The following is a 72,089-nucleotide window of genomic DNA, read 5'->3' as shown; positions in this document are numbered from 1 at the left end:
TCATTCCTTATCCCATTTGTTACCCAATTCAAGGATACTGCCAGGACTAATTAACTATACTATAAATACAATTCACACCAAACAATAGGAACATTTTCTTCACATAAAGTTGCTCAGATGGTTTTTAGTTTGAAACCTATACCCATTCACCAAAATGGTTTAATATTGTGCTTTTCCCAAAATAATTCAGTTATACCCATCCTCTCAAGCCTATGGATAATGGAGAGCCAAAGTACTTGAGCATGACAGATGCTCTGTTAAGGAAAAGTGAGTAACAGTTTCTGCATAGCTGGAAGAGTCTCCCTCCAGTGGTCCTTTTACACTTCAGGACAAGCAGCAAAATGCACTGAAAGGGAATATTGAAAAAACTTTACAACCCAGGCAGAAAGTGTACCCCATCAGCTACTTTCTTCTTATCACAGAATCTCCTTTCTCTGAGAAAGAACTTTGATGGACTACTTGACTCTTAAATATTAGAATTATAGTCTCTTTAACAATTTGGCATACCTTCTATTCCACTTTATCCTATCGCTGAAAGTATTCCAACAGAATTTGCTGTTGTAGCAGATTCTTACAACAGTCGTGTAAAGCAGCCAGATGGTGTTTCTGGATGTACTCTGCTAGTCCTTGTTTAGATAATGTTGTTGAATGTCTCATATGTCTTATCTAGTTATTTCTATATTTTAGATTATAGATTAAAGGAAGGTAGTGCCTCTCTCTTTTTACAGATCTGGGATCAGTAGGTATGGTGCATAAATGCTTTAAATCAGGGGTCGCCAACCTTTCGGAATTGAGGGACCACTAGATTCATAATTTTAAATCTCGTGGACCACTAATATGAATTTTTTTAAAAGATAAATAGTATTTAGTGCAATATAAAAATGCAAATATTTTTTCTGCGGATCACCAAAACCTTCTCGTGGACCACCAGTGGTCCAGAGACCACAGGTTGGTGACCTCTGCTTTAAATGAAGGAAATAATGAATAACCTAAAACATTTTTCATTTTTCTTATGAGTATCAGCAAAATACTGACCAAAGATTTTGTCTGTCAGTCACTTACCCTGGGAATAAAGTGTTTACATAATGCTATATTTTAAAATAACAGCATTGGTGCATTGCTGATCAGGGCTGACAACTATAGTAAAGATTTTTGGCTTTCTTTAGTACTTCCTCTTCTGAGCTCACCTAAGCAATATCATTTTGATCTCTGTAAACAAAATTAAATATTTCAGTGGCATTAAGCCTGAACAATGAAAATGAGTGATCCAGCCTTGGCTTTTGTTGGCTTTATTATGACAAGCACTATTGCAGCTGGTCTGTCAGTCACACCATGGGAAGCAGGAATTTTGATGGCTGATTTTGCCACTGGGAATAATTAACTTTTTATTAGCAGGGTCAACAAGGACAGAAAAAGTGTAAAACAATAGGTGAGAAAAGGGGAAAGGATCTTGTAGAGAGTTGTCAAAGCAGCTCCGGATTATGTACATGCAAGCTTCACATTTCTGGAAGTTGGATAGTGTTTAAAAAAACACCTTGTACATAAAATTGACCCAATTTTTTAAAGGTTGGGATGTTCACTAGTTTGGAAAAGATCAAGAATTGTTAAGGCTATAAAAGAATATGTCAAATAATGATAGGACACAACAGAAATGGAAGAAACATTCATATACTCCAGTTCAATTGCGGTTAGGTAATACTGTCAAGGCACTTCTAATTTTAGAACATACATTTTCATCTTTGTGACAAAATGATTTATAACATTGACAGTTTTCTGTGAAAATGGGAATAGCATGCTTCACAGGCTTAAAAAATATCCTTTGGTTGATAAAGCACATTATTAAAATGTGCTTTCAAAGGCAATCAGGTTTACAAAATACGCTAATGGAGTAGCAGAGAATAACTGAGGGCCAAGGAGAGATTAAGAACTTTAGGATATGTGATATTTTAAGTAGAAAAAAAAAGATTACAAACTACTCACTAGAGGCAGAATCTATCTGGCATTTGCGCTGATTAATAAAAGAGATTTATCTTAAAGCAATAACATAGCACCTATTCCAGATAGCTTTCGTACAGGAAGTCAATTATGTTTTCCCTGTTCAGAATTATACAGCTATATGTGTTATTGGAATCCATTTTCCCCTAAGGCAATAAGGGCAGATGATGGGGCAAAGGGCAAGACTTCGAAGCTTCAAATATTGCCAGCCTGTGTTGGAGTTAAGATAATGAGTTAGATAGATCATTCTCTCAACTGAGTTTCTGAGTTTCCCTCATGGACAGATGTAAACCTCATCAGAAAAGATACTATTACAGATAATCCTTGCTTAATGAAGATAATTGGAATTTCCATCACTAAGTCATATGGTCAGAAAGTGTGATTTCATGTGACTCTATTGCTTACTGATGGCAATCCCAGAAGTCCCCATTGCCATTAAATAAAAATTGTGGATCATTAAGCAAGACCCTCACATGACAGTGACTTCTAACTTTTTTTTTCTCACCTCTTCTCTCTTAGCTTTCTAACTTTCCTAGACTTCCAGAGGAATTGATAGATTAAGCAATGATGGATACAGAGTAATGGCTTCAATCCAATCAATGGTTTGTCTATTTTCAAAATCAGTTTCATCCATTGTTCCTCAATGGATATATTGGGCTAAAAAGGCTCTATGTGGAACCATTATATACTATTTTTAAAAAAGTAGAATGGGATGGAATTTGCTATATGGTTAGATATTCAGAATGATAAATTTGGTAGGGGAAAAAAGGACAACTTGAGTATGTGAATGCAATTGAAATAAATATAGACTTTCTCTCCATCAATATCGCACAGCAGCATATCAAGGCTTCACATGTATATAGACACAGGCAAAGACACGACATTCAGAGTTTAAAAAAATTAATTTGAAGGTACATTTTTATTTGCTATAATTTACTAAAGGTTGATGGATCATAAATACATAAGATTAGGCATGATGGAGAGTTTGGATAAAATTTCACAAGATAAATTAATACCATTAGGTGCTTGCATCCTGGGGCTTTTCCATTATGCATCTATGTGAGGATCATTATCCTGGATCATGGTGGGAAATTTTTATACCAATGACTAATAATTGGAACCATATGCAGGGCTTTCTTTCACCTAGACCTTCCTTCCTAGATGTCAATTCTTGCTACCTTGTTATTGAATAAATGAGGTCCCTGGTGACTCAGAATTCCCTTCTGTTATTATAACTAATTTATTTATTAATTTAAAGGATTTATAGTTTGGACTGAAGGTATATATTATTGAATGCAATGAATGCCACCAAGTTTATGAAATAGTCCAGTTTGTCAGATGATTTCAAAATAAGACGATGGTTGATCAGCCCAAAATTTGGGATAGCGAACCAATTAAGAGCAAAGTATTTCCAGATACCGTGTTTTTAGGAACACTGAACATGTCAGCATCTTATTATTCATTATAAAATTGCATATTTAATATGGTATTAATATTACATACTACCCAGAGAGTTTTGGGATTGGGGTGGAATACAAGCACAGACAATCCAACATGTGGGAGACAGTAAAAAAAAAAAAGTCAAGGTCTAGAAACGTTGGATTGAGATCAAGACAGTGGATTGAGATATAGTAGCCTCAGTCCACTATACATGCATGTAAAGTTGATGTACATATAAAGAGAAGGACCTTTTGTTGTGCCACTGTGATTACCATATTGACTTTTTTGATTCCTCTACAGCAGGGGTGTCAAACTCGATTTCATTGAGGGCTGCATCAAGGTTGTGTTTGACCTCGGGAGATTGGTTGAGCATGACCAAGGTGGGCATGGCCATCTTGAGGTCATTTGTGTCAGGGGCACATATGGTGGCCCGAGCGGTATGCCAGCGAAAATGGAGCTCCGTTTTTGCTGGCAGAGGTACCACAGGCCAGTCCTTCGCTGTTTCCAGGGCCATGGACCAGATCTAAGCAACCCATGGGCCAGATATGGCCCACAGGCCTTGAGTTTGACACCCGTGCTCTACAGGAAGAACTGATACAAGATGCTGCTCAATCTTGTGCCAATGGTTCCGTGATCATGAATATCCTCTGATACCCTTGTCATCAGGCATAGGTTTTTCATTTATGGATCTAAGCAGATTCATGTTATAACTGTTTCGTTCTTTTACCTTGTTTTCAATAAGCTATAAGCACAGTTAAGGCATAATTTAATACCTAATTTACAGGAGAATTTGCAAAATGTGTATCAATCAGAAAATCTTAGATCATAATCCAACTCAATCCAAGGCCTATCCTTTATTGTATCAAGATTTTCTTAACCTCACTCTCTTCCCTGTGGATGGCTGTATGTCTTCCTCAGTCTCAGGTCCTCTGGGAGTGATGATTTTGCACAGTATCTTAGCTGTTCCCAGCACTTTTATGGACAGATCGCTCTGATGTTGTTCCTGGAATCGGTAGGACCCATTCCCCCAGTTTAAGCATCATGGCACTAAGCCACCCTACCACCACTGAAACCACTTTGGGCTTCACTTTCCATATCCTCTCTAGTTCTCCTTCAGACTCCAGTACTTCTCAAGTTTCTCAAACTCCTTTGTCTTCATGTTGCTGTCACTTAGCACTTCACCAGTCTTCTGGCCCTTGTCTACTATGATGTCTGGTTGACTGGCTAGTACCTGCCTGTCCATCTGGACCAGAGGTTCCACAGAAAATTAGCCCATTTATTCTTCAGGATTAATGGTGGGATTTAGCCAGTTCACACCTATTTGGGAGAACCAGTTGTTAACTCTCTAAGCAGTTCGGAGAACCAGTTGTTGGAAGAAATCTCCCTTTGTTTTTTTCTACTTTACAGGGCTAATCCTGTAAGGAAGACAGGAAGGAAACATTCTGGTGTTGTTTCTAGCCTAATCTTATTGCTCTGCTTACAGAAACTGCCTCTCCTTTTAACCCTTATTACATTGTAACAGCTAAGGCGAAGCGGCCATCGACATGAGTAATGTTGAGTTGACCATGCCTACCCAGTCACATGAACACTGAGCCCCGCCTACCCAGCTGGTCATTAGGGCAGAGAACTGGTTGTTAAATTGTTTGAATCCCACCACTGTTCAGGACCTTTTGGGGAATTTCCCATCTGGACTTGAGAGTCTAGCCCATATACTGTTCAGATGTTCTTGTACACAATGCCAGCTGCTTGTTGTGCTATTCAATGTATGCTGTGCCTGCCTGCATCTTATACTCTGCCACTATGTGTTAGACTCTTTCTGAGGCCTTTATGCACAGTCTGCATTTCAGATCCTGTCTAGTGTGATAGATACTTGTTTCTACGTAACGGAACTTAGTGCCTATTCTTGTACTGCTATGATCAGTGCCTCAATGCTGTCGTTTAGTCTAGCCCAGGGGTCAGCAAACCTAAACACTCAAAGAGCAATTTGAACCCGTTTCCCACAGAAAACACCGGGAGCCATAAAGGTTCTAACCAGAAGCCCCCTGTTCAATTCTGGAGCTGACCAGAAGTTCAGTTCCCCCACCATAGAGTTTCCTCCTTGCACGGCATACTTTTTCCTCTACTGTCATTACCGAAAGCCCTATCAATTGTGGAGACAACTGGAAAACCCGTCCCTTGCCATAGAGTCTTCTCCTGGCACACTATGCTTCTCTCCCCCCCCCCCCAATCGGAAGCTCCTCTCAAAATTGTGGCACTGACTGGTGACGGAGCCACAGCAGAGGGAGGAAAGAGCCACATGTGGCTCCAGAGCCGCAGTTTGCTGACCCCTGGTCTAGCCCCTTCCAGTCACTGGTAGGATTTCACAATGTGAGCCAAACTCGGCTATCTGTCAATATCAATTATATTACAACTAATTTGACATTTAGGTAGTAGGGCCAGGGAACACTTCACTCAAAAAACATCAAGGGCCATTGCCAGTTACAATAGAGAATGCTGCATTAGAATGGAGAATGACTTGGAGCAGTTTCGGTTGTCCATATGCTTACATTATAGTGAGGATCTGTTGCAACACATTAAAATAAATCATACTTAATCCTGTATAGATCCAGAAAAAGGTCAATATGCTGGATGTATTCTCATAGCGTGCTAAACTAAAAAGAAGTTTGATTATGTCACAGGTGGATCTTTAATGTTGCTTAAATGATCATTATTCTAGATTTTGACAAATTGGGTTTTTATCTACAGTTTGTCACAAGGTACAAATGCCTGTTTCTTCAAACTCAGAATGGCATCCATTTCAAGATCTAACAATGTGATAAATCATAAAAATTTATTAAAAAGCCATATTTGATGGGGAAAGGTAGAAAATGGCAACAGATTCATTATCTGAACTGTTTTTAGAGGATATTGTACAAATGTGCTTATTATTTTATTAGAATTTCCACCATACAATTATTTTGAACATTCTATAATTCAACTAGCTACAAGCAGTAAGGAAATAAGATGTTATCAAAAGAGCTTTAATCTAATTTTAGTCCATCTTTTTATCCAGATATGAGCCCTTGAGATGACCAAATTTACAAAAACCCCAATTTGCAAACTTGGTAAAAGTAACCATTTCAGTGGTTACTGAGATAGTTGAAGACTCTTTTTAAGCTAAAATTGATTCCAACTAGATAATACTATATATTCTTTCCCATTGCTTGATCTTAGACAGATGCCAGTGTAATTTTTTTTAAAAGCATGTAGCTGACAAAAACTATCTTCTAGTCAGGTCTGCTATTCTCATCATCTGTTTTGAGTTAAACATCAAGCAGAGCTACATCGTTCTTTGTTACATTCAAATCTTTAACAGTGAGCCCTTGTTCAAGAAGAGGCAAACCATTCCTGTCAAAGGCATGTTGGGGTGAATAAGTAAATTATTATATCTATGTACTATGTACTTATTTAGAATATAAAACTTAAGAATAATAAGGTTGAAAGGGACCTTGGAGGTCTTCTAGTCCAATTTCCTGCCCATGGCAGGAGACCCTATACTATTCCAGACAAATGGCTATCCAGTCTCTTCTTGAAAACCTCTAGTGATGAAGCACCCACAACTTCTGGAGGCAAAGCCATTCCACTGATTAATTATTCCCACTGTCAGAGGGAAAAATTCTTAGCTGTAGGTTGGATCTCTCTTTGATAAGTTTCCATCTGTTACTTCTTGTCCTGCCCTCAGGTGCTTTGGAGAATAGGTTGACCCCTCTTCTTTGTGATATCCCCTCAATTACTTCTCTTCTCTGTGACAACTACTGAAGACTGCTATCATATCACCCCTAGTCATTCTCTTCATTAGATTAGACATACTTGTTTCCCTCCCTTGTTCATCATATGGTTTAGCCTCCAGACCCCTTATTATCTTTGTCGCTCTTTTCTGCAGTCTTTCTAGGGTCTCAACATCTTTGTTTTTTGTATCGTGATTAGTATTGGATGCAGTATTCTAACTGTGGTCTAGCTAAATCATGAAATAACCTAGAAAATGAAAGTAGACTGCTATTATATAATAGGGGAAAGAAGAAAGTTGCTCCAATAGAGAAGATTTTGGAAAGCACTCAAATGTCTAAATTTAAAATGGGATTGATCTTCTCAGGAACCACCAGAAGCAAACAAGGACCAGTTTCCCTCTGAGAAGAAATAATGGCTATTTATATATCACCTTAATTAATGGGGAAATGTGCAGATTTATTCCATGCATTTTAAGGCCAATTTGTAGCAAATGCAACATTATTTTCTTATAATCAGTCATAATGTAGTACTGCAAGTAAAATATCAGCTGGTTTATTGAAATCTCTCCATTACAGCACCTCTTCACCCTGCCCCAACCTCTAATTATACTTGAAATTATTGCAGTGAAGTTCTAGCATTATTAAGCACTCCAAAACCCTTTAATATGTCTTGATATGGCTGGTATTTGAGGTTAAAGACTAAATTACACATTTCCCATAATCTCTAACAGTCATCACCTTTGTTGGTAAATGGTAAAAGTGTTTCCATGTGGCTGGCAGAATTGGCTTATATGCCATAAAATGCCTTCTCAAGTGATACAAGGCTACAAATTACATTTCCACCTTGTACAGTTTAAGTGGTCCTTTCATTTAATTGACTTTACAGACAATTGTATTTTCAATTTCAAGATTGGAGATTGTTTAAAAATGAAAGTGTTTTTAAACTTGACTGGGCCGGAGTCACCATTTCTAGAGAAATGGACATATAAAAAAATTTTTTGCACTAAAATCAAGTTGTTCATGAAGAGAGGGCTAATTTTCCTAAACCCTTCAGCAAAATTATTATTTTAAATTGAATTGCCTGCATTTTCATTGGCTTCAACTTGACAGTTCAAAAAAAAAAATCCCAGTGGCAATTCAAAACACAAAATGCAACCATTTTGCTAGGGGGTATTACAATACACAAATGCGTATTTTCTCTGGGAGATCTCTTGTTCTGTATCAGAAAAACCTGGATAATCTTCCATAACTTTTTGCCTTCTATTGAAATATAGTTCCATCAAATTCCAGGCAGCTAGTCACTGAATCACTAGCTGTGATGCCCCCTTGAGTCTTCAGGAACCCTTTCTGCAAAGGGAGGGTCAAAACAGGCAAAATGGTGGCAGCATAGGAGCAGGGCTTCACTTGCAATGCGATGACTGATATTTTGTCCTTTTTCAAACATATTCCAGTCTCCCCCTCCATGAATGATGGTGGCCTCTAGGCAGTACTCAGAGAAGAAATGTACTTCTAATCCACAACAGTATACATCTTAATTGCTTTTTTCATGAATTTTTGAATAAATTATAATTTCCTGGGTTTGGTTAAATTGTTGAATCATCATTTGGTTTTACGAGAATGCATCCTGTGCAGTTTGAATTCATAAAGCATAACTAGTGCAGGGTGGTGTTTACATTCCTACGTCAAAATCTAACAAGTCAGATTACAATTCAATAGTCTATAACAAAAGAAGACAGTCACGTACCGTATTTTTCAGACTATAAGATGTACTCCCCTCCCCAAAAGTGGGTGGAAATGTCTCTGCATCTTATAGAATGAATATTGCGGGGGGAGGAGGGGGATTGATGCAGTGCTGTTCTAGGCAGTGGGGATTGCTGCCATCGCCTATCACCGCCACCACCCGTTCACTGCGGCCTGCTCGTCAGTGACTGGCGGCAAGCGGGTCACAGCAAACAGTCACCATCGACAAATGGTCAGTGTCAGCAAACGGACCATTGCAGCGGTGAACAGCTGGTGGCAGCAATCCCCAATGTCTAGAACAGCTGATCAGCGGTATTCCTGGAGGCCGATCCTACTGACAATCAGCTGCTTGGCAGTGAAGGTTCCAGTGTTCCATGGCAGCGGTAGCAGCTCAGCTCAGTTGACCGGTGATGCGTGCAACTGAGTGGAGTCCTGGTGAGCCACGTGCTGGGGCTTCGATAATGTTCTGAAGCTGACCAGGCTGTTGGCTGTTTGTTGCAAGGACGCTAGCCAGATGATGCTGGGAGGCAGAGGCAGATTTTTTTTCTTGTTTTCGTTCTCTAAAGCTAATGTGCGTCTTATAGTCCGGAGCATTTTATAGTCTGAAAAATACGGTATGTTGGGATTATTTTTGCTTTTTCAGTTAAATAGAATTGTTTTGTAATTAATTGTTCAGTTCTGTTCCATAATAGGCAGAAATGATCAAATGTTGTCTGACCATTGATTTATTGTTGTTTGAACAAAGCTATATAGCTTGTTCCATATAATGTAGTTTATAATTACATTATCTGTGTATTTGGCCAGTGGATCAAATCACAGAAGCTCACTATTTTGTGCAGAAGATCCCCTAGAATGAGCGGTTCTTCACTAAGTTTGCAAAGGACAACTTCTCAATGAACCAAAGTTTAGTTTTCCCTTAAATTGTTCATTTTATACATCTTTTGGTCAGCCCAGCAGAATAACTGCAAACTGAATTAAGAACTAAAAAAGCTATCAGAATGCCAGCATTTGATGTATTGTACTAAGCTATAAGCCACCACATAGATTCCAAGACACTTTGACTCTCCTATAAAGGAATTATTTGTTGGATAACTGAAAACACCTGGTTGCAAGGAATTTCCTGCTGCAGGTCAGTTTTAATTTCCTCAGATAGTAAAAAACAAAACAAAACCCAAAACACTGAAGTTGAAAGAAAGCACCAATCAATCAACACAAATTGCCAATGCACTGTAGCAATGATAGTATTTTCAAAATTAAATTCTAATCTCCACATGATTTGTTCTAAGTTACTTTTATTCAAACCATTCATCTGCTCCACCTTTGCATTTTCAGAGTTTTTGTGTAGAACCCCATAACTATTAACACCAGTTTCCCAGGCCATCATTTCTGTGTGATCAGAAAAGAAACGTGAACCAAAACAGCCAACATTTTGCTTGCTTGAATAATTGTGACTTTCTTTAAGGTTATTTAGCACCAAAGTTAGTAGACATCCTCTTCTGCTCATCAACATTCATGGAAATGTACCAAAGGTGCTTTTTTTAAATGCAACTGGACTTTCTTGTGTTTTTTTTCCTTTTGAAGACATTTCGCTTCTCATCCAAGAACCTTCTTCAGCTCTGACAGAATAGTCATTCCCCATTATCCTGTCACAGCTGAAGAACCTTCTTGGATGAGAAGAGAAACATCTTCAAAAGAAAACACAAGAAAATTCAGTTGCCTCCTGAAAAAGCACCTTTGGGACAACCATGACTTGGATGACTGAGACTCTCTACAGACATTCATGGAAATAGTAAGGGGGAAGAAAATATCTCTATGAATGGAAAGGCATTGATTGATTACAGTTGCTTGCATACTGCCTACTGGATAGGATTACACTCCCCCGTACTGATCCTGTGCACAATTTGGGGTGCTCCTGGACTCAAGAGCTCCTGCTTGAGGAGGAGGTGGCACGAGGGGGCATTTGCACAGATATATCTTTTGTGCCAATTGCAACCATTCCTGGACCAAAAGGCCTTGCTCACCACCACTCGCACCTTAGTCAGTTCCAGATGGGTTACACCTCTGTACAGGCTTTCCCTTGAAAACCACTCACAGGTATTAACTGATCTAGAATGCAGTCGTGCACATTTTTCTTTAGAAAGAATAATGTTCAGTTTAGTAGCAATGCCCATGTTGCAGTTTTTAAATTTTGTTCCAACAGTGTCTTTAATATCTTTTCCATTTCATCACCCGGACACAAATGAAAAGATGAACTTATTGTGAAGGATTTCTCCAGTCAGTGATAAATGAAAGGCATCAGGCAAGCGTCACCCACCTAAATTGGAACAACCAGATCATGATGTGTGATTCGAATACAACACACAATAGCTTTCAGTTAGTGATGCCTGTGGCTGTTTCTGAACATTTTTCTATTTTCTTCTGCTTTTGCTTTTTTCCTTCCTTTTTCCTTCCTATAAAGCAAATTGTATCCTGAACTCAAGTACTATAACTGAAAAGTTCCTCATATCCACTTAATTTTTGTTTCAGGTGCTTTTTGTACAAGAAGAGTTAACATGATAATGAACCTTTTACTTGCATGTTTTCTTCTTCATCACAACACAGTTGTGTCATTTTAAATGCAAAGGAATGCCCTTTCATTTGTTGCACCAAAATTTTGGCAGTTTATGGAAAAATCTAGAAAAAAATAATCTAGTGCTAAAGAACAAAATATTGAAGCACTTTAAGAAAATCCATACAGTGCATGAAACCTAGCAAGTAATTATTGAAAGTCTTATTACATGTCTAATACACAATTAGTCACGATTGGATTATGAATTTCTTTTGTGGGCAATATTACATTCTACTTTATTATAACATAATGCTGTATACATATATGTATATGGAAATGTGTGCTAGTTATTACTTATTTGAATTTAGCGATTTCATTTTCTTTTATTTATTGAGTTATTGAGATGTATTCTGTGTTTTTGGGGTAGAGCTGCATCACTGCTCATTCAATTTCATTGTACACATGTCGTGCTTTGACAATAAAGGTTTCATTTGATTTATATGTATTTTTCAAATCTATTGTATTTTTAAAATTTGTATTTTGTTCGATCTTTTGCTTTAGCTAGACTAGAAGACCCCCAAAGTCCTTTCCAACCCTGTTATTCTGCTATTTGAGGGGAAAAAACCATTTTCTAATGATGTATGCAAGTGTGCACAGTGCCCTCTACCGGTTGAAAAGAATAACTGCACCATTTCTGCTAGCATTTACCCTTTCAAGATAAACCTTTTACATAACATATTGTGTACAGGTAAACTTCAACTTATATTCTTTTAGTTACAACGGCACTGAAAAAAAACTAACTTATGACCATTTTTCAGACTTACAACCATTGCAACATCCCCATGGTCATGTGATGAAAATTCAGACACTTGGTAGCTGACTCATATTTATAACGGTTGCCGTGTCCTAGAGTCATGTGATCATTTTGCGATCTTCTGACAAGCAAAGTCAATGGGGAAGCCAGATTCCCTTAACAATTGGGCTACTAACATAGCAACTATGGTTGTTCACTTAACAACTATGGCAAGAAATGTCATAAAATGGGACAAAATTCACTTAACCGTCTCACTTAGCAACCAAAATTTTGGGCTTAATTGTGGTCGTAAGTTGGACTATTATATTCATTTTGAAACACATATTGTTCCTTTATATATATGTAATATCCAATTCACATTTAGTATTGACTCTTTTTTAATCCTATATACCAATACCACTTACACTTATATACCGCTTCACGGTGCTTTTACAGCCCTCTCTAAGAGGTTTACAAAGTCAGCATATTGCCCCCCCCAACCATCTGGGTCCTCGTTTTCCCAACCTTAGAAGGATGGAAGGCTGAGTCAACCTTGAGCCGGTGAGATTTGAACTGCTGTACTGCAGCTAGTAGCCTGCAGTACTGCACTCTAACCACTGCACCACCTTGGCTCTCTATGTATCTTTTATTCTGATGTAATTGGTGAGTTCATTTAGATTCCGCACATTCCCAATCTGCAAGCTGACCCACAGTGGGTAACAACAGAATAAGTTACATAATCAAAAAGAAAAAAATAACAGTTTTGTGATGTTTATTATTCTATCTAAAACTATAAGCAAGCACAATAAAGTCAAGGCAATACAAGGCATCATTCTTAAAACATAATAAAGAGCCCAACTGGTCTCTATGCCCAAGTAATATTGTTAATAGCATAAAGAAGGTGAAGTGTGTGTTTGACTATGCACAACAAGTGTTACATGAATAATCTTTCTTCTAAGACCTTTAGAGGCTGGGGAAACTATCAGAATTGGCAGAAGCTCAGTACCATCTTCTTTAATTGTATAGAACCTATATTCATGATTAGTACATGAGCCGGAGGGGTATGTCTCACTTCTAAACATAACATGCCCCATCCATGCTTTCATCTCCTTAATTGGAATATCCACACCTTTCATCTCTTTTCACCAGGCATGATAGAAGTTTGTTCTTTACAACTCCAAGTCCCCTCAGGACTCTATTCAAAACTTTCTTCATTAGGTTCCAATTGGCTAATACTTCCAGTACAGGATGTTTCTTTACCTTAAATAGGGTTTTTTTTTAGCCCCTCATTTGCTTGGCCTTTGTTCTGAAAATGCTGATACTTGCTCCTCCAAGTCTATCAATAAATAAATAGACTCTTATTTTTTCTTACAAGTTACTATAAATGAAATCCTGAAAGTATCCATGGATTCACATTTAAAGTTTTTATTTCTTGAATATTATTATTATTTCCTGCATTCTCACTCAATAGCAGGAGCTGCTGCTGCTGCATGTGTGGAAAGATGCAATCGTGGCCACATAAAAGCACCCAAAGGTCTTACCAGATTAGAAACATTCATATTTAAAGAGATTGATCAGCATTGTTTATACATATATTTCAAACTAGATAGGTATAAACATGGATTTCTAAACTATGTATAATTTAATAGTGAGACGACTTTAGGATATGGCCATTTGTTGCAATGTAAATCTAAACTCAGAATCTTGACGTTGGGCTCTGTCTTCAGGATTTTGCAAATGTTACATCAGCTAAATAGGTCAGGGCCATTTATTCTGTTTCTGAATTCCTATTGCTGATCCTAAAAACACTGATGCTGTGATAGGAAGAAACCCTAGTGGGGAATGTAATCATATCATAGTAAAAGGGGATGAAACAAGCTGCTTTTACAAAACATCACTGCCACTAAACATGGCTCTTATGAACCAATCCTAATGTCCTGATAGTTTGATAACCGTTCAAGAGGTCCAATTCTGAAAAGAGAACTCCAAGAAGGGCTGGAACCAATTAAGAGCCTGAGAAGCAGAATCCTCTGGAAAACAGCCTAGATTGTTCAGGAAATAAAAGATTCTGCAGCAGAGGGAAAATGTGTACATGTGCTTTGCCTCTCAGACTTCAATCTTTTCCCCAGTGATGTACTGTAGCTTCCACCATCTCGATGACCGCTCCCTACTCTGCCAGGGCATGTATTGGCAGGTGGCCGTAGAGGGCCAGGGAGGTGGCCATCAACCCAGCAGGCGTCATTGCAGGGGATTTACCTGTGGCCCCATAAGCGTGACCTAGCACCAGCGCCCGCCTCACCACTGGCTGCAATCCATCCCCCTGCTGGCCCACCGAGCGTCCACTGCCACTCATGAGCCAAGAGAGGGCAAGCGGGCGGAAGGGGTCCCAGGTGGGCCAGAGGCAATTGAAGGAGGAGAGAGCAGTGCTGCCCAGCAAGGCTGCGGTGCTCAAAACGTCAGGGAATGGAGACCCAGAGAGAAATAGGAGGAAGGAAGGAAGGAAATGAGGGAGGGGGAGGGAGGGAAGAAGATGGGAATGAGGGAGGGAGGAAAGAAGATGGGAATGGGAGGGGAGGAAGGAGGAAGATGGGCATGACAAGAGGGAGGGACAAAGATGGGAAAGAGGGACGAAAGAACATGGGAATGAGAGGGAGGACGGGAGGGAGGGAGGAAGATGGGAATGAAAAGAGGAATGGAGGAAAGAAGCTGGGAATGAATAAATGAATGAATGAGAGAGGGAGGGAAAAAGAGAATGAGAGAGAAGGAGGAAGGAAGATGGGAATGGGAAAGAAGGAAGGAAGGAGGGAGGGAGGGAGGGAGGGAGGGAGGGAGGGAGGGAGGGAGGGAGGGAGAGAGAGAGAGAGAGAGAGAGAGAGAGAGAGAGAGAGAGCGAGAGAGCTGCGCGGCCGAGACCGCCGCCGAGCGACCGACTGAGCGCGCCGAGGCGGAGGAGGAGGGGGGGGGGGATGTGACGAGCTCTGCGCGCTGTGCATTGTGGGAAGCGCTTGCACGTTTGCCCGAGTCGTTCCAGTTCACGCGCGGCGGAGTTCAGAGGGAAGCGGGAGACGCCGGGGGGAGGGGACGTATTGCTGCTGCTGCTGCTGCCGCCGCCGACCCCGCTGCGCCGTAAGTGATCCACGCCGCGTCTCTTCCCCGGCGCCTCCAGGACGCGAAGGCTGCTGGGCGGCGGGGCTTGTCCTTTGTATGCTCGCCGCTCTTCTCTCGGTCGCCTGGGAAGGTGGGGTTGGGAACGGCTGGCTCTCCGCTCTCTTTCTCTTGCCTTTTGCAGCCCCGGAGGTGGCTGTTTTTCAGGCGGCAGCACCTGCCTCGCCTGCCCGGGAGCCGCCGCCAAGTTCGGCTCTTGGGCGACCTTTGGGAGAGCCCAGCCGCGACTTTTTTTGGCAGCTGGGCTCTCAGTAGGGGGGTGGGGCACAGGAGCCTGAGGACGGGATCGACAGGGTTAAGGGAGAGCTGGAAGGCTTCCCCGCTGTGCCCTTAAAAGAGAACCAGGAAATAAACTCTCTCTTCCCTCGTAAGGTCGGTGCATCTGTTCTCATTTTGACTTCAGCTCCAGCAGGGTCGGATGGGGAAGCGATCCCCAAATCCCGTGTGAAACAGCTCCGTTGCACCATAATATTAAACAATTAAAAGCAATGGTTTGGCTTGCTCCGGTTACGTTTCTCATCCCTCCCTTCGACCGTCCTTTACTTTCCTCTTTCATCTCACCTCGGGTCATTGGACACGAACAGGGGTTGCAAAGGGAAATGCTTGGGGGGAGGGGGGAGAGTCATTCATGTTCCCTGTTTCAGGGCAAAGGATGCTCCTTCCCCAAAATTCTTTGCTCAAAAGTAGCTTTTTAAACCGCATTATCAAAGGGATGGATGAAATAGGTGGAAAGAAATACCATGTCAGGAAAGAGGGGAGGGGAGAATAACCCCAAAACACCTCTTAGAGGGTATTTTAGAAATCTGAACAAAAGCTGTGATGCTGAAGCTGCAACATTTACCCTGTCTTCTGGAGCGGGCAGCCATAATAAAATGAATAATAAATGTGTTAGAAGAACTGTTTCTTGACTTGTGATATTCAGTTTATAAAAACACTTTAGAAGGAGGTGAATAGTGGAAATAAAAATTAAGTCTCAAAGCCACTCATAGCCCATCCAAAAGAATAAAGTCAAAATTGACGTAGTTCTGCTTGTTTACGTGGGGTCCCCTGATATTAATAAAATACGGTTTGAATCTGTTCAAAGTATGAAATACATTTTTTACTGATTTGGATTTTTCTCTGTAGTGTAGGTGCATGAAATTTTAAACTTACTTCCTGGCAAATGTATGTTGTCATTTTCAGTTTTGGGGACCAAATTGTACCCTGACTTAATTCATAACTCCATAGGTAGATTTTTGCAGTGTCAAGTTGTATCAGTTTTTCACGATCTGAGATTTTGTTCACCTCACTAGAGTATTAATATTTATGCCTTATGTCTATTGGGAGAATGTCACTTAGCAACAGGTGTATGGGGACTACTCTAGTTTACATGCTTCTTGGTGTTTGAAAAGAACAACAAGACCCAAAGTCATTCATTCTTTCAATCAGGGAAGAATTTCCTGAGTAGGTAAAGATAAATCTTTAGTAGGACTCTATATACTTTAGATTTGATTTCAAAATAGCCATTTGGAGCATACAGCGGAATAAATATGTGCAACTTTCTGAAGCAGCCGCATTTTCTTCTGGTATTGCATGGCTGTTTTCTGTAACCGCTGTATGAACCCTGAAAAGATGTGACTGCTTTAAAGAGTTGTAATAGGTATTACATTCATGCATCCACATAATCCGGAGCAGTTTTTTGAAATCATATCCAAAACATGGCATAACCCTAATATTTAAGACAGTCACAAACCAGAGTAGTAGTTACTGAAATCTGATAATCCATAAATTTACTAAGAAATTTCTGTTATGGATTTGCACTATATTTTATTCTTCTACATTTTCTTACTTAACTAAATCTTTCTTTAGATTTAACTAAAACTATACTTGACTTTCTCTCTCTAACCCGATTCTACAAATAGAAAATGTGTAGTAATGCCTATACTTTGTGTATAATTAAAATTTTAATTATGTATTGATTATTATCTACCATATATATTTCAACCGTTTCTACTGTAGCTTGATACTTGTGTAATTGAGAACAGAACCTGAATAACTTGGTTCAAGTGACAGTGACAGATTTGGAGTTTTCATCTGAATGCGGTCTGTACATAGTCTTTGATTAGGGAATATACCAGCAGTTGTAGAGTTATTGGAATTTAAGACATAGGGTTTGGAATTCTGCCAGTTGCATTAGTAGACTCGAAAAGAAGATAATTGGAAATAAAAGGGGTATACTATTTAAGAATTGAAAAAGAATGTGCATGTAAGCACCCTCCCAGAATATCAAAATGATTTAATAAAAACTACTTTACAAAATCAAATAGGAAGATGAATGGATATAGAATAACTGTCATTGTGCTAAGCTTTTTCCTGCATTCTATGTATTTATGTTGTCTCGTGCTGAGAGTATATGTAAGCAAAATCTCACACTAAAAGAAGTGCATACATAAGTAGGCAAGTAGCCAACATATATCTTCAGCTAGAGCAGTTTTATGACACAGTTACAGAAAAATACAAAAACATTGCAGAATGAGGAAGTACATAGCATATATTTTTCAACCATAAATGTTGCAACCGTATCAACATTTTCTTTCACTTTGCCTCCCTGATTATACTTAGTTATGTTTATTAGTATATGTTTTCCCTTCAGCAGAGAGCAATAAAATGGAAAGGCCCAGTTCCACTTGTCTGTGTTGTAAGCCAAACCTTTGTTATTCTACCAAATATGCTTTCCAGCCTCCATGTGTGTATGTCATTAATGCTTCGTTAATAGCTTCAAAAAGGCAGATTTATACTAAGCTTGTGAGACTATAAATACTTTACACATTCATTCTTTTTTTAAAAAAAAGTTTGCCTAAGCTTTATGTATACACTGTAACAATCAATGGCTAGGTTGAGTATCAAGTGTAAGGTGCTTCAACTGTAGTTTATTGATTTTAAGGGAAATTAAGATGAGAATACTTAAACAGATTTGTTTTTGGTTCAGTTTTTTCAACAAAGAGAATTTATGTTCCATTAAAAAACTGTGAAGAACAGGAATTAAAGTTGAGGTTGACAGAGCCATGGGTAGAGAATGTTTCTTTTGAATGTATTTAAATCTCAGCGCATCGTAGGATACTGAAGGAATGTTGATAGTCTGGCTATCCCCGCAATAGCAATAGCACTTAGACTTATATATCGCTTCACAATGCTTTACAGCCCTCTCTATGCGGTTTGCAGAGTTAGCATATGGCCCCCAACAATCTAGGTCCAATGTTACATATTACCTTTCAGAAATCTGCAGAAGTGGTGAGTACCAGATAAATGGAAAAGTATAAACTTCTCTATCTTCAAAATCAGGAAAAAGGGAGAACTATGATGTGGTGTGTTGCTTACAGGCACATATGCACTTTTCTTTCAATTCTTAAATGGTGTGCCACTTTCATTTCCAATTGTCTTTTAAAATGTAACGCTACTGGTAGAATGTCAAACTGTGTGTCACACATTGAAGAAAATGTGAGAAGAAGTAAGGAAAAATAAAAGACAACTCAGTTCTGGAAAAGGGGAAAGTGTGAGAAAGAAACTCCAAATAACCCTACTTTGATTTTGTTCGGTATAAGATGGGGAAGACGGAAACTGTCAAAGTCTCAAGATTCAATACAAATCCTCTAATCCTTGCACTGTTTAATGACTTGGTGTGTGTGTGTGTGTGTGTGTGTGTGTGTGTGTGTATTAGAAGATAAGTAAATTGGGTTATTTTGATGGGGTAGAGAAATGGGCTGAAATTGCAAAATATTTAATAGAGACTTATGCTTAGCAATTTACATTTAAAAAAATCAAATTCTCAGATGAAAGTTACTCAGCTTGGAAATAATACCTAGGAAAGATTTCTTGGAATATATAGTGCAGCTGAATGCTTACTGAATATGAGTCAGCAATATAATGTGGCTGCATGAAAGCAAATGCAATGTGGGTGGCATCAAGACAACGCTTGATCAGAACTCAGCTTGAATTTTGATTGAATATTGACAATCTCCAATTGCTTGGAGAAGTTGTGGGATCCCTGTCATTACATAAGTTCAAGAAGAAACTTAATGCCTGTATGGTAGGGATGCTTTAATTAAGATTCTTGCTGCACTAAACAAAGGATTGGACTTGATGGCCTAAGGGACCCTGGACTCAATTGACCTGAATCAGTGATTTCACATAAAACCCTAAGCTAAATCCAAACCTTATTGTAAAGTGCAGTGTGTGAAGCAAGTCTCCACCAAACTAGGAAACTTTAAAAAGAAAATAGAGAATTTATGAAAAACATGCCAGTGCTTGGTTATCATTCCTATTATATTATATATATCTTCTTGTCTGTGACTTGGGACTGAGAGCCTGCTATTGTACTCAGTTTGTGACCTTCAACTTGATGTCTAGATGGTCACAAGATTCCTAATAAGATAAGTCTTTTGTTTGGTTCAGCAAGGATAACCTACATTCTTAAAACTTGTTGTTATTTGATTTTCTCAAGGACACATAAAAAGATATCAGCAGTGGTGATTACTTTTTGTCAGCATTTAAACACTTCAGGGAATAAAATGGAGACTCTTTCACGTGTGGGTAGTTCCAAAGAGATGTGCATCTTCTTTTGAAATTGCCAATTTATGATGGTCAGACAAAGTTTTCCTGTGTCATAATAATTAGTTGGGGCCAAATATACTGATTCTATAAATAATTTGAATATTCAGGGCTTGAAAGTTGCTTTGATCTCACTGCCTTAAATATACAATGATTCTGACAAATGATTCTGCATAGATGTGGAAGTAGAACTTTCTTGAACAGTCTCCGTAGTAGAAAGCTGAGCGTATATCTGTCAAAATATTTCAAGTTCCACAATTCTTGGGGAGAATGACAGTTTCTACCATAGTCTCTGTTGCAAGCACTGTGTTTTGAGAGCTGAATAAAGAGGAAGAAATGGTAGTGAATGGTGTGTACATTTTTAAAACATAGCTCCACTTTACATTGAGTAACTTCCTTCATGCTGTTACAAAACTATAATGGAATTCTAGCTTACCTGTCAATAAGAGTGCAGGAGACAGCATTGCACTATGGAGAAAAAAACAGGAAATTCTGAACAGCAGAACTTGATCAGCAGTAGTGTATTGTAAAAGGAACAGCAGAGAAATCAATGTAGTATCATAGATAGGTACACTGTGCTACACGGTGGAAGCTTGAATCTAAATCTTAACTCTTAAGTTTGCAGAAATATTTTCTTTCCATAGTCAACTTCACATGGTTCTTGTGAAGATATCATGCGGTAGTTACATCCCCTTCATTTCTACTAATATGGAAAACCAGATAAATGAATAAAATGATTTATGGGCTAGGTTGAAACGGTAGCCATATGAATTCACACTCTGCTGGCTGTTCAAGAAGATGCAAATGTAGTTCTAGTTCGGCTTGGCTTTTATTCAGCCTTGTTGTTGTTAGTTGCGAAGTCATGTCTGACCCATCGTGACCCCATGGATAACATTCCTCCAGGCTTTCCAGGCTTCTACCATCCTCTGGAGTCCATTCAAGCTCACGCTACTGCTTCAGTGATTCCATCCAGCCACCTCATTATCTGTCATCCCCTTCTTCTTTTGCCCTCAATCTCCCAGCATGAGGCTCTTCTCCAGTGAGTCCTTTCTTCTCATTAGGTGGCCAAAGTATTTGAGTTTCATCATCAGGATCTGGAACAGTCAGGGCTGATTTCCTCTAAGACTGACCGGACTTGCAGGAGTCTTCTCCAGCAACATAATTCCAATTCTTTGGCGCTCAGCCTTTCTTATGGTCCAACTTTCACAGCCATACATTGCAACTTATCAAATTATCCAGCTTTAGGAGCTGATTATCTAGTAGCAATGTCGTATGTAGCAAAATATGACATGTGTGTACAAGAAGTCATTGTCCAAATGCATCTCAGAAGAAACAAGCCACTGCCATGATACCACATAGACATTGGAAATGAACTCAGCTGAAATACACCCAGCTTCTGAGGGCCAGCTGTCAATCTGTTATTAAGTTAACTTCTTTGCCACATATGCTTCAGAATATCAGAATGTCAGTGTGAAATATGTGACCCAAGTTGCTCATTGGTACAGTCTTCATTTGTTGAGACCGTGAAGTGACATAGTGATATGTGAAAATGTCTTGGGAGTGGGTGGGAAAGCTGGAAATCCGTATGTAAAAACTACATCAGCCCAAACGAAGAGAGGGCATGGGAAATACTTCAGAAGGCACCCACCTTAGTTTTCTGGAGAATAAAATGAAAAGAGGGAAGAAATAACTTTTTTTTTCATGGCTTTGTTAATATAACCTTAAACTAAACATAGAGCTACTATTTCTGGTCTGGATTACCTTGCAGGGCTGACATCCTTCTAGTTGAGCTTGATTTCTAGTGACTTCATGCTCTTGCCATATAGGTTTGTGGCAATAACAATACTTTCTTCAAGATTTTTCCCCGAAATCTGACTGGTAGTCTTAGTAATTCATGACGTATTCAAGTTCTAACCTAGTTCAATTCTGCTTAGTTTTTTTAAGATCAGTTGCATGCTATCACTGATGCGGATACGACATTGTAGCACACTCAGTGAAATCTGATTAGATACGACTTTTCCCCCCAACTTTCTATCTCCTGTCTTCATTTCTGAGCTACCAACAGAAGTTTAGCATCTTAAGGCTAAGATTATGTAGCCATGGCTGGTTCTCTAAGAATCTTATTTGAATTTAGTTGACCAAAACGGCTTGGTCCAATTCTGTGATTCTGTTGGAAAATGATAGATTGAACAGCTTTATGAAAAATGTCACATTGCAGCAACATATATATTAGCTTATTTTCAGGGAAACGGGGTATCTGTAGCTTTAACATTGTTTTAAATCGTTTAGATTGAAATTTCATTGTAAAATATGAAAAATATCAATTACTACCAATATTATTTTATTTAGTGGTGAATGGTTTTATAACACTCAATTTCCAGATTGACTGAAGCCTCTATTGTTTTTAAAGACTGGTTGAAGAGCCAGAATTAACAAGATGCTTTGTTAGTTACATGCCAGTTTTCGTTTTTATTTTAATTCCAAAATGAAAAGAATAATGGGATGGGGTGCAGTTTCTTAACTTTTTTGACAATGTTTCCTTAAGTTTCTGAACAATTATTGTTGCTGTGACAAGATAGCATATTCTGTTAGGACTGTCATGATAACCTCAGTTGAAATAGTACCTCTGTTCTGAAATATAGACAATTTTCCATATATAGAATAATTAAAAGTTTAACTACAATCTGTCTGACATTTCAGCCTTGTTTGAAAACATTCATAGAAATGGTTAAATATTGGATCAGTCTGAAGAAACTATTTTATTTGGAGATGCCTGTACTTGTGTTTCGATAGATCTTGGTTGCAAATACACAAAACACATAGTGAGTGAAATTGAACCAAGTGGGGACAAAAAAGAATGGAGAGCAAGCAAATCAAAAATTCAAAATAGAGATACCATTATTTAATAATAGGGAAAATAAAAGGAAGAGTAAGAAGAACTGCTGTGAAATAATTTTATTTGATGTCAGATCAGTTTTGCCCGAGAAAGGGGTTTTCTTAAGGCCCAAAAATGCCAATATGTTTTCCTTTGGTTTATAAAATTTTGTTTATGGAACTGTCTCCACACCGGTAAAGGAAAAAAGCCACAACACGAAATCAAAAGTCTTTGGAAAGATTTTTTTTAAAACCACTAGTCCCAGCAGAGTCACAGTTTCTGAGCTTGTAAACTACACCTCCCCATGGAGCTTTTTAGCATTTTATGGTAATGCCTATACTCTTAGAAAAACTCTTAGATAAAAATTACAGGCACTCTGCAGAATTATCCATAAAAAGGTTGTGCGTGGTTGTAAATTAACTTGCAGGTTTTGGCCATCTTTCATGGGTGTCAAGTGCAATTACATTTGTGGAAAGTAGTTGTCAGACTGAAGTTTATGAAACTCCATCTGGGGAATGGCATTAAAGTCTGGTTGGTAAGGAGATGAATTCCACCATTCCACATTCCAGGAATTTAATTGCAACCCTTTCCAAAAAGATAAAAGAACTATATATTGTATATGCAAGTGTTGTTTACAGGGCTTAGTAGGAAGTAGGCCTTGCTAGCCTTGGAATTTGCTTTAAAGGTCAGTCCAAAAACTTAAAAGATATATTGAAGACTAGTGTACTTTCATGTGAAAAGTGCCTATAGCAAACTTTATCCAAGTGGGACTAACCAAAACCATACTGTATAGCCTATCTTTCTCCCTCCTTCCCTCCCTTCGTATCTCTTGCAACAATTGGTAGAGGAAGTTTCCATGTCTTTTTAAAAACAGGAAGCAAAATTACCCAGTTCTAGAAACAACTAATAGGTGGAAAATAGGCTAGGGAAAATTAGTGTTTTTGTATCAACAGGTTTGTCTGATCTGGAAATTAGTTGAAATTGGCACATTGTCCAAACCCCAGGCAACTTTTGATGCACATATGTACACATATGTATAAGTTTGTCTTTTGAGAATTTTGAATTACATTTTACTTTTGCTTTAGAGATTTTACAAGGCATTTTAATCTCTCTTCTATTATATCTTGTCACATAAGCTAAAAAATCTACTACCCCAAAAGATGCATCCTGCAGTGAAATATTGGAAGTTGATTTTGCTTACATACTAACAATGCTTAATTCCATTACCATTGTTGAAATACACTAATTATCGTATATTTGTAATAATATGGCAATTGAAATTGCACAGTGTACTTAGAAGTCATAGACCTTATTTAGCTGTTAATATTTTGTAATATTCAGGTTTTATTTATTATTTGGAATAAATATTATGGAACCTATAGGTAGTCTTATTTTCTTCTTTATTTTTAGTGTGCTGATCCAGACCCCTTTGAAAAAAAATGTCCAGCAGGGGTGGAAAGAAAAAGTCAACCAAAACATCTCGCTCAGCAAAGGCTGGGGTCATATTCCCTGTTGGGCGAATGCTTCGATATATTAAGAAAGGTCATCCAAAATACAGAATTGGGGTCGGTGCTCCAGTATATATGGCAGCAGTACTTGAATACTTGACTGGTAAGTTCATTTTAAAAGACAATAGTGAGAAAGCAATAAAAATATAAAATAATCATAAAAGGAATTTATGAACAAAGTGAGGAGGAGGTTTGGTATAGAAACATTATCCACACAGTCCAGTTTGTCAAATTTTAATCCAGATTTCTTTTTTCTAATTTTTGGAAGTACCATACCATAACATTTGAGCAGTTGTAAATGTTTTTTTTAAATTGAATTTACAATAGATTTCTCTGAAGATTTTGTAGCTTTTGAATAATTGTTTGTAAGTACCCATGCTCCCATACTGTATATAAGCTTCTAATAAGAATCAAGGTCAGAGTGTAACAGTGATGCTTAATGCGTATAAAGTTTCTGCTCATAATTTGATTTTACAAAAGAAAATGTCCACAAATAGAAATTTAAGTCAACTTTTAAAATAGAAGCAACTATGGTAATTTTTTTAAAAAAACAATCTTTTCAAAATGTACATTTTAAACAGTCAAAATATTGTTGTAAAATATCTTTAATGAAAGTTTGTTAATTTCACTTGGGCTAAATTTTTGTGAGGTGTAGGTAGGTGGGATGAACAGGATTCAGCTTCTTTGTAAGCTTTTAAAAGTTAAACATACAACTTTTAAGAAAACTGACTTATGTTTATTTTAAAAAAGGTGTAATACTGAGCTGCTTTTAAATATTAAGTAGATTAATAATAAATAATATAAATATAAAGGTAAAGTATTTTTACTGTTCAATTTATGTGCCCTTGATTACATGGATGCATCCATATTATTTCTTGATAAAATATGCAAATTATTCCCTTTGGGATGGTTTTTTCCCCCAACTTTTTCAGACCTGACATCTAAATCTTTCATCCAGTTACTTATCAGGTTTGACCCTTCTTAACGTTTCAAGAACCACCATGGTCATTAGAAATTTCCACTTGTTAAAGCTACCAGGTAGCTTTAACTACCTATTAGTCTCTAAATATGTTTTGAGATCAAAATAGTGTATTCTTGAGTTAGTATATTATTGTGATCTAAATATATAAATTTCTATCATTTTGCATTTTTCTGGAGAGTAAAAGGAATACATCAGACATGAAATCTAAATAAAAATATTCAAAATTGTATGTCCTTTTAAAAATAATCTTCACCGTGTGTCTTATTTAAAAGAACAACTTTCAACAACATGCATTGCTAGAAATGTTTAGGAGCAACACATGCCTCCAATTATGTAACTGTTCTCCTCATTTCTGTCAGCTGAAGTATCTTGAGCAGAGAAACAAAATGAAGCATGAAGATAAAATTGGGGGGGGGGGGGTTGGCAAGGATAGGGTGGTGGTGTAGAAGAATCTGGCAACTTGGGAATTTGTAAACATGGTCTGCAATCACTAAGGAAGGTATTATAGAAAGAACTGAGAAGAAGGTATTGTCTACTTCTAATTAGTTCCATTATGAGGAACTGTGATTACTCTGTGCTTGTATTCATGCACATGTTTTCTTTTAATTGCCTGCATGGTTTTTCTGTTTGACTAATTTTTTTAAAGAAGCAAAGTTCAGAAAAAGACATTTTCATTTGACTGATTACTCTGATGGCTGTGCCCATTTAAAATGCATTATGATCAAAAGCGAAGATGTTTATTTGCAGTGGGAATGTGTCATTTGCTTTTATGAAACAAACAAACAAGAAGTACTTCATTTCATGGTCCTTTGAAATGTCAGTCTAGAGCACTGTGTTTCAACCTTAACAAATTTAAGATGCATGGACTTCAATTCCCAGAATTAATGCCCACCTGAATGCTGGCTGGGGAATTCTGGGAGTTGAAGTCCACACATCTTAAAAGTTGTCAAGGTTGAGAAACTAGCCTAAATGATCAAATAAAATTCATCCATTGTACAGCTTATGTTCCCTGTAAATAAGCAATATTACCTAAGCAAGCATTGTCTGTTGCAGCATATGTCCTCTGAAACAGCATCCCCTCAGAGATTTACAGGACACATACACACACCTCCACCCCCAGCAGGCATTAAAACCATGGCTTTTTCTCCAGGCCTTGGGACTGGATGATAGAGGAGGGATGTTCATTTTTTATCTCCGCTGGGGGAAATAATTGGTTGTTACTTGCTCTAGATCAGAGGTGTGAAACTCACATCGTCACAGCGATGTCACATAATGTATTGGGATTTTTTCCCCTTTGCTAAACCAGGTGTGGGCGGAGGCGGCACATGATGCATCTGGCCCGCTGGCCGGGAGTTTGACAGCCCTGCTCTAGATGATATTTTTTGAATTCTTAAGGCTAGTCCTCATTTTACGGACCACAGTTGGTACCAGAATTTTGGTTGCGGTCGTAAAGCGAAACATCAGGTGACAGGATGACTTAGCCGCTGCAATCTGGGGAATTCCCACTGCAGTCATTAAGCAAGAGTTACTGGTCTTTAGTCAAGAACCATCCCCAATATGTTACAGTATTGTAACTTCTTGGAATTGCTGATTTTGAGGTTTTGTTCTTGTGTGTTATGGCATCACCAAAATCCTCAAGCAGCTTCAGATAGCCTTAGTAAGTAAAAAAATCAGATTTCTGTTGAATCATAATTCATTAATAGGATGGAGACTTATGCTAAGTCATTGAATGCTTGAACAATAAAGCACTCTCCTGCCAGTTTGTTTTACTTGTCATTTTAAGTCCTTATTATGTTGATTGTCAGAAGTCATTATCTTGAACTCACTTAACCCACAATGTTACTTTTTTCCTTCTCTGGAAAAATTTAAGTAATTTAAAAACATGGGGTAATTATATCCGAGTCATAAAACATAATTTTTAAAGGATGTTTGTTGCAATCTCTGTGATTTGTAAAACTAATTTGATTTGATGAATAACATTTAAAGGTTTTGAATATTACTTAAAATGCATCGTAAAAGGGAATAAAAAGTTTTCAGTGAAAAATGACAGTATCCTTTTGAATACGTGTCATTCCTGCATACGTTGTGTGTATGGTTTCTGTTTATGTTATGCATGTCGGAGTTAAATGGATCAACTAATACCGAAAACAAAATATACTTACTTGAAACATTCTCAGATTGGTACAGCTGACGAATCCCTTCATAAGCAGCAAGGATATTTTTCTGGTAACAAAAGTCTAAAGTAGGCTCCATGTTATATTTAACAGGGAATGTTGTTAAAGGACTGAAATCTCTGAGCTCAGAATTGCTGACCCCCATCCAGAAGGCTTTCCACTGTAGTCAATTGATCTGCCTGTTTTGAAGGAAATCACATAAATCAAGCAGGGACCAGAGAGCAGAACAAGCAAAGAAATTAGGAGGAAATTACAAAAGGTGATGAAGTGAAATCGGGATGAAGAAATGTAGGGTCTCTAGGCAAGGATTGCCATTGTGGAACTGTTGGCTCTCTAGGCTGTTCTCTAATGTGGCAAGAACAAGCAAAACATCTTTATAGTTAAAATGTTTGAAGCTGATTTGCTGCTGTCTTTGAAAAAGGAGTCATGAACCTGTCTTTGAAGACCATTGTAGGTAGCCCTTGACTTACATTCGTTTGTTTAGTGGATGAGAAACAAAACATTTTCAAGGGGAAAAAAGCAAGAAATCCCAGTTGCCTTTTGGAAAAGCACCCTTGGGTTGTTTATGACCATTCAGAGTTACAACGGCACTGAAAACAATGACTTATAACCATTTTCCACACTTACGACTGTCGCAGCATCCCCATAATCATGCAAACAGAATTCAAATGCCTGACAACGGATTCATATTTATGACAATTGCAGAGTCCCAGGATCTTGTGACCACCTTTTGCTACCTCCTGACAAGCCAAGTCAATTGGGAAGCCAGATTCACTTTACAATTATGTTACTAACTTAGCAACTGCAATGATTCACTTAATAACTGTGGTGAGAAAAGTCTTAAAATGGAGCAAAACTCACTCAACAACTGTCTCACTTAGCAATGGAAATTTTGGGTTCAAATGTGGTTGTAAGTTGAAGACTACCTGTATTCTATTATTGTTCCTTTGAAGTGAAAGCCAGTGAGAAAGTATGGATTAGGTGCATTTACAGCTTTAAAAATGCACAAAAACAAAGAACTTTACAGTTTGTTTTAATAATTACTTTTCTGTCTCCAGACTATGCGTTCCTTGTTTGGTTTTCAGTTCTAATTCTTGTATTGTTTTAATCTTTTCCCTAACTTTCATCCTGTCTTTTCAACAACTATTTATCCCATCTAAAAAGCAGTATTTTTGTGGTTGCAACATAAATGCTGATGGATGTTGCACTGAGGGTGTTTAGAAAACATAATAGCTTGCCAATGTCTCATGGTCACTTTGGCATCAGGGTTAATAGACAATATAAATATTTGAGATTAGAATGTTTCTTGCTATCTAAACTAGTAACACTTTGTACTTAATATCAGAACATCTCTGTTGTTAAACTTTAGATCCCTTCCATTATATTCATCATATTTAAAAAATCTATCTTGCAAAAAAAAAGCCTTATTTCTAAGACTGATTTCAATTTGATTATTTTTTTCTGATTTGATATTTCAGTGCTATGCTTAAATTTAATAACAGATCCTTGGGTCTTTTAGCAATGCATTACTATTGATGCATTGAAATAAACTTTTATTTGATAACTTTTAAATATTCTATATTTTAGTGGTATATTTCATGTTGTCATTGTTTTTTCTTTGTCCCACAGCCTAGTCAATTTTTCAAAAACAATCTCCCTCCCTCCCTCCCTCCCTCCCCCCCCCTCTCTCTCACACACACACACAAACACACCTGCGTCACCCACATATTTCAATGTTCTATTTCTGCTGCTTTTTGAATTAGCCTGGATCATTAAAGTAAGGAAATCACTCATAAACCCTATTCCTGTGAAATACTTCACTTCATGAGGTTAGAATTTGATAAGGTTCCCCCAGATCTTCCTGTGGTGCCAGCAACTATAATTGTGCCACTGGTAACTTCTTTTCCAATTTTAATTGGGAGAAAAAGGAAAAAAGAAAGTGAAGCTCAAAGACTAGCTTTCTTTAGGCAGCTTAGATTATTGAAAAATTATTGCCATTGGTAGTACAAATCCACCTATTCCCAATTGTGTAATGGCAAATCTGTTACTGGGAGATTTGTTAATTTGTTCAAATCATGAAATAAGCACATAATAGGAACAAATGACTGGCTAAAGTTAGGCCTCGCTTTTTTTTTCTACCTGTAATGTTCCCTTAAGCAAGTGTGAAAGAGGTAACCCTCTGCTACAAGGACTTGTTCAGTGTTGTATCCAAAGAAATTAGTACTTTGTAATCATTGATGGTAATGCATACAGGGGACACACATGCAATGTGATTGGTGTCTAATTTGTGTAATTACTAGTTTATATCAAATGCCCTTGGAACTTAAGGATGTAAGCCAAGAGCAAATTTAAGAGCACAAGACCTGTCTTGAGTTGTAAACTAGTTGAGCCAAAACTTGCATACTGCTTTCACTCAAGCAACATCTGGCAGTTCTTAGTCTAATCATGTTTAGATGTGTTTAAAAGGGGGGAAAGGCATGTGTAAACTGTTAAAGAGTAACAACGAAGTGTAAACTGGTAGGCAAAGGAAACACCATTTTACAGACTAATTGAGAGAAGGAAGAAGAAAGAATGGGGACATAGGAAGCCAGTATGAATGGATGAAGATTTGACTTCCTTCTATTAGGGTCTATAAAAAGCAACTTATATTTACATTTGTTAATCAGGTTTTGGTCCTTCTTTCAACTGTTGTTGTTTTTAAAGCATCTTCTTAAAATCATAGAATCATAGGACTTGAAAGGCACCTTGGAGATCTTTTAGTCCAATCCCTGCCCAAGGCAGGAATCCTTATACCATCATGAATATATGGACATCCAATCTTTTGTGGAAAACCCCCAATAAGGAACACTCACAACTCTAGGAGGCAAGCTATTCCATTGATTAATTGTTCTTACTATCAGAAAGTTCCTCCTTATTTCCATATTGAATCTAATGAGCTTCCACCCATTGCTTCTTGTCCTGCCTTTAGGACAATAAATCAACACTCTCTTCTTTATGTTAGCCTTTCAAGTATTGGAAGACTGCTAATCATGTCTCTTATGAGCCTTTTCTTCATTAAGTTAATGAAGTTCCCTTAGCTATTCATTGTATGATTTAACCTCCTGGCCCCTTATCATCTTTGTTGCTCTTCTCTGCACTCTTTCTAGGGTCTCAGTATCTTTTTTGTATCATGGTGACCAGAACTGGATGCAATATTCCAAATGTGTCCTCACTAGTGCAGTATAGCTACACTACCTATTTCTTGTAGCTACAGTTCAAAATTAATTTATGAGGACGAAGCTCCACTGAACTCCTAAACTAATATGGTGTTCAATAGTCACCTTCCCATTTGGACAACTTTAGCCAATTGATCTCTCTAAACCCAATTTACCACACTAGGTTGTTGCAAGGATAAAAATGGGATTTGAAATTTCTGTATACTATCGTGAATTTCTGATGAAAAATGTGATAGAAATGCAATACATAATAATTGAATGCTAAATATGTACAGGGTCACACTCCTGTCATAAAATTATTAAGACCCAGCAGCAGACATATTAAAGAAATACAATTTGAGATTCCAACATAATTGGTGTTTCTACCATGTGCTTTTCCTTGCTTATTGTTGAAAGTTCACAAGAGTATTTGTGCCCTATGACATGAGATTCACACAAGAAACCTAAAATAGATTTCCAACTAATATTTTTTCCACAACTTCTTCTATAGCTAATTAAGATGGAAAGTAGAATACAACTGAGCAAAACATTTGAAAGAGTGCTTCAAAAAGTACATTATCCTGAAGAAAGAACTCTCTTTGAAGCATTAAACCAACCATGTCCTTGTATTGCTTTTACGGCTGCTTTAAAAGCTACCCCTGGTTGGTTTGCATGTGTAGTTTCACAGATTCTACTTTATGCTTCAAAGGGAAGTGGTTTTGTTCACATCAACATGTTTTATAAAACACTTACCTGAATTCTATAGCACAGCCTTAAAAAAACCATCTTCCTTTACCTTCCTTTTTGTTTTCTGGAAGGCTACCTTTTAGAAACACCTGCAAGATTGAAGGAAAGAATGAAATAGAAATTTGGTTGGGGGGGATTTTAATTCTGAGAGGTTTTTAAAGTGAAATTATGAATTCCATTAAACACCATTCAGTCAGCTGCATTGTTAAAAGCTGTCCCTTAAACTTTAATGCATAGGCAATTAATTGGGTGAACAGGTTTGACAAGATACATTCTTGGAGTGATCATTATTGACTCTTAATTATGGCAAAGGTAAGCCTAGTGTTTTTTTAAAGATGTATTTCTAGAAAAAATAAGTATTTTTTTTCCAAAATAAAAGAATATGCAAGAAAAACAATGCTAATTCTGTTAAAATAATTCAAAATTATAAGATGATTAATTAATTAATCACTTATAGAAGACTGATTTATGTATGTGTGTAACAGAGAAAGGGAATAAAAGTAAAATACTTGTATGGATTATAAATTGTTTATTCTATTTATGGTTTCCTTATTACCATTTTTTTAAAATTTCTGAATGCTAATGTCCCTCTCTTAGTTTCTGGAGTTTTTCTCAGATTTCTTTTTGGCTGAATGGTTGAGTTTCACACACTTTTTAGACTTTTCTCTTTGGGCTTTTGGGGGAGTTAGAAATGCTGGCAACTGCTCACCATGTCATCTGTTAGCTGTTACAAACTAAATTTTCTACATTATGACTTCATTGCAATGAAGTAAAGAAAGGCAAATGTTTTGAAATCAGAGAAATGGTTTTACTCAAGACATAAAATTTCTACCCAGAAGAGGAAACAAAATCTAATCAGATTTTGGATGAAGTCAGAATTCCTAGCTGTCAGGTATATTCATATTTGCATAGCAAAAGTCCAGGTCCTGAACACCTGACAATTACCAAGGACTTTTTGCTTGAACTAAGTATTGAGAAAAGAAACCATCATGCAAATTTAGCATTTAACTTGTCTTCTATAATGAACAACAGATTTAACTTGAGAGCTGACAGTTAACCTACATTTAAATTTCAAAAGTATGAAATTGCAAAATCATTCCATATAAATTTCCATAATATACATTAAACTTTGAGATTGATCAGTTACTTCCATTTCAGTACTAATGTTTTTATATGTAAGACTCTGCTTTACAACATCATGGGAGTTCTACAGTATTTGGAATACCATTGTGAAACAGAATGAACGGAATTGGTTCAGAGCCTTGACCTTGGTTAATGCCATATATCATGAAACTTGTTAGAACTCCATTGTGTATGTAAAAATGTTCACAAAAACCACGGATTTATGGGGTTTATAACCAAAGTTGCTAGAAAATGCCTATTTCCCCCAGCCATTTTAGATTACAGGAAATAATAAGAGCATGGTTATTGTGAAAAGTACTACCCTTCTTAGAAAATTCAAAATTTTCCAAATTCTGATTATACCCACTTTGTATTTTCTACTTAATTTTTAAAACAATGATTAAAACAGACAAAAAACCACAACACCGGGTTAGCATCTAAAAGAGGAGGCAAAGAATTCTTAACAAATTTAACCCTTTTAAAATGGAATCCTTAAAATTGTGACATTGTTATCTGATTCCTGAGTAGGAATCTCTCCAATTGAGTCTTACGTGGAATTGGGAAGTATCTGCATTTCAAACATTTGTTAGTCACCTTGCCTTCCCCTGGTATGTTGCTAGCAGCTTGAATCTCAAGTTTGTGTTTAACCCTGATTTGAGAACTGACCATGACTAATTTTTGTTTCTCCCTGGAACTACTGTAATGCTGTTGTTATTGACTTTCTTCAAATTTGATCTGATTAATTGCTTTCCGTTTAAGAGCCCCAAACAAGATGGGGACCCAGATTGTTGGGGGCAACATGCTGACTCTGTAAACCGCTTAGAAAGGGCTGTAAAAGCACTATGAAGCAGTATATAAGTCTAAGTGTTAACTGCTAAGATAAAATGCCCTCACCTCAGAATTGGGCAAGGAAAAAGAAGTTGGAGGGAAGTCTTAATTCCCAGCAACTGTTAGGCATGTTGTTGAAAAATTCTTAGGCATGTGTTGTGGAACAATATCTTGTAAGTGCATAGTATGTATCTTTTTTTCCTGTGATCCAATATACCCCTATTAAACCTTGGGATTTTAAATCTCGTAGGCTTTCCCTGCTCTGATATTTAATACATACTTTCCAATTGGGCTAGGCCTGTGTCAAATTATATTAATGGAAATCTGGTATAAAAACCAGAAGGTTTCATGAGAACCAGTCAAACAGTTGCAGGTGTAAGTTACATGTGAAGTTTCCTGTTTGCTACAAGCTGGAAAAGTTCTGTGTGTCTGTTTCCTATCTTGAAGAAGTTGCTGGCTTTTGGGGGTGGTCAGGTTTTTAAGTAGTGGTTTGCAGGTTTGGTTTGCCTTTTGTAAAAAATAACCATTGGCCATTTGTTTGTATTGAAAAGAAAAGTTCCTCGAACGATCATAAAATTCCCTAAACTAGATAGAAACATGTACTGTTGTTATATTGTGTCAGTCAAGGGCTGTGAGAAGGAGATGCATGCATTTCTCTTCTGTACTTAATTCTTTTTGCTATATATTCAAGTTAAACTCTCCGAGTATATGGTACATCATGTATCCGACGAGATTGAGATATCTAAAGATCTCAAAATGATTATTTGGGGTGGGGTCTTTTTACAGAGGTAACCTTAGAAAATCTTAAGAGATGGGTGAAGGACAAAAAATAATTCCTATAGAATTTCAGAGAATACTTATAGACTGTATGATATAACTTTGTGTATGTTTATATCAACTGTTAAATGAAAAGTTGTTCCTAGTCTCTAATAAAGACAATGAATGAAATTGGTCGCTAGCATGTAGTTATTAATATAGTTATGGCAGACAATCCGATCCCCAAACTGAGCAGTACAATTCATCATAATGGATATTGATAACAAGTACAGTGAAGTATGAATTAGGTACAAGATAAAATTAGTAAGACTCTTATCATTTTGACTGTCTTCATCAAGTTTTTAAGAGTACTCATTGCTGCCCTTTTTTAAAAAGGTTGAAAAATTATTTTGTTATTAATGAAATATATCCACAGCTTGTCTAAAAGCAGTCACAGATTTCCCAATAATGACCAGATTAATGACCAGATTTTTAGTTTAAAAAAAAAAACCCAAAAGCATCTGATAAGACGTATACACGCTCTGATATTGTTAAATAAATTCCATATTCATTTATTACTAAATTTATACTTCAATTTTCATGTACTCCAATGCTGAAAATAAGTTTAATATATTGATATTGATATTAAAAACTGATATAATTAAAAGCAACATTAAAATGTGCCATTAAAATAATTAACAGAAATTCCACAGAATAGGGTGTTTCTTTGAAATTGTTTCAACAATATCTATTGTTGCTTTTAAATATACCAGTAACTAAATATGTTTATGTATACAGTATGCATACTTTAGTTATTTATTAAATCTTCTATATGCATTGAATATTTGCTCGCTGATTTTGCATTCTTTATCTATTCACTATCTTTATAATCATCTCTGTGGCCCTTTCCATTTAAGTCTTCTTGCTTCCTTTACCTGCAGTTGCTTTTTAGTGTACATTGCCACAAAACATACTTTTTGGGGGTATTTCCATTGTTTACTTAGCTGGTCAGCTAATCCTTGCTCTTTCTTTACAAATCTTATGTATCATTTCTGTACACAGTTATTAATTTTGTCCAGATCAAGTTATTATTAACAAAACCCTTAAAATATGGTTGATGTTCTAGATTGTCAGATGTGTTAAATGCATTTAAAATACTTCCTAAAAGTATTTTGGGAGAACATTTGGGAGAAAACTAGCACAGATGAATACCTCTGATGTCACATATATGTTTACTGTCCCCCATCCGTATGCTTAAATAAGATGTTAGCAGATTATGTGCAATTAATTCTTATCAAATGTCTTTTCCCATTTATTTATCCTTAATATTGTTGTGCAGTTATATTTCTTTTACTGATTTTAGGATTGCATGTTTTAAATTCCTGAATAACTGTTATGCATTTTATTTAGAAAATAAGAAAGACGAATCAAAACAATTTTATCTTTTTTGACAGCGGAAATTCTTGAATTGGCTGGAAATGCAGCACGAGATAACAAGAAAGGTCGTGTCACTCCTAGACATATCTTGCTGGCTGTAGCAAATGATGAAGAATTAAATCAGGTGAAAATACATACCATGATTTTAGGGGTTTGTTTTTCTTTCTTTTTTAAATTCCTGCTTAGTCTGTCTAAAAATGTAACTCATGATCTGTTAAGTGAGTCGAAATTGCTTCAGTTGAATGATATCTTTAGAAAATATATCAGCAGTTGTTAACTCTAAAATCGATATAGAGTCTCATCACTTGGTAGGGACCCAACTCTTAGTTTAGGCATTTCATTATTTTTTTCTTCAGAATCAGTGTCTTACTTTTTTCAAGTTTTAAAATTCCTCAGAGATATCTTTTTGTTCCACTTCCTTTTAAGCTGTTGAAAGGTGTCACCATAGCCAGTGGTGGTGTATTACCAAATATTCACCCAGAGTTGTTGGCCAAAAAGCGGGGTTCGAAAGGAAAATTGGAAGCAATCATCACTCCACCCCCAGCTAAAAAAGCAAAGTCACCGTCACAGAAGAAAACCACAACAAAGAAAGCAAGCACAAAGAAAGTAGCAAGAAAGTCTAAGGTATATCTACAATTGTTTTGCCTACAATTTTTTTTGCCAGCCTTATGCATTTTTGCTCAGAAAGAGAGTAATTATGTTGCTAGATGACTAGTAAATATATATCTCCAGTCTAACGTAAAGTAAAATGCAATTGCACTGAATTTATTCTGGTTCATAAGAATATCTACATTAGATCTAGGTATTTCAAGAGTGGATATGTGAAATATTGACTTTTTAGATACATAGTAATAAAAATTCAACTTCTTTTATAGATTTAGATGCATAGATAGACTGTAGGGCTGTGCAGGGTTACATTTTCAAATTCTGGTTTATCTGCACATTCATTCCAAGCTACGGAGTCCAAAAGGCCAGCTATTTTTTGGTGGTGTTACACCACTTACTATTTATTTTTTAATGTAGGAAAATAGATGCTGCTCTTGAACAGAGATGTAGGAGGGATGACCTGTCTTCAACATTTAAGTTCCAAAAATCAAGATTTTGCTAACTTTCTTTCCTTGCTGGAATTTGCTCATCCCAACATATAGTTGCTATCTCTCTCTCTCTCTCTCTCTGTATATGTTTATGTGTATGTATGTGTGTGTGTGTATGTGTACGTATAGATGTGTGTGTATGTACATTAGTTATGTAATGTTTATTTAAAATTGGATTTGCTAATAGGCTGATTGGTTAACTGATTTATATGTGAAAAGAAACAGGGAGAAGTCAGTAAATCAGCAAGTGCTGACAGCACAACAGAAGGCACCCCAACCGATGGTTTCACTGTCTTATCCACCAAAAGTCTATTTCTTGGGCAAAAGGTAGGTTTGTGCATTTATTCAAAATATTCTGTGTGTGTGTGTTAATTGAACCTAGAGATATATTTCTATGAATAAAAGGGAATATCCTCAATTTATTTTACAAACATTGTAAATTTATATATATATATATATATATATATATATATATATATATATATATATATATATATATATATATATATATATATATATATATATATATATATATATATATATATATATATATATATATATATATATATATATATATATATATATATATATATATATATATATAGTACAGAATGCCATCAATTTATAAACTGCAATGGATTTTTAAAAAGGCTCCACTCCGAAAGAGAATTTAAAATTTAAACAGACACAAGATTAATAATAAATATGAACATATATAGTTATACATACTTGAAACTCATTTACAATTGGGAATAATGATTTGGGGATTAATCCAATAGTCTCAGAAAAGACAGGTCTCTAGGGCTAGGCATTCCCAATCCCCGGGCTCTGGACAGCATGTAAAAGCTCATTCCCTTCGGTCCACAGAAAAATGTTTTCCATGGAACCGGTCATTGGCATCCAAAAAGGGGGGGGGGCACTGCTCTAGGCATTCAAAAGAGGAAGACATTATGCCATATATTTACTGAGAAATCCAAGAAGAGACAGATAGGAAGTTAGTCTTCAGGTGGATTGCCTTGGCAGAGCAGAAGAAACCAAAGGCTTGGCAGAAAGTTTTCAAAAAACAGATGAAAATACAGTAAGTAAGGACATGGCATTTATTTTGATATAAAACAGAATGAGAATCTTGCAAAGGATACTGATGATGAACACCATTTGGCCAAATAAATGATTCATAAAACTGAAATTTTTTTAGTAACGATTTAATAGAGATAAAAAGCCTAAACTATAATTGTGAGAAAAAGGTTTCAGTAATCCAGAGTAGCAATAATTTAACACAAGAGAAAGAAAGAGGGGAAGTGGGCAAAATCAAGCTTAGAATTAAGGTTATCTTCCTGGAAATAATTTGTAATAGAGACAGGAAGGGATTGACATAGTAACCCAGAATCACAAATTAACATAAATAGAATGCATGGGCAATAAAAGAAATGTGCATCATTTTCTAAAAGAGATGTGCTACTATATAGTAAAAGATAATGCTGGTAAGGTGAGGGATATTGCAAGAGGATTCTTCAGCCACAATCCAAAGAACTTCTACATAGGCTTAAGTCAATCCCAACTCATACACTGTATGATCTAAGGAAAGAAAGAATTTGGGAAAACATTGGAGGGATTGATGGGTAAGAGAGACATTAACCAGTTCAGAGCTGATCTCCCCACTTCTTAGTTTTTTCAAGGCATATGTGGACTTAAAAACTGCATATTTGACCATTCACATGTTGCTACATATTTCCCTTGTAATTGAAAAGTTAAGGCCAATTTTCTCCAACCTGCGTTACATTTTAAAAAATGATTAAAAATAAAGTGTGCCATGTTTGGTTACAAAAATCGTGAACAGATTTCTTCTGGTGTCACAGTGTCATATTTCATTGGCTAATTATATTGCATTGAAACAGTAGAGGTTGATATACATACAAGAAACCTCCAGAAAGAAATTTTCACAGGAATAGAGACGGTTGTAAATGTGTACAGAAAAGAGTTATCTTTTAACAAGATTTATATTAATATGGCTTCTAATCATATTGTTCTACTGTACCTGCATGATGATAATTGAAATTCTTCATTCAAGACACAACCATAAATATTAAGAGCTATTTGCTAAAGGTTGAACAATAAATACTGGTTTATAAATAATGATGTATGGAGAAATACAAGATAATATGATAACAAGTATTATAGCAAGGATCCATATATTCAAGTAGAGAATTCTTTTGTATCTCAGAAGGATTTGCGTATATATTTAGCCATATTTACAAAGTTTAACCCTAAACTTTCCCTGACTTACTGCTATGCTAAGTATTATTGTTTGTTATCACAAGCTTTGAATACTTAACTAAAATATTATATTAATTATATTATATTATATTATATTATATTATATTATATTATATTATATTATATTATATTAATTATTTATTTTTATTTTTATTATTATTATTATTATTATTATTATTATTATTATTATTATTATTATTATTATTATTATTATTATTATTATTATTATTATTATTATATTCTTTATTAGTCTGTGTGAGGCCAAAATAAATATGTTATGTATTGATAGTGGTAAAATGAACGTGATGTCCAAACACTGTTATGTGGCTCATTCTTAATCTCAGCCCTCTTAATCCTGTTAATGTCATGGTGTTCTAACCACATTCGTTTCACAAACTGCTAGTAATATACATGGAAGCCCTTAAGAAGTCTAAGAAATGTATGGGTCTTGGAAAGACAGTAATCTGAAATGGTAGCAGCAGATAATAATAGAAATACCTCTCTTTTTTAAGTTGTTGTATAATTGGAATTATATCATCTACAGGCTGGTTTCAACTAATGTTTATCCATGACATCATCAATCCGTATAGCCATCATGTGCTGTACAGTATAAATTTATATTAATATTGAACAGGAAAACGTCTTTTGTGACAGTGGTGGTGGTGGTGGTGAGCCTAAGGGAGAATATTGCCATCTGCCATGCTTCCATTCAAAAGAATTCCTTTCAACAAGCAGGCAAATGTTCTGCTGTCTAATTGGGGAAGGGAGGGGGACGGCAGAGGAGGGCAGGGAAATGTTGTGTATCCACTAAACATTTCCTTTGAGAAAAGAATTGTTTTGCACAAAATGCAACTTGTTGTTTACAAGCTTCAGTGTGCAAACTCTCCACTAGACATACAACAGGCTAAATACATTTTCTTTCCCTCTGTATTTTTTTTTATTGAGTCTAAATGCATAATTGGAAATTTATTTTCAAATTAAGATCCTTCTCTTACTGGATTTGTACAGTAGGCTGTCTTCCAGTATCTGCTTATTACTTGTGGCATTTTGAAAACAGTGGAATATAAGCATTGGATTGATTCAGACATAACATTTGCTGGTTTAACTGAAGTTCAGAAAGCAGGAATAGAGGACTGGATTTCCGTGCTTTCTTTGCTTTAGGCAAGTCTGCTATCTTGCCTTTCATTTAGTTACAAATGGAATATTAAAGTAATAATTAAGGCTACAAGCCAGCAAGAATTTTATACATATATAACAGCATGAACCCCTTCCTTCATTAATATTTCATTTGCTTTTTAGATGAGTCTGATTTTTTTCTTCTCCTACTTCTCCCGCACTTTTTTTTTGGCAATCTTAGTACAAGTTTCAAACAACAGAACGTGGAAAAACCCAGAAAATATTAAAAATGAATAAAATAATTTGCCATATCTCTGATGGAATGGATATTTTTATCATTTACCTTAATTCACAAGTAAAATTGTAGAGTGGAAGTACTACAGTCAAACTTTTCAGGGCATCTCTGAATTGTTTACAATGCAGTCCATCCCATATCTACTGGGTATTACATACTACTGGCTTCAGCTGAAATTACTCTTGAGTTTTAAGATGCGTTTACTATTTAACTCAAAATTACCTAGTTGTACTCATGCACTCTGCCAAAAAAATTGAACATAAATGATCTCTCTACCAATCATAAAAAAATAAAACATGAACAATGTTAAGGAACGCTATTTTCACTTCAGTTTAAATGGATGCTGTGCATAATTCCAGCTATTATGACCAAGAGATGCCCCTGGGTTGCATAAGCAAGAAGCTCAAGGTTGTAGTAGCAATTCCTAGTAACTTAGCATCCTTGGGTTTTTGCAGTCCCTTCCCCGTCTGGCATTACAATTTGTAAACTAAGCCATTTTCTGTCAAATTTTGACTTCCCATATGGAGAATCATGTTAGTGTCTAGAGTTTGAAACATATTCTATGTTTATTTATAAGCAACTTCTTTATGACCTGCTGTTTATTTTTGCACATTTGCCTTCAGAGATGCTATCCTCATCTATGTTGCAAAGCTTACTTTTACTGCAGCTTCTCTGTGATTTCCCAACTGTCCTGTTGTTATTTCCCACCTCATGCTTTTCTTTTCAGCTGAACCTAATTCACAGTGAAATCAGTAATTTAGCCGGCTTCGAAGTGGAGGCCATTATCAATCCCACCAATGCTGACATTGACCTTAAAGATGATCTAGGTAAATGGGGAATGGGTGGCTATAACTAACAGTCACATGAAAATTATGGAATTTGCAGATTATTTTCATGTAATAAATTTGATATTTTATCGTGCAACTCAATGCATGTTCCTCTGATACAAATCCCATTTGATTGCACGGGGACTTAACGCAGGTAAGAAGATAGAGGAGTGCATCTTTAGTACTCAAAATACATAATGGAAAGACTATTAATATGTGTAGCTACTACTTGCATGAAAATGATTCTCTGAGTAACTGAAATCATTTAAATGTTGTTCCATAATAATCAGATGTGACTGTTGGTTCCCTTGGGAATATTTTGCATATAGATTCTGTGAGGACTGAAATAGATCTTTATATCATCAAGTTGGCTTCAGACTAAGCAGTTTCTCCATTCTGATTTCAGTTTTCTATTTCCTTGTTTTAGCTAAAGACAGAAATGGATAGACATAGGCAGTTAAGGATGCAGTCCTACACAGACTTACATGAGAACAGACTCCATTGAATACAATGGGAATTGCTTCTGCATACACAGAAGTACTAAAAGTTATGTATTTGATGTTACTCTACCTTCTCCTTTCATTCTCCCTTTTCTCAGCACACATCTGCACACAGATTCTTAGATATCTTTCTGAAATGCTACCACGTATATTAATCTGCAGAACATAGAGTTAAAATATATTTTTTTTAATTCTTACATTTGAATTCACAGAAGCAATTGGTTAAGATTGCACTATAAGCACCAGATCCTTCTGGAGTTTTTCTCCACGCATCCGTGTTTATCAGCCATGTTATAGCTTTTTTATTGTTAAAAGGATCTATGTTAATTGTAGTTTTAAGTATCATTTTATCAGAGAGAAATTACCAGATGCACACATTTCTTTTTTATATGAGAACAAGGTAAGAGAAAGAATAGTATTTAATTTGCACATTATAAGGGAGTTGACTAAAGTGAAAATAGTAGTTGTCTTGATTTATGAGTTTTATGAATAACTTCTTCAACCACATTTACCATCTTGAACGAGAGATTGCATTCTGTGGTTGGAGCATTCCATTTCAGAATATTGTTCCTAAATCCTTGATATTTGTGATTTTTTAAAAAAGAGCCGTCTCCCATTCATTGCCAAGGCTAATCAAGTGCATTTTACTGTATATCCTGATTGAACTTTTAATGAAGATGTGAAATTAATGTTAACTACTTAAACATTTTTCTGAAATGCATTAATGTATATTAAGCTGCAGAACATAGGGTTAAAAATATTTTTATTTTTACATTTAACTTAAAATATACATTTAACTTAAAAAATAAACTTAGAAGAGGCTTGATAAAATTAAACAAATAATTAAAAGATAAAAGTATCATATTTTGAAAAATAAATTGTGAAATTAGTACTTTTTTCTCATTAGAAAGAACAACTTCCATGGTGAAATCCATATAGTCCTATGTTCCTGTTTATTTAGAAGTTATAGAACTGAAATCTCTACATATATTCATTCTTGAATCTTTAGTTCCTTAGTCATAAGTTTGCTACTGGGAACTCGAGAGTTAAGGCACCTTATAATATATTGTTGGCAAATTATTCACATCCTTCAAAGACCAAGCACTCGGTAATATAGTTGTTTCCTATTATTAGTTTCAGAGGGAGAATTTAAGAATTTTGCCTCAGGATAACATATTTTGCTTGTTCAGCCAGAATGAGCTCAAAAGACTGTCAAAGCAAAAGGCCATGTTTCATTTCATCCCTTACCCCCATGCCACTCAGGATATCTGCCCCTTTCAATGGGGTTACACATTGAGCAAGTAGTAATAGTATTGCAAGCTGAAAATGCTCCCAGAACCTCTGGGGAGTTAAAGTACGCATTGATTTCTGTAGTCTTAATGCATAAATATTCCCAACATGATTAATAGAATCACGTTTGGAATATTTATAAAAATCAAGAAATATTGTAAAGATAGTGTATCAGAATGGAGAAACAGTTGCTTTGTTAGATTTGATGAGCCAGATTGGATGGTGTTATCATCATGTTTTTTAAGATTACATTTTTACAGGTTCTGCAAAACCAAGAAGATGCTAGCTGTTCTTTATACTTCCTTCCTGAAATGCAGTGTATTTGACCTATTGGTCAAGTACTAAAAGTTATGTATTTGATGTTTCTCTACCTTCTCCTTTCATTCTCCCTTTTCTCAGCACACACCTGTACACAGACTCTTAGGCTTTATTGTGATGGTTTATTACACTTATTTTGGAGCCCAAAAGGTAGGATAAAGAAGGATGTTGGTATGTACATAAATGTAGATCCTGTTCTGGGTCTTTGACCAACATGGTTGATACACATTTGTTTACCTGTTGTAGTTGCAAGTTGTTCAGGCTGACATTGCCACAATCGACAGTGATGCTGTCGTTCACCCGACAAATTCTGACTTCTACACCGGTGGTGAAGTAGGTAATGGAGAGTTCAGTGCTGCAGACTTTGTGTGTGTATGCATGACCAATCAGCAGCAGCAACCTTGTCCCTGCTCTGCAGAGCTGCATTCTTTTCTCACTTCCAGCAATCCACTTCAATTCCAGAGCAAATTTCAAATGGTTAAGTGAAAAAATCTCTTTGATCAATGCAAAGCAACCTTGACCAGTCTTGGCGGGTGGGGAGGGGACAACGACTTAAACAAAGTTGGACATGATTGGTGCCTACATGAAATCCCTCTGAAATCCAAAATTCTCTATAATAAACTGACAAGTTAATTTTAAAAAGGAGTTCTAGAAAAAGCACAAGGCAAGAAAATCCAGGTGTGTTTTTGTAGTTACTAATTACTTTATTAATTTTGGGAGGTTTCAACTTTACCTCTGCTACACAGACATAGTGATTCTGCCTCATTGTGTAGTAAGAATTAAGTCTCTGAGCATACAACTTAAGAGACCTCCTTGCCCTGAAAACTAGAGTTATATGTGGAATACTTAAGAGAGGCACCATTTAACAGAAGCATCTCACCAAAGTGTAATTTTTTGAGTGAATGCTAATTTCACAGGCTTAAATCCAGCTTTGATTGTTTGATTATGTGACATCTTAAAGACCACACATAGATATTAACCAACACAAATGTTAATTATTAATACTGTAATGGGCCTGTGGGAGGTAAGGAATTGCAGCCATCAAGTGTATTATCAAATTAAGGGACTGTCAATATTAAAATAATGATATTTGGGAGGCAAGGATTCATAGCATAGCAAATTACAATTATGTAAGCATTCTACCTTAATGGTGCTTATTTCCATTGAAATTTATGGGAAAATTTATATTTGCAATATGTCCTTTATTTTGATTTGCAGAACCTGTAATTTCTAAAAATATCAAGATGTGCTTGAGTATCAATGTTTGATTTGGGAGAGGAAGACCTGAATTGTTTAATTCAGTAACGTATGGTCTTCTAAATGCCTGTGGCTGCTGGAAGAAAGAATAGAAGTGCATACATGCTTAGCTTCAAATGATTAACTTTTATTTCTATAAAGACCTTTCTAACTGCAGTGAATGTTGGGGAGATATTTCACAAAATTTATAGACATCTGCTGTTGTCACCATTATACCAATGCCTGCTTTGACAGCATGAAAAAGTGACATCATTCTATGGGAGTTTCACATATATTTATGCTTACGTTGAGCAAAGAACCACTCAGCTGAAAGCTGTAGAGCATGATAAAAAGAGAAAGATCCCTCCCCAGTTCTAATGTAAAATGGAGACAGCATTTCATTTCTTAAATACAAGTTAATGCTTCTGCAATACAATTATGTATTCATCAATTTAAAAAACCTCATAGATTTTAAAGTCTTATGAAAATGTAGATCCAGGAAGATTTTTGAAATATAATTTTAAATTTTTTGTCAGCCTAGCCTTACATTCCTCCAGTCAGCAAGCCTCCCATTTTAAAGTAACAAAAGAAAAGTAAAATATATATTTTCTTTAAAATCATTTCAGATTTTCAAAACCGATTGTTCTGAATGTTTGCATTTGGCCAAGATAGCATCTTTCAAGGAGTATTTTCAGTCACCTTTGAGGAACTTACACCATATCATTCCTTTCTAGTCAGTGTTGTCACTTCCTAATGGTCACTGTTCCCAGAAACATTTCTGTCAAATTTACTGAAACTGAGTCAACTTGGATTGAGTCAGACCATTTCATTTAGAGTTCTGTGCAATGAGTGTTAGAAGCTTCACACATTACATATGTGGTGTAGGGTTTCCTGCCTAGGCAGGGGGCTGGACTGGAAGACCTCAAAGGTCCCTTCCAACTCTATTATTCTATTCTATGGACCTTCCTTAAGGTCTCCCTGTCTTTTCAGATATTAGAGAAAAAGCATGGAAACTTTTATATGCAAAACACATGCCTTACCATATGACAGACAGTCCTCATTTCTATTTGCTGTTACTACTGCAAAAATTGTTTGAAACTCAAGAGCCTGTTTATTATTTATTTATTAAAAATTTTTTGCCACCCATCTCACCTGTAAGGTGACTCTGGAGTCATATCTGCTGATCTGGAGTTTCCTACCTGAGGTTCTGCAGTATAATTCCTGTGGAACAGAGAAGTAGTGCAAACAACCAACCAAAAAGGGTCAGGAGCCATAGCCTATGGACCGTAGACTAACATTTAATAGTTTAAAAATATGTAAGTCGTTTATATTCTTTTCATTCAATAACTTGATTTTGCTGCTCCAAGGTCAGTTTTCCAGGAGCTGAGGATGTGTGGCTCTCATCCAAGTTTGGCAAAGAAAACACTTGGGACCCTCCTTAATGGTAGAATGGGCCCATGATAGAAGGAAGGCAGGATATCAATGTATCATATCAGTGTTTTTCGAACTTTTCAGTTAACTTCCAGAATTCCCCAGCCAGCCAAAATAAAACCAATAAAGATTAGGCTGTGATATCAAGTAAAGAGTATAATAGATTCCCAGTAGTTCTAGATATCTGGCTTCAATATGTACTACCAAGTTAACAAGTATTTTTCAATGGGCATATAATATATGGACTTCCATTAGAAATTACAGCCTCCTCCCCTGTATCAGTTGAGTGAATTCATTTTGGAAATATTGTACTAAAGTACCAAAAGCCTGACCCTTCGCATGTTTACCTGGAAGTAAGCTTTGCTGAATTTGGCAAAGGTTGCAACCTGAGGCGTTGTTCCTACGTAATGTCACAAATTCTCTTGAAATAAGCCCTGCGTTACTTACTAGGTAAATATGTTTATGATTAGGCTGCAGAGACCAATTTACAAAGTTACTGCTTTAATCCAGAATTAATCCAACGTCACTGTCACTGTTTCTTTGCCTCGCTCCTTGTATAATCCTGGAACAAATGCAATGTGATTTGGGTGCTTCATTAGGAATGAACCTTTTCCAGCTACGTTCTATTTCCTCTGTATTAAAGTCAAAGCTGCAAAATAAGATCTAAACCAGTTCACGATGGACTGTCTTTGCCCAAACCTCAGCTCACAATGGAAATGATGCAGCTCCCTTCCTAACTCGAGCAGCATTTGTTACACTTCCGTAGCTGTAGTGAAGCAATTCAGTGGAGGTTGAATGAGGGTACCCTAGAGAATCTCCTTATTTCTGAGGCTCTTCCTCTTGGTTAAAGGTGGTTCAACAAGCTGGGCAGTTGTCAAGTAAAGCAGCCAGTTGCACTCACAAGACTGTTACACTCCCGGGGGCCACCTGTTGGGGTCAGGGATGAAGATGAGGTGAGTTTCATGTTCTTCTTATGGCAACTTTGTCTTTAAAGCAGTCTGTAACAGAAAGGGGGACCGTGACCTCCATGGGAAAGCGTTGGTACAACAGTCAAGTCTCATTGCATTGGCCCATTCTCCGGAAGGCATGTCTACTGTTGGTTCTATGGAAGCAGCAGCATGAAATGTTGCTGCCCTGCTGGTTGGCATTGCAAATTGCATCGGGATAAATCCCATGGGAGGGCGAATTTTTAAAAAGAGGGAAGATCAAGAGGGAATTGTTACTTATGGACCAGTCCTCAAAGGTTTAGATCTTACTTTGCAGTCCCCCCACCCCCACTCCCATTTTTTGTTCAGAGAAATCTGTGATATGTAGCCACCTAAAGTGATAAATGCTGTGTTGAATGTGGAACAGTCACCGCTCTGTTCTTGCACAGGGAGCACATTGGAGAAGCGGGGTGGAAAAGAATTCCTGGAAGCTGTTGTTGAACTTCGCAAAAAGAACGGCCCATTGGACACAGCAGGAGGTGCAGTTTAAATCCTTGGGAAATGGGGAACATTTTACCTATGTGTACCATAGATGGTAGTTCAGTTTAGCTTGGATTCTTTTAAATAGCCAGAATGTCCTCAGCATGTCATTGATGTGGAGTGTGTCAAAAAGACCTTCAGACCTGGGTTTATAAAAAGGCGTTAACACTACATTGAAAATAATAAAAATGAGAAAAATGGGGGAAAAGAAAATAAACTATGCATACATTCAATTTTCAATCACTACTAGCATATGCATTGATTCAAACTACTATATTTGTAAAGTTAAAAAGAATTAGAGGCATATACCATGTTTCCCAGTAAATAAGATAGGGTTATATTTTCTTTTGACCTTCCGAAATAAGCACTTGGCCTTATTTTCAGGAAGGTCTTCTTTTTTTTTTTGAAGTGCAGGAGGCGGTGAGTGTGGTCACCTCATTGCTGCTGCTGCGTTGCAATATTTTGGGGGAGGGCTTATTTTAGCGCATGCGCTCAAAAGCCCGATTGGGTTTATTATTCGGGGTGGTCTTATTTTCGGGAAAACAGGGTAATCCTACGCAAGTCAACTGCATGTGGAAGTATGAATGATTGAAGGAGTATAGAATCCTAGGTAATCAAAAATTAAAAACTAAGTAAGTAGTGCTTACTTATACAGCATTACCTATATGTTAATGGTCAGCATTATACCATTTGAGGGGGAAATCTGTGTGAATTTGTATTTCACAATTGATCTAACTCATGTGAATATGACTAAAGAGTATAAGTATAGGGCATATTCCCCCACCCTTCCCTAGCATCAAATTATAATTTAATGTTATGTCCAAATTTACCACCGGGCATAAATATAGTCACATTCAGTGTGTAGTATAGGTGATCACTGGAGTAAAGAACTATATGTATCTGCCATTGCTGAATTATACTGTTCCAATAGTATTTTCCAGAATGTTAAACACGCTCTTATTTTTTTTCCTCAACCAGCTGTTGTCAGTTCAGGACATGGATTGCCTGCAAAATTTGTCATCCACTGCAACAGCCCCAGTTGGGGTTCAGACAAATGTGACGAGTTGTTGGAAAAGACAGTGAAAAACTGCTTAGCACTGGCAGATGAAAAGAAGCTGAAGTCAATTGCATTTCCTTCCATTGGAAGTGGCAGGTAAACCTAGAATTCATCCAGTTTGCCCCCCAAATCTATATTCACACAACATGCCAGGCAATAAAGTGATTATTTTTTGTGACTTGGCAAAATTGTGGTTTGTAATCCAAGGATTGTATTTGAGCATGATAAATTACAACTATAAAATTCAGCAAACCATGATTTGTCAGTATGATCTCCGACGGTTCTGATTGCTTCTTATTGCTAACTACTCCTAACCATATTAAGCCACCATTTCCTTCCGTTGATTTAGGATGAAGTCCTTATAATTTCCAAACGTAGAGCTAAAATATACTTTTGTTTGCTATAAAACCTAAATCCATACAAATGTGCCATAGCTATGATGATCCCTTATAGTGGCTTCTTTATCTCAGTGAATGCAACGTTGCAAAATGATTAAACGCTTGCAGTTTATATGTTACAGTTTACTATACGCTACTCTTTAATATTGGCTTTTTGTTTCGCCATGCTTTTGAACGGCCACTTAGTGAGACAAATAGTTAAGCTGGGTGACTCAGCAGTGCCCTTTTTATCTTTAGCAGTGCAAACAATAACGATGCCATTCATTTCTGTCTACAATGTCTAATGAGGTCAGACCTATCACCTTGGTAACCTTTTAGCCATGGCTAGAATGATTAAATTTTAGGAAACGGTGCAGTTAGAAGAACCAATATTATGAAAAACATTTTTGCAGGTAAAATATCTATCAAACAATATTATAATGTTTCCTTGATGAATTCAGTTAATTTCTCTCCCTCTCTCTCTCTCTCTCTCTCTCTCTCTCTCCCCCCCCCTCTCTCTCTCCCCTGAAAGTGTTATATTTTAAGAAATTGTCCCAAATGACCAGGAAGAGGAATGTATTAAGATTTTAAATATTAATTACAGCATGAAAAACATGTTTACTATTTGATTAAGTTCTCTTGTGTGGGGCTGTGTATGTATATAGAGGGGAGTTTAAATGGTATTGAACTGGATTTACATTCCAAGTGAAAATGTGTCCCTTTAAAGAATAGCATACTCATCTTGTCAGTTCAGTTCAACAAATCTGAAGAATGGTAAATAAAAATCTTAAAACATAAAAATGTTTTTTAAGAGCAGCATTTTTCCCAGTCCCAACACATGTACACAGCTGTTCCAGGACAGACATCTGTCAACCAGACATTACTCGTTAAGTCTGTATAAACAGTTCTGTCCAATTTTATGGATAAAACATGAATTTACATGGAGTGATTCATTATAAGTGTATGTATTTCAAGAAAAGAGGGAAAGGGGGAGGAGGCACAATGGAACTATAATAGTTATGCCAGATGTTCTACAATGTCTAATTTCAGCAAAACCAAATTTGTAGGATGGCATTTTAAAAGTTTAAAGTTCTATATACTCTTCTCTAAAGCAATAAGTACTGTTGTTTAAATGTAGACTTCAATGTATCTTCAAAGTCCTTTTAAGCTTGCCTTTCTAACTATTCATATTGGAATTGCTCAAAAATCCCCTTTCTCCACTGCTTGTTTCTTAGGATTTGCAATCACTCCTTTAGTTAGGGATTTCCTGAAAATATGCAAAAACGTACCTGAGTTGTTTCCAACCATAAATTCAACATTACTGCAGCATAATGGCACACAACATTTTTAGGCCAAGAGGGTAAATGACATACTGTAGACTCTGTAACCCCCAAAATAAACCCAGCAAAATAATAACAATTTGTTTCAAATTAACACACATGTTCAATTTAACATGACATTAATTAACATTACTGTAACATGACATTACAGTTAATTAAAATTTAGTTTGGAATATTTTCCCCTTCTGTCACATTAAAGATTACAATTCTTTGAGAACATTTGGAGTAGGTTTGCAAGGGGGGGGGGGGTTTGATCATAAATTTCCAAGGATCCACTGATTATATATTGCTGCCTAAGTAGAATTAAGTCTAGGTTTTCCAAGGTTTTCCGTAGCTTATGTTTGGTTATTAGCAATGGCTGCTTTATAAGCCATGGTGGTTTAAGAAACAAGTCTACAAAGAGAAGATAGGTAGGAAAAGGCTGCCATTTGTATTGTCTCTGCTCTTCAGATAAGTGAAAAAAGAACCAGGATCTCCTTTATTTCCTTTTGAATCTCATCCCATATATTCCTCCTTCAAGCTTCTGTAAGATGCACAGCTCATGCCTCTGTGGGTGTCAGTGATTTCAGTGCAGGGAAAGCCTTCTCTGTGGGAGCGCCTTCCCTCTGGAATGAGCTGCCCCCGGAGCTTCGCATAATCCCCGACCTCCGGTCCTTCCGACGCGCCCTAAAAAGTTGGCTTTTCCAGCAAGCTGGCCTGGCCTGTTAATTTTAACTTATTTTAAATGTATTGCTTTTTTTTAATTCGGCTTGTTTTTTTGGATGTGGATTTAAACTTTTTCAACTTTTGGGATGTGTGTTTTTTAATGTTGTACGCCGCCCTGAGTCCTTTTGGAGAAGGGCGGCATATAAATCCAAATAAACCAAACCAAACATACTCCCAAGCATGGAGGTATAGGAATTCATTATAAACGTCATTATAAAATTCATTGATAGGGCCTTTGATACTAGGAAACTACATTTTGTTGCAAGCCTCATTAGGATTTTGTCACATTTTTGAAACATACAATGAGATATCTATGTCACTTTCAACTTTTATTAAACAAATTGTAATTATTTTTTCTCTCCAAAATTCTTTGAATAGGAATGGTTTCCCAAAGCAGACTGCAGCTCAGCTGATCCTGAAAGCCATTTCCAGCTATTTTGTATCAACAATGTCCTCTTCAATCAAGACAGTCTATTTTGTTCTCTTTGATAGTGAGAGTATAGGGATTTACGTGCAAGAAATGGCCAAGTTAGATGCCAACTAAGTCTAGAAAGCAAATGATACTTGCCTCTTTGTCCAGCTCCTCTCCTTAAATTCCTCATTGTAAAACAGAGAGCCCCTTATTTTGAATTTCATTCATCTAGGGAATAAAAGATGGGCTTTTTTTTTACTTTTAAAAATGTTTTATGTTGGCACTGATAGTTGACATTACTGCTGTTTAATGCACTGTATTCCAGGCATTGTCTGAATTTAGTGTAATCTAGAAGATTTTATAGTTTTATTTTAATGAATTATGGATTGATTGGAAAGTTGTTAGCAGTATATAGTCTTTTATTTGTGAAAGAAACCGGCAGATCCTATTTTGTAACAGTGTTGTGGTGCTTTTATCAGGTGGCATTCCTTTCTCATCTTTTTAAAGAAAGAAAACATGCCGCATATCTTAATTTGTGTTTATTTCATGTCTTAATGATGAATCCAAGGAGAAAAGTACCCCATTGCCCTTAATTATATTTGCAATTTGGAATTTGTGTGAATTGGTTTAGTAAAATGTTTGAAATGGTCTTGCTGTTGTCTGAATTAATGATTTGTAAGTGTTAGGTAAAAATGGGGGGGGGGAATGGTTCAGCGGTTAGAGATGCTGAGCTTGTCCGCTGGAAATATGACAGCCTGGGTTTGCGACCTGAGCACCACATGATGGAGTAATCTCCCATTACTTGCCCCAGCTCTTGCCCACCTAGCAGTTGGAAAGCATGCAAATGCAAGTAGATAAATAGGTATCACTTCGGTGTAAAAGTAACAGTGTTCTGTGCTCCTCGATGTATAGATATGCTGGCCACATCACTATTGAAATGTCTTCATCCAAAGATGGCTGGCTCACTCAGCTAAGAAACCGAGATGAGTGCTGCCCCCTAGAGTCAAACACAACTGGACAGGGGAAACTATCTTTATCTTTACCTAAAAATCTGTAGCAGTCTGTTTGCTGTTTGGATGCTCCCAAACAATGACTGAGTATGTCTTTGAAATACTCATATTAATTCTCATAGCTTATGGAAAGAATGGAGATTTGTGCCGAGTGATCACATTTTCAATCCTGCCAGGATATGGCCTGTGTGATACATTTGGAAAGGGCAAATGTTTTGATCATGTGATTATGGCCAGCATCTTGATTTCTTTCTCTCTCTCTTTCAGACACACACCCACACACACCACATATAAACACACAAAGTGATACCACTTTTCCTCTGTTTTTTTCTGTCTGTTGCTTCCTTAAGCTAGTGGAATTCTAAAGGAAGAGCCCATTAGATGAGATCCTGATTCCGAGACAAAGCAAAATAATTTGGATAAAGTGTCCATATAATCAAGAATCTTTCTCCCAAAATGATTGCCCAGTTGATTCTGGGATGTCAGTTGCAGAGTTAATAAACACGTTTTACGTGTCATGCAAGAATATCTACGGTAGTTCAATTCTTCTTTCCAACTTATGCAATAATTCTCTATAGCTTTTCAAATTTTACACTTGTAATAGTGGTACCCTATTATTTGTCCCTAAGATCCGATATTCTCCCAAATAAAGCATTTGTTTTTATTATTACAAAATTATAGCCTATTATTCATAATGTTCGCAATGTTATTGATCTTAACAATATATTAACAATTAAAACCATTCAGTGGGCCTGGACTTATTTGAATCGTGCATATTCTAAACTTCAACAAAATCAATAAAAACAAGATAGAATGGAATCCTGCCTTTCCAGATGCCTAATTGGAGCTCCTGTTCAAGTCAGTGGAGCTGTTTAAAAACTGGATCAGAACTGGAGATCCATGACTCACGTAACCTTTAGCTAACCTAGCCATTTAGGTTTAATGACAAGATACAAAGTGCCATTGTTTTGACAACAAAACTCTAATGCTCAGAGTAGGCCAGATTCTCTTACCTCTCAAAAATAATTCTTAACCATTTATTTATGTATTCATTTATTAATTCATTTATTATTTATTTATTTATCAAATTTATATGGCACTGGGCTGTGTACAACAATTCAATAATCCAATAAATCAATTTCTATTAATGTAAAACAATCTTTACTTAAAAACCATTATATAATAATACTTGTTTGAAAAACTATGAAAGCAGAACTAAAAAAGAGTTGAAGGGGTGCTAATGATAATACAATACAATACAATACAATAGAAGAGTAGGAAGGGACCTTGGAGGTCTTCTAGTCCAACCCCCTGCCTAACCCTATACCGTTTCAGACAAATGGCTATCCAACATCTTCTTAAAGACTTCCAGTGTTGGGGAATTCACAACTTCTGGAGGCAAGCTGATAATGGAGCCACCTCACGTGTTGACTCATTCCTTGGCCATAATTGGGTCTTACTGGCTTTTAAATTGCCTCTTAAATTGCCTGCTAATTTTGGCTATATTACACTATTGTGAAAGTTCCCATGTAATATAATAGTTCATCAAATTAATTGAGATTTTAATTTTATATCCCTCTTTTTACTACAATCAAAATGTCATTATATGTTAAAATATATTTGAAAGTAGAGGATTATTTAACAAATAATAATAATTTGCTAGCATAAGCTGCTATATATCTACTTGTATTTGATCCTCTAAAGCCCACTAGATGTCAGTAGAGGGATTGTAAAAATCTGGAAAATATCAATTACTGCTTTGGAATATTTCATATAAGAGGCCAAATTTAGTTTGTCAGTAGCTTTCAGATGAACGTTATATTTGCAATCTTCCAAACACAAATGGAGAATTAAATGTCTTATATGCTATTTGCGAAGAAAATGCTGTGGGTGTTAGAATTTGAAACCATAATATTGGGTGTCAGAATTGTGAAATAACTGGATGCCGTCTTACATCATTTTTAGCCAGTAAATGAAAAGCAAATGTTCTCCCTTCAGCCCAGCCTCATTGTACAATTCAAACACAATAAAGAATAAAATATAGTTTATAATATCCCGCAACCTGAATACATTCTTGATACATATGTGTATTTCTACAGTTACAAGGACCGCGAGGATATTGAGAACTCTCAAATGGTTTTGAAACAGGCATTTGGCACATATTGTAGGTTAAAAATGCCTACAATGTATATCCTGATACTTGTATGGAGTTCCATCTTTGACAGAAAAATACATGTGCTATTTCTCTCATGCACACCAATAACCTAATACAGTTGAGTCAAAACTTATATATAACTAAAGGGGAGAGTCTAACTCTCAGGAGTGGGCTTCCACCAGTTTGCACCAATACTTGTCTTTAGGGATCACAAACACAACCAATGCTGTGGGGCTAACATTAGAAACAGTAGAAACTCAGGGGTTACCTCCTCCTTTTCACCATTTGTAAACGTAGCTTGTCAGTCAGCTTCAACTCACTGCTTTGACTTTGTACATTGTCCCTCCCAAAAAAAAGTGAGATGAGGGGCTATATAAATTTACCAAACAAATGAATAAATAATACTCAAAACCAAAGTGTACTTATTTTTGGCCACTCCCATTTTTAACCAGTACTCTTTTTCAGATAAAACGGGGCCACTGGAAAAGAAATCAAGATGTTACCACAGTTTCTGTTGGAGACCAGACTCAGATGGAGCTTTGTAGTGTAGAAGAATGACAGTTCACAGAAACACCCAGGGCCACCTAGTTGAAAGAATTTGCAAAATGCTCAAGAGAATTGCCTTACACAAGGCGGACAGAGTTTAGATTTGTTTATGACCTCTCTTGTGGGAATTAATAAAGGATGGCTTTCTTACCGCCTATTAGCTGGAAAGACTAATGGATGCAGCATAATTCTCATACTATATGCCACCATAAAAAAAGGAGATGAAAACTTTCCCCTGCAAATGTTACTAAGGAGAGGCGTTTGTCTTAATGAGGTTGGAAATGAGATGCTGAGTCAGATTGATATTGGTTGGATCTAATAAAAATAAGCCTTGTTTTCTTGGATTGTATTCAATCTTACTAGTGGAAAAGTACATGAGGTAAGAATTATCTGCTAGTGTTTGCACAAACACTAGAAGCCCAAGTGGCCCAGGCCACGCCTAGCCCAATGAATGAGTGAGTAATGAAGTAGTTTGTGCATGTAAAATGAAAGTATTGGGACTTAACAACTACACAAGGATAACAAACTTTTCATAAGATCTAAGAGCTTTGTGGTTGCTGGATTATTCTGTTGATTTACACTCTCAAAAGAAAGGTTGGTGTTGTTTTTACATGCTTTATTGGTCATGGTAAAAAGTTCAGGATGTTTTTTCACATAACCCATCTTCCAATGGGTTATATGCAACATACTAATAACATACAAAGCCATTCCAACATTTATGGCTTGGGTTGACAACATTACCTCCAACAAATACACATACAAATATTTTGAATGCTGTTTACTCTACACTTTCTCTTCTCACTGCCCCATGCGAGGCAGGAGGCCCAAGAAAAAGCATCTGTTCTGTGCACATAGCCTTCCATAACGGAGCCCTTCCTGGGGAGCAAAGCATGGCTTGGACGAACTGATCTGTCCCAAAGGCGAGCTCCAGAGCAGTGGTGGCGGAAGACAGAAGGTGAGTTCCAGAGCGGCAGCAGTGGAAGGTGGTGGTGGAAGGCAAAAGGTGAGCTCTAGAGTGGTGGCAGTGGCGGCACTCCAGGAGGGTGGGCAGATGTCCCAGGGCTGCCTGTGTGCACCCCAGTGGAGCAACAGTATCGGCCCCAGTGTGGCATCTCCCCTGAGAGATGCCCACCCACCTGCAGCATCCCCCCATGGAGGATGTGGGAACTGAGGCAGAGGGCTAAGGCGAGTGGGTGACAGTAGCCCGGAAGCCCTGCAGAAGCCAAGCGCGCCAGGCCCAAAGAACAAGTGAATCTCACCGTGTCTGCCCAAGGCGGCTCTTCGGCCAAGTGCAGCAGGTCTCTCTGCACCGCCATCAGTGTCAGCCTTACTTTTCAGAGCTTCCAAGTGCTTCCACTGGCCTTCAGATCCCAATGGGGCCAGCACACAGCTCCCCACAAAGGTAAGGCTGACAGAAGGCAGCCCTCAGGGGAGACATCACTCTTGGGCAGATGACCTGGGGCCACCGCTGCTCCACTGTGGTGTGCATGTGCAGCCCCAGGACATTCATCCGTCCACCCGGAGTGCTGCCACCACCAAGTGCTTGCCCCATTGGGATCTGAAGGGCAGGGCACTCAGGCCGGCAGAGGTGCATGGAAAGTCGAGCTCCTCGAGGCCTTTGGGACAGATCAGGTCATCCAAGGCTTTGGTCTCCTGGAAGGGCTCCATTATGGAGTGCTGTGTGCCCAGACCAAGTGCTTTGTCTCGGGCCTTGAGAAGTGATAGGAGGCATAGGGAGAGAAACTATTGGAGCAGAGGGATAGGGGGTGGCGGGAGAAACAAGAGGCTTTGGAGATGATCACCTTTCCCAGCCCCACTTACCTCTGTCGCAAGGCTTCTGCTGCTGGAACGGGCGGGAGCAGGCTAAAGCAGCTGTCTGAGTCTATTCTAGGCAAGTGAGGAGGAGCGGAGATCAGCGAAGGAAGGCAGTTGAAGCAGAGAGCTTGGCTGTGGTAGCTGCAGAGGATGGCAGGCAATCTGGCTGGGTCACATGGGAGGAAGCTAGGCCGGGGTTTGGGCCTTGCTTGCAGGCTCACCCAGGCAGATCAGGGCCACTCAGCTGGGCCACAGGGAGAGCACCACGTGGGATGCAGCCATGGTGGAAAGCAGGCAAGCTGGCTGGGCCACGTGGGAGGCAGCTAGGCTGGGATTCGGGCCTTGCTCGCAGGCTCACCCAGGCAGATCAGGGCTGCTCAGCTGGGCTGTGGGAAGAGTGCTATGTAGGATGCAGCCGCGGTGAAGACAGGCAAGCTGGCTGGCCCGCAGAGACCGTGTGGTCGAGGCAAATGAGGCAGCCAGACAGCCAGACAGCAAGCCGGCAAGATGAGGAGTAACAGGGTGGAGTGCGTGACTCCAGCCAGTGGTGGGATTTGCCGGTTTGCCAAACTGCACAAAATCTTAACAACTGGTTCACCTGAACAGGTCTAAACTGGCTGAAGCCCACCTCTGCTTTAGCTCCATTCAGGCATTGCCTCTGCATGATCAAATGTCCCAGATGTTGGATTGAATATCCAGAAGCTATGCCTTAACAGGCGACAGTATTTTTCCCAGTAAGCGGAGTTATCAATATCCACTGATATACTCAGCTGCTTGAGTAGGAGAATGTGGTTTTGTGAAGAACAAAGAAGACAATAGGATTTCCTTCTATGAAATTATGGGCAAAATCAAAGAGTCTTTTTGTAGAACCAGAATACACATGAAAATACACATGAAATACAGACAACAATGCATTGATCCTTCAAATCCTATTCATAGAATGTATTATGTTATGACAAAGGGAAACCAGCTATTGGAATTCTTTTCCTACAATTCTAAAATTAAAACATTACATTGCACTTTTTCTCCCTTTGGGGATTACAAAGTGCATTCCTGAATAAGAATTGGATAAAACTGATTAATTCACAATTTTGTGGATTCTAGTAAGGCCACTACTTGCATCCTGTAACTGTCTGGTTTTTTTTTTTAAGCTAACGCACCATTATAACAAAAGTCACAGTAAATTCACAGCTTTATCTGGCTATTTTCCTTGTAAGATCATGACAAGGCAAATTATTCTTTCTCATATACTGGGAACTGAATGAGCATTTTCTGGGTGTTTAGTGAGATCTAGCAGAACTCCCTTATGTCCGTAGAATTTGAAGATAATGTACTCTACAGGGCCAAATTAACTGATGCCATAAGCACAGCTCAACTATGAAACCCTTCACTCTTTCCATTGCTTGACTGACAGGATATTAAAACCCAGTAAAACTAAATGCAACAATGAAAATTAACAGAATGATAGTTGTGGTTCCCCTCTTCCATTGGTGCCCTAAACATTAAACCTTTGCTTAATGGTTCATCTGAGGCTGGTCCTCTATAAAAGTGCGTTGGCCTTGCTGAGGACACCGAATAAGCCAACTAGGGCTTAAGTACACACAGAAGACATGTGATAGATTCAGCAGAACCAAGGCACTAGAGATTTTATTTGCACAAACAGTACAGTCAATCAATCAATCTTTATTGATTAGCCCTTGGGCCATATCAAAGTACTAAGTTCCAGAGATAAAAACTACAGTTTAAAATGAGATTGAAATAAACCACAATTTAAAATGTAAACGGAATAAAATACAATTTAAAATATAATCAAAATAGAGTGCAATAATTTAAATTACAAATTAAATATGCTTAAAATTATACTACAATGTCACCCGTACGTCTACCCCGTCAAGTGGTCTTTCCTACAATCTACCGCGTTCTGCTGCACCAACTTTGTCCTTGTTTCCATCAACTTTACAGTAAATTTGGCAATCCATTTCACCAACTGCAAATTAGTACCTAGCAAACAATGTTGCAAAAAGCGCTCTTTGGTATAAAAGATCCTACCCAACTGGTGTTCCCTCAAATCTGAGTACAGAGGGCAATCAAAAATTACGTGGGATATTGTTTCGACTTCCCCCGTCCCACATAAACAGACTCTTTCACTTGCAGGGATCCCCTTATACCTGCCCCAAAGCATGTTTGTTTGAAGTTAGTCCAATCTCAAATTGGAAAAAAATCTCCTTATGACAGGAGATAAAGGCGAAGTTAAATATTTTTCTATTTTAAAAATTTGTTTGTTTACTGGTAGCCAGGGGCAAACCTTTTGCTGCTGTCACTTGTGCAATGTCTGATTGTGCACTTATGTCGAAAAATCTCTGTGCAATCCAAGATCTGATCTGCCTAAGATCGTGTTGCTGCCAGTTTAAAGGAATACCAAAGCTTGATACCTGCTTCAAAATTCTTGATAACCAATTATTTTTATTACTTGAGCTAATCTGCTCCATTAGCGCTATCTTTACTAACCTCCCTTCCTCCATCTCTTAGCCAGTCTTCAACATGGCCCTTGTACCAATCGCATGTACTCCCAATTCTGCCCTCACTACGCATGCTGGAGTTCCAGGGGACACAGTCAGGATTCTCCTCAAGAACTTATTTTGAGGGATTTCCAACCCAAGTAACTTAACTAACCTCTATATTTTTGCCCCAAAGGTAAGTATTGGTTCAATTTTCGCCTGAAAGACCTTTAACACTGGAGTTAATGAACACTGGGCCGTCCGAGCCAGAGCCTTCTGAGCTCCAGCTTTTACATGTTTATCCCATTTACCATTTGTCTGGAATACTATCCCTAAGTAGGTAAATGACTGAACTTGTTCTATTCTTCTGCCATTTAAAATCCATCTCCTCATCTTTTGTTGCCTGCTAAATATCACTACCTTTGATTTCTCTACGTTAATTATCAAGCGATTCTTTATGCAATATGCTGCCAACCTCCCAAGTAACCTTCGTAGCCCCACCTGTGAGGCCGACATCAAAATTATATCATCAGCATATAACAAGCAATTTACCTGTCTTGCTCCTATACTAGGCCCATGGAGTGATATGTCTTCCAAACATTTTGGCAAGTCGTTTAAGTATAAATTGAAAAGTGTTGGAGCTAAAATGCAACCTTGTCTTACGCCCTTATTTATTGGGATTGCATTTGTTACTGATCCTGTCCTGTTCACTCGAACTCTAACCTGGGTTTCCATGTATAACAATCTAATTAAAAAATATAAATCTTTTCTATTCCCATGGTCTCTAATTTATCCCATAATATTTGTCTTTTAATTGTATTGAAGGCAACCTTTAGGTCTATAAATGCCACACACAGTGGTTTTTTTCCAAAACTTAAACTTTGTTATTAGATGGTCCAATACAAAACAATTGTCCATAGTAGATCTTCCGTTCCTGAAGCCTGTCTGTTCTTCAGCTAGAATGTTATCTCTCTTTATCCAATCTTCTAATTTAAGCAGTAAATACTTAGCATAAATTTTTGCTGAAATATCGATTAAAGTAATTAACCGGAAATTATCTGTGTTATCTCTAGAGCCTTTTTTATGTAGTGGAATAATTATTGATGTGCGCCAGTTATCAGGAATTTGCCCTGTTCTATTAATAAAAGTAAAGAGACCCGCCAGGACAGGCACCCGCCAGGTTATGTTTTCTTTAAATAACGATGCCGGGAGCGCATCCTGTCCTGGAACTTTGTTTGACTTCAGGGAAGAGATTAAACGCCTCACCTCCATGATTGACACTTCTGCCCATTGGGGTAAGGCTTCATATCCCTGTTTCAGGCTAAGAGATGATATTACATTATCAGCACTTTCTGCTACTGCTGGAGTGGCCAACAGTACAAACAGTACAGAATAAGTTATCATTCGGGAAGACAGATGTTATTCAAGCCTTTATCTATGATCAGCTGAGATCTTAAGTAAAGTCCAAGTAATAGTAATAGTGCTTAGACGTATATACTGCTTGATAATGCTTTACAGCCTTCTCTAAGCAGTTTTAAAGAGTTAGCATATTGCCCCCAACAATCTGGGTCCTCATTTTGCTAACCTCGGAAGGATGGAAGGCTAAGTCAACCTTGAGCCTGGTGAGATTCAATCTGCCAAACTACTGGGAGCCAGTGATCAGCAGAAGCAGCTTGCAGTACTGCACTCTAACCACTGCACCACCGTGGCTCATAATGTTTCATCTTGGCTGTTATTGCCATCTAGATGAAAAAGGCCTTGGCCCTTTCTAAGTTCAGATTCCTGAAAAACTTCAGAAAAAATATGGATACACTTGCCTTAGCAATCAGATAATGGGAAGACTGCACACTAAAGTTGCAGGATAGAAGAGATGAAGATATTTTGAATTGCTGGATAAAAATAATTAGTTCAAACAAGCAAACCTGTATTGGGAGTCCCATACTACACCAGTGCTTTGTATTCAGGCATTTGGACTACATGTTTACACTGAGCATCTCACTTGTTTGCCTTTTTGTGTGCGTCTGAAATGAATTTCTGTTAAAGCAGGAAAAGGACAAAGATTTGTTTCTTGACAACCAGACTATACACTATTAGGTATTCAGGTTCTTGGAAAAAAATACTTCTCTTTAATTTGATTTTCTGCGAAAAGGACTTTGTAGGAACAGAGAGAAACAGGTTTAAGATAAAGGATTTTGTTATACTGATTCTTAGACACCTCTAAGTTGTTTTTCATTGTCCCAAGTGGGGAAAAAACTTCTCATTTGTTCTTAAGCGTATCATTATTTTTTTCATGATACTATCAGAGGTGGGTTTGGCCCGGATCGGTTGAACCAGTAGTAGCGGCAGCGGGAGGCTCTGCCCGCCCACCCCCGGATGCTTCTGCACATGTACAGAAGCGCCACAAGTGCGCGTGAGCACTCCCAAACTGGTAGTAAAAAAATTGGCAACCCACCACTGGATACTATGTCAATATATGTCAATATATGTCAATATATGTCAATATATGTCAATATATGTCAATATATGTCAATATATGTCAATATATGTCAATATATGTCAATATATGTCAATATATGTGGTTGTGCTTTTTCAAGCTCTTTTACTACCTTATTTATCTTCGTATGAAACCTACTTCATCAATATGAACCTTTGCATACAATTTATATATGTGTGTTTGTCTGTATACACACTCATATATATGCAAATTCTGTAATTTTCATTCTCATGTATAGTTTTGGATAAATATATTGAGACTTGGCATTTAAAGAATTTAATAGGTAGCATAGGCAAATATTAAGTGAATTTGTAACTTGTTGACAATATCAAAGTCAGAAAGCAAACTTGAGAAATATGCTGGAATAGCTAAATTAATGGTCTGACTAAATTTAAGCAAGCAGAGCTTCCTGATATATTACATATCACCCAACAAATCAATTTCAAACATTTAGATTATGGTTTTTATGGAAGAAATATTCAATGTAAAGGTAAAGCAATTTTAACCTTTATGAATATTTGATATAATCACCAGTCAAGCAGAGTAGAATGTAATTTAGAATTTAAATTGGTTTTTATTGATTCTTCTTTACCATTTATTCATTTTTTTTTTCTTTTCAACAAGGCCATGTGCACTCCCTGGACTTGTTTTGATGAGCGCAAGGTGACTGACAGTAGTTTGCGCTGGCTGCGCCCACTCAAACTATTGTCAGTCTCCCCGTGTTCAGCAAAGCAAGCCAGTCCTAGCCACTTGCACCTGAAGTGAACCCCCAAAGCCCCCGCCGTCACTAGAATAACTGCTGCCGCCTCCTCCTCCTCCTCCAACAGCACCACATTTGCTGTCCAATGCTGTGGCTGGGGTGAAGCCACCAAAGCTCCCGCTGGTGCCCCTGCCCGTGGCAGTGGCGCCTCCCTCTCCGCTCGGAGCACCTGACCTGGGCCCCACGTTACCCCTGCCCCCTCCTCCTTCCCCATGCTTTTGAGGAGCCATGAGGCCACGGGAGCTAGTAGGAAGGGGGCGGGGGGGTGGCGGGAGCAGGAAAAAAAGGCCTCATGGCTTCTCAAAAGCACGGCGGAGGAGGAGGCGGTGGCAGGGGTAACGTGGGGCCCAGCTCAGGTGCTCCGAGCAGAGGGGGAGGTGCCGCCACTGCTGCCACAGGCGGAGGCACCAGCAGGAGCTTTGGCAGCTTCACCTCAGCCACAGTACTGGGCAGCAAATGTGGTGGTGCTGTTGGAGGAGGAGGAGGAGGAGGAGGCGGCGGCAGCAGTTATTCTAGTGGCAGTGGGGGCTTTGGGGGTTCACTTCAGCCATAGCACCAGGCAGCAAATGTGGTGGTGCTGTTGGAGGAGGAGGAGGAGGAGGAGGAGGCAGCAGTGATACTGATATTATATAACACTTTTAATTAAGAGGGTACCTTGAATAAACATAACTGAGTTTCAAATAATACTGATTTAGTTATTGTCTTAGGTGACATCTGTGAAAAAATGCAGGTGCTCAGGCATGAAAATGTGCCACTCAAACACTATACTTTTCTGGTCACACTGAAAAAGAATTAGAGGGAACATTGGGGCCCACCCACCTGCCCGCTTTCCTTACCTGGATTTGACCAAACCAGGCCATTTGCACATGCGCACGGAGTGTACTGTGCCTGAGCAATGCTCTACTGAGCAGCTGGAGAATCACGGGTGGTGGGTGCACATGCATGCACAGCCCACGTGAACGTGGTGGACACCCGGCCCTATCGCAGCATACTAGTTGCGACAGGATCCAGAACCCTCCACTGGTTGGAAGTGACCTTGGAGGTCTTCTAGTCCAACCCCCTGTCTAGGCAGGAAACCCTACACCACTTCAGACAAATGGTTATCCAACATCTTCTTAAAAACTTCCAGTGTTGGGACATTCACAACTTCTGGAGACAAGCTGTTCCACTGATTAATTTTTCTAACTGTCAGGAAGTTTGTCCTCAGTTCCAAGTTGCTTCTCTCCTTGATTAGTTTTCCCCCTTCGTTTCTTGTTCTACCCTCAGGTGCCTTGGAGAATAGTTTGACTCCCTCTTCTTTGTGGCAATCCCTGAGATATTGGGACACTGATATCATGTCACCGCTAGTCTTTCTTTTCATTAAACTAGACATACCCAGTTCCTGCAACCGTTCTTCATATGTTTTAGTCTCCAGTCCCCTAATCATTTTGTTGCTCTTCTCTGCACTCTTTCTAGAGTCTCCACATCTTTTTTTACATCATGGCTACCAAAACTGAATGCAGCGTGGCTTTACCAAAGCATCATAAAGTGGTATATTATTCTAGGTTTTGTCCTAATATTTTATATTAAGTTGGGATAGGAAATTTTCTGCATTGGTTCTATATAATTTGATCACTTTATTGGATAATTTGGATGCTGATCAATCATTTCTACCCCAGCCTTAAAGAGGAAATTTCAAAATTCATATATTATGGTGAATTCCTTGAAAACATCCAGCTGAATCAAGGCAGGGTTAATGCCATATAAGTGGTTAACCTTCTCTGCTATTTTCATTTCAATCTGTCCAAACTGAAAGAAGCCTTCATCGCTTCCCCAGTGTAGATCACAGTTTATTTTTCTTTTTTCAGGTTAAATCGTGAAACTTAACACAATTTGGATAGAATCAGTTTGCTGCTGAATCAGAACCTCATACTGAATCATTCCCTTTTTAATCATGTCACATCAAGATCTGCAGCGTAGGCAAAAAAAGTCAACTTGACAGAGGTTATGATTGCAGCCCTGCCCTTTCGTATGTGTGTGTAACATCAGAACACACAGGAGAAGGAGTTGCTCAGTCCCATCCACAATCTTGCTTTTTGTGAATGCCCCATTCCTCCTTTAAGGCCATTGCTATACTCCTCTATAATACTGTATTTTGCAATTCAGTGAATAAAAGTATCAATGTTATGTAACTCTATGAAATGTCTAGTTCACAGTACAGGTTTATCACTGAATAACAGTGGTGGATTCCTACCGGTTCGGACCAGTTTGGGTGAACCAGTAGTGGATCGCTGGAACTGGCAGTGATCCAGGACTGCCATGCCCCCGAATCAGTTCGCCGGGTACCATCATAGGCAGTGACGTGTGGTGAGATTTATGGCTGGTGAAGCTGGTGACGACATCAGGAAGGCGGGGAATGGGACCACATGTGCAGGAGGCTGAGGCAGCCTCAGCCTTCTGCACACGGGGTCCCATTCCCCGCCTTCCTGAGTCAACATGAAGGGATTGCAGAGCGCACTCCGCGGTCCCACGGAGCGCATTCCGCAGTCCCGTGGCTCGCGCTCCACGGTCCCCTTCATGCATTTATAGAATACTCATTTATTGAATGGTGTAAAAATAACAACATTGAATCCATGAGATAGTAATATAATATTTTCGTAAATAAAAGTTATAATGAAAAGAGTAACACTGTTTTAATTTCTTGCAAATATCCTCAATCTCTGTCTAATAATTTTGATTTTGCAGAGCCCTGATAGGGTCTTGAAGGGTGAGCATGGGTTTTTGGACCACTCTTTAAGAAGACCGATCTGATGATTTAGACAAGGAAGTGCTTAAGAATATCTGTGGATGGAGGGAATGGCCACCGAAGCACTAGAACTACTATCATCTGAAGATGGCCTAAGGTGAAAAGAGACACAGTCCTATCTTAACAGGTTGGGAAGTAGCAATCTTACTGCTCGTGCAAAATTAGAGGCTGGCTCTTTTAGATAAATGAAATTTTCCGGTTGGTAAATGTCAGGAACCCTGTGAATTTCAAGCCATCACAGTCTTGATAATCTGCTGAATTTGGCTCAGCCTACTTTGCCTTATGGGGATAAGTCATCAACAAGCTCTGCAACATGAATTCATTATACTGCAGAACTTAATTGCTTCAATGAGCGTAAAGCGTGTCCTTCTTTTGTGTTTCAGAGTTGCACGTTGACAAGACCTACTTGATATGAATGATATCATTTTAGTCTGGATATTAGTTACATTCAAGTATCAGTCTTCCCCTCTGCCTAACTAGCCTTATACTTCATTCTGTATGTCCTTTGCAGGCAGCCTTAATACCTAAATCTGGAACTGCAACTCAGAAGCAACAGCAGCATAATTGATAGGCCTGAAGAGTGCAGGTAAGTAGAAGGATTGTATTTACATCCCTGCTCTGAACTCCTCAGGGAACAAGGCTGGTGCACGATGGCTACAAAACTTGAAAATTGCCACAAGTTCCTTTCTGTGTTTTGTTCTTCGGAGATTTAGTTCATTCCTCCATAGAATCCAACTTAATGCCTTCACAGCTCATGTTTAACCATTATCACTAGCAACCGGTTCATAGGTGTCTTTGCTTTGGGCTGGATCTCACAAATAGGAATCAAGGGGAGATGATATTTGCTGTTTTCTAATAGCAAACGAATAGTGACAACATCTCCCAGCGTAGCCTATGAAATCCCAGCTCCACCGCATGTGTTTTTCTGCCGACTTGGTTAACACAGGAAAGGTGATATTTCTGTACCTTGAAATGACTAGGCTTCTTAAGCTTAGGAGAATAAATTAAAGTTGAGCCAAAGTATGCCTCAGCTGCAATGGATGGGCAGATTGATTTGCTTTCCATCTGGGAGATTAAATTCTACTGCCAAAAAAATGGCACCAGCATAATTAGCTGTCAGTCAAGTTGCAAAGAGACAGACTATGTGGGATAATTGAAAGCCCCGTAGCTTCTCATTACTTACTACAGTAGCTCTATTTGCGAATTTCCACCTTGAGGTAGTTCTCAGAATGTTGTCAGAAATGATAGTCATCCCTGCTGGCACATACTTCCCAGTGCAAAAGATGAATATCAGCCAAGGTGTGGATTAATACTAAAAACATTTTCACTTAACCTAACTTCATTGTAATGTATTTGTCAACAGCTGTTGACAGCTCCACTAGGCTTGAATTACAGTCTTATCCACACAGCTAGAAGGAAATCATGAATTCTCTACTCCTTTGCATCCTATAGATGTTTGCAGGCACAAAAATCTCCTCTGTGGTTGGAAACTGGACAAAATAATGTGACCTCATCTGCTGAAAGATCATTGTTACTTGCAACAAAATGCACAAAAGGTTTTAGGTGGCATCTTGGCAATAAGCAAAATATGATGGTGTAAAAAATTTGGGGGTTCTAAAGCATTCCATCAGGTGCAAATGAGGTGTGGAGTTTGATATGTGTTGATGGAATTACTTATAGCTTTGAGAAACATTCATTAACCTGGGTGAGCTGATGACAATAATGCTGAAAATGAGACCTGTCCATTCCTGTCTTGGAAAGATGCTAGAACAGAAATAGCAGTAGCAGTAGCTACTAAAAATCAGTATATAATATTATTTATTTATTTATTTATTTATTTATTTATTTATTTATTTATTATTAGCGTTTATATACCGCCCCCTCTCCCGAAAGGGCTGTGAAGTGGTATATAGACCTATATACCACTTCACAGCCCACTCTAAGAAGCTTATAGAGTCAGCCTATGGCCCCCAACAATCTGGGTCCTCATTTTACTAACCTCAGAAGGATGGAAGGCTGAATCAACCTTGAGCCAGTGAGGATTGAACTCCTGGAAATACTGCATTTTAACCACTGCACCACGGCTCTTAAACTAAATCACATGAGAAAGCCTATAACTTGATCTGGAAGCCTCACTCTCATTAGGTGTTAAGTGATATTATTAGGCATTAAGTGATATATTGTTGACTGATGCAGTTCAATGATTTAGATTGATTAGGAGCACCAAACCAATTTAATGCAAGGCTTCAACACAATATGTAAAATCAGGCTGATTTGATTTTTCAAATCTGGAAATGTGCACGTTAGGAAGAAATATTTTTTAAAATGTACATAAAAGCTTTGTAAAAAAAAAGTTACAACAATGTAGGGGGTACTTTCTTTGGAAAAATGAAAAAGGGTGTGTGTGTGAAAAACTGAGCGACAAATTGCCTGATCTGTCTTTAGCAACTATCCATTCTCAATATGTATTTATCCAGACAACTGCTATAACTCCTCTCCTGAAGAATTATAGCTTCCCACAGAAGAGGGAGCCCATGTCATAACACCAAACCCTAGGACTCTCCCCTGCCACCTCTAACTCTGTTAGACTGTTAATTTCTAAGCTAATCATTTGTTTTAAGAGACTTTTTATGAAAACTGTAATTGGATATCTCACAGGGCTGCACTATTCCTAGCATTTTTGGCGCAGCAAATCAAAACAGCAACTTGAGTTTTCCTAGTTATCATTTTTCAACAAATGCCCTGAAAAATCTTCTCTTTGAAATCTGGATTTCAATGCTGAAGATTTTTAGATTGAAAATAAGTCAACTGTGAAACAGGTGTGGCTACTCTTTCTCTTCACCTGAAATTTGTCAGCAGGAACTTCCCAAATTATTGTACCACCACCATGAATGTTTTCCATAAAAGCATGATGTAACTATCAGGAGAAAATTGGAAGTAAAATGAATTGTCTTAATATTAAAATGTTGCAATATGCATTGATCTTATGTTACGATATTCAGACGTTACTCTGGTTCTTCAGCCTGATTGCAACAGATGGTTAGCTTTGGAATAAACAGTCTAGAGACAAATACAAGAAACACAATTGGTTTTCTCCATTACACAGTTCCCTTTCTTCCCTATACCCTACCAGGTATGCAGGTGTAATAGATGATATAGATATAGAAGGGGGGGAGATTTGCATGCATACAGCGCAAGGGTGGGTTCCTGCCAGTTCTAACCTCTTCTGTAGAAGAGGTTCCACAAATCTACAGTGCCGTTTAGAACCAGTTCCAGGTCCCTCCCCCCACTGCCCATCTGCACATCATCAAGATGAAGAGTGAGAGGAGGAATTATGGGAGTTGAACTCCACAAGTCTTAAAGCTGTCAAGTTTGAACACCCCTGGGTTTTTTTTTCTAAAAGGGTATTGTAACTTGACAGCTTTAAGACTTGCGTGCTTCAAATGCCAGAGTTTCTGAGCCAACATTTTGGTTGCTAAGCAAGAGCTAAGCAAGTGAGTTTCATAACATTTTACAATTTGGTCACACCCACCCAGTCACATGACTGCCAAGCCACTCCCACTCAGTCACATGGCTGGCAAGCAACTCCCACCCGGTCACATGGCTGGCAAGCCACTCCCACAAAGCAGGCCACACCTACAGAAGAGGTTCTAAAAAAAATTGAAACCCACCACTGATACATTGTGTGTGTATATGTATGTGTATGCATATGCATATGCACATATAATGAAGTCCAAGATAAAGCTGGATGTTCTTTAGTTTTAAGAAAATATTTCATTTCCCTAACTTTATGTCATAATGAATTATAGTATTTATTATTTCATTTTTAATGCACGTAACTTTTTTCACTGTGCATGTATTAACCAGAAGCCTTGATTGTGCAAGTATTTTTAACTCTCATAGAAATATATTTGGGCAATGTGTTAGAAGGCAATAAGACAACAAAACAGCCAGCAAGGTTCAGATTCCACAAAAAAAATGAAAGTGCCAATGTTGTTGTTGGCATTTCACAACTTTTCTAGAAACATATTGCAGAAAATATCACAATTGGCCAGATTAATTTTTTAAAAAGAAAATGACAAAAATGCACATTTGGTTAAGCGGGCTAAAGGGACAATGATAACATTTTCTTGAGGATTGGAGAATATAAACCGTAGAGATGGCTTGGCTGTGCTGTTTCGCCTGCCTACTCTGAATGGTGTTGGAGATTGCAAAAACCCCTTTTGCGGTGACAGTCCTTATAGCATAGAAGTTGCTCCAGCGGTGCTCGGTCTCATGAAGTAAAACCAGAGGTGAGTTGCTCACAGTTCGGCACAGTTCGGCCGAACCGGTAGTGGAATTCAGGCCTAAGTCGCAGAACCGGCAGCAACCCCGCCTGCCACACCCTCAAACTGGTTCGCTCGCCGTTGCTGAGCTGCCGCCATTTTGGATGTTAGTGACTGCACATGCACAGTTCACTCTAATTGCTCTGCGCATGCATGAAGAATAATTACATTGAAAAGTGCACATGCATGTGCGAGCAAAGTGATTTGGTTGCGAACTGGTAGTAAAACTGGCAGCAACCCACCCCTGAGTAAAATCTCTTCATTTCCTAACCATCTAACAGTTAGCAGAAGCTTCCACAAGGAGCTTCTGCATTTATTTCTTGTTGCTCTCCTCTTAATTAGACTCCATGGTGGAGGCAAATGATTTTTAGAAGGGTCTTTTGTCGTCAGACACTGCCTGCAGCAGATGCTTCATCTTGAGTTTCAAGTACCACACAGCTGTTCTACAAGCAATTAGTCTTCCTATGCGCACATGAAACTCCATCATTTCCCCCTTTCCTGTCTCCGCCTGATGTTTGTTCAGTCTAGCGACCTGTCTAAACACAACATCTGCAGTGGTCCTCTATAAATTCACCGAATGCACATTGTGATAACATTACTCCTAACAGCTCGGTAAGTACAAAACAACTTGATTGTGTTGGACTCTGGCTCATGGTTCCAAAGGTTTATTTGCCCTTTTCTCTTAATGAACCTTCAGGCATGAGCTCATTTCTCGCAATAGAGGAGGAATAACTTCATGGAAGCTGACAGAACTTGTGTAAACAGAAACACAATGAGTGGTAAAATCTGACCTTTTCACCTAGGCTTTAAATGCAACACTAGTAATTCTTAATTGGCAATCTGTTCCGATTTTCTTTGCATATGTTCATGATAGATTTTGGCTTCTTCTTCTGAGCCTTGAGGATCAGCTTGATTATATTTATGATTGCTAATTTCATTTAATTTCATTTAATTTATTATCAGCAAACACACATTTATCCTAAGGCAAGTAATATTGCTGTATGTTTTACATATTTAACAATGTCAGTCATTTTAAAATATGTGGTTTTTTTAATGTTAACTTTTAGCAATATAAAATATGTGAATACATTTTTAGATGGCGGTATTTTTCATCACAATCCATCACTGAAACATACACAGCTCCACAGTTTTGGGATCATGAAGATGACGAATTTCATCACTTTTTCTTTAGTGATTACCTGTACAATCTCAATAGCTCCATTTAGCTTTTGGAAACTGTTCTCTCTCTCTTTTTAGAATTTTCTCATTGCATGCAGACTATGCTTTGGTAAGGATCAAACCAGACATTATTTATAAATGGCCCTATATTTAAAATACTTTTTAAAAAAGGCAAATAAATTTTGACACAACTGCAAATAAGCTTTCCTTTACTAGTTTAATTAAGAAAGCATTATTTGATTTAGAAGAAATTACAGCGTAGCATCAATAAAGGATTATCTTTTGCTTCCCAATGGGAAAAAAGTTTCACAAGGAGAGTTTTCTCAGAACAAAAGAAGCTATGGAAAAAATAACAGCTTATCAAAATTATTATTATTACTACTGTGGTTGATCACACAATCAGCCAGATGTTTAGACTGGGTTTGGCTTTTTTTCCCTACTTAACAAGTCCTTCCCAAGAATCTGTTGTTTAATAATATGAAAGGTATCATCACAGGGTGTAAAATATGTCAAGTAAGCTGCCTTTTGCAATTGACTGGTGGTGATTTTGTCAATGTTTATAGTCATTCAAGGGGTGCTCCAGATATTTTGGAATGGCACCCAAGGCATCTATTACTATAGGTACCATTTTTGCTTTCTTTTGCCACAGTTGTTCTACTTCCATTTGAGGGTTTTTGTATGTGATTTTCTCCCATTCTTCCTCATCTTTTCTGCTGATTCCAGGTACTATCACATCCACTATCCAGACTTTTGACTGTCTTATCAACAATTGCTCACTCTAGGGTACAGCTTTACTCCCTCGATCACAACCATCACTACAACCACCACTAGAATGGAATGGAGTAGAATAGAATAGAATAGAATAGAATAGAGCTGGAAAAGACCTTGGAGGTCTTCTAGTCCAAGCCCCTGCCTAGGCAGGAAGCCCTACACCACTTCAGACAAATGATTATCCAACATCTTCTTAAAGACTTCCAGTGTTGGAGCATTCACAACTTCTGAAGGGAAGTTGTTCCATTGATTAATTGTTCTAACTGTCAGGAAATTTCTCCTTAGAACTAAGTTGCTTCTCTCCTTGATTAGTTTCCACCCATTGCTTCTTGTTCTACCCTCAGGTGCTTTGGAG

General features: G+C 37.7%; 1 protein-coding gene across 4 annotated transcripts; it reads left to right on the top strand.

Moving 5' to 3' along the window:
- The first annotated feature begins 15,291 nt into the window (after positions 1-15,291).
- Positions 15,292-52,045, top strand: MACROH2A1 (macroH2A.1 histone). 4 transcript variants are annotated; one of them, XM_081937060.1, is made up of 9 exons: positions 15,292-15,409; positions 24,321-24,521; positions 35,676-35,782; positions 36,085-36,282; positions 36,978-37,079; positions 43,619-43,709; positions 47,415-47,504; positions 48,484-48,658; positions 51,363-52,045. In XM_081937060.1, exons 2-9 carry the CDS (start codon positions 24,350-24,352, stop codon positions 51,526-51,528), a joined length of 1,101 nt encoding a protein of 366 aa, XP_081793186.1. In that variant the 5' UTR covers positions 15,292-15,409; positions 24,321-24,349; the 3' UTR covers positions 51,529-52,045. The 4 variants fall into 4 exon arrangements, with proteins under 4 accessions (XP_081793186.1, XP_081793184.1, XP_081793185.1 ...); XM_081937058.1 differs by lacking the exon at positions 43,619-43,709 and adding an exon at positions 41,165-41,264; XM_081937059.1 differs by having other exon boundaries at positions 36,972-37,079.
- Positions 52,046-72,089: the final 20,044 nt, after the last annotated feature.

Source organism: Natrix helvetica (genome assembly GCF_964273705.1).
Source record: "Natrix helvetica genome assembly, chromosome: 1".
Classification (NCBI taxonomy): domain Eukaryota; kingdom Metazoa; phylum Chordata; class Lepidosauria; order Squamata; family Natricidae; genus Natrix; species Natrix helvetica.
Note: the sequence above shows the minus strand (reverse complement) of the source record. Positions and strands in the feature narration are given on the sequence as shown.

What these genes read in the sequence shown, in the direction of transcription:
- MACROH2A1 (XM_081937057.1), top strand. Translation starts at nt 24,350, where the DNA reads ATGTCCAGCAGGGGTGGAAAGAAAAAGTCAACCAAAACATCTCGCTCA. An exon ending in ATGATGAAGAATTAAATCAG is followed by an intron (nt 35,783 to 36,084) that starts GTGAAAATACAT and finishes CTTCCTTTTAAG; the next exon opens with CTGTTGAAAGGTGTCACCAT. An exon ending in AAGTAGCAAGAAAGTCTAAG is followed by an intron (nt 36,283 to 36,971) that starts GTATATCTACAA and finishes ATATGTGAAAAG; the next exon opens with AAACAGGGAGAAGTCAGTAA.